The sequence below is a fragment of the Varanus komodoensis genome, unplaced genomic scaffold (genome assembly GCF_004798865.1).
Source record: "Varanus komodoensis strain SLA01 unplaced genomic scaffold, ASM479886v1 scaffold1, whole genome shotgun sequence".
In the NCBI taxonomy this organism is placed as follows: Eukaryota; Metazoa; Chordata; class Lepidosauria; order Squamata; family Varanidae; genus Varanus; species Varanus komodoensis.
This window is the reverse complement of record NW_025335268.1, coordinates 64403710-64475798: the sequence shown is the minus strand read 5'-3', so window position 1 is coordinate 64475798 and position 72089 is coordinate 64403710. Positions and strand designations below refer to the sequence as shown.

At 39.6% G+C, this 72089-nt stretch overlaps 1 protein-coding gene across 2 annotated transcripts; it reads left to right on the top strand.

The window, feature by feature from the left end:
• The first annotated feature begins 40010 nt into the window (after window positions 1-40010).
• On the top strand, window positions 40011-52978 carry MANEA (mannosidase endo-alpha). Of its 2 annotated transcripts, none has more exons than XM_044427537.1 (5): window positions 40011-40161; window positions 43100-43686; window positions 45361-45470; window positions 46426-46502; window positions 47035-52978. In XM_044427537.1, exons 2-5 carry the CDS (start codon window positions 43140-43142, stop codon window positions 47669-47671), a joined length of 1371 nt encoding a protein of 456 aa, XP_044283472.1. In that variant the 5' UTR covers window positions 40011-40161; window positions 43100-43139; the 3' UTR covers window positions 47672-52978. The 2 variants fall into 2 exon arrangements, with proteins under 2 accessions (XP_044283472.1, XP_044283479.1); XM_044427544.1 differs by lacking the exon at window positions 40011-40161 and adding an exon at window positions 41711-41734.
• Window positions 52979-72089: the final 19111 nt, after the last annotated feature.

The following is a 72089-nucleotide window of genomic DNA, read 5'->3' as shown; positions in this document are numbered from 1 at the left end:
TTTGAATTCATCACTCGCAGATGTTCATGGAGCCCTTTCAGGATGTCGTTGCCTCTCCTTCGTTTTCCAGCCATTTTAGCAGTTTTTGTTCTTTAAAGTGAGTGATATCAGCTATTTAAATTCAAATCACAACAAACTAGACTAAAAGTCTATTGAAGAGTCATAAATCTGCTATATTTCAGCTGTACCAGAAAGCTATCCTGTGGCTGGTTAACCGACTGTTCATTTTTCTTGTATATTTTGAAATGAAAGGGAAATAAAGGGAAGACTAAAGATGCTGTAATTTCTTGCATGAAACTTAAGTGAGTCTATTACAATGAATGCATATATACTTTATATGTAGCAAATTGCTTTATATGCTTATAAGCAGCAAGACATATTACTACTATTAAAGATAATTACACATAAATTTCAACAAAGGCAGCCCAAATTTCAATAAATTTATCCATTCATAAATTGTAACTAAAACCTACCATTCAAAAGTGGAACATTTCATCAAGTCCATCACCCTTTGTGTTATCACAGGTGGTCTTTTATCCTTCCAATCTTGCATTGTTAGTCTTTTAGCTGTCAAAAGGGCACAAAGAATCCCCAATGAGGAATAAACTCTGAATAGAGTGAATTGTCAGTAAACTATCATACTAGTATCTCCAATTGACATCAGTTCAGACTTTGACCAATTAATAGAATAACCAGAAACATATCTGATATTATCAGTTATCTGCATGAAAGCTGGTATTGTGAAATATTTATTTATTTAGACAGTTTATATACCGCCCCCATTGCATAAGCCTCGGGGCAGCTTACAATCATTAAAATACAAAAAATAAAAATCATAGAATAAATAAAATACATAAAATAGTGGAAACAGCCTGGTCAGTTTAAAATCAACAAATAAACCTTAACAATTAAAATATCATTTAAATAAAAGGTCTTGGCCTGGCACCAAAAAACAAATAATGATGGTGCCAGGCAGACCTCTCTGGGGAGCGCATTCCATAGGTTGGGTGCCACCTCAGAGAAAGCCCTTCTCCAAGTACTCACCCTCCTAATATCCTTCATGGAGGGTTCCCAGAGAAAGGCCTCTGCTGCCGATCTCAAGGGGCGGGAGGGCATATATGGACGTAGGCGCTCCTTTAGGTACCCAGGACCTAAGCCTTTCAGGGCTTTGTAGGTGATAACCAGCACTGTGAATTGGGCCCAGACTTCAATGGGGAACCAGTGGAGCTGACAGAGGACTGGGGTTATAAGAGAACAACGCCCAGTCCCCATCAGCAGCCTGGCAGCTCTATTTTGCACCAACTGAAGTATTCAGACCGTCTTCAAGGGCAGCCCCATGTAGAGTGTGTTACAGAAGTCTAATCGGGAAGTGACCAATGCATTTGTCACTGTTGTCAGGCAGTCATTCTCCAGGTAGGGATGCAGCTGATGGATCAGCCGAAGCTGAAGGAAAGCGCTGCTCGCCACCACTGTCACTTGAGCTTCCAACGATAGCTCTGGGTCAAGGAGCACTCTCAAGCTGCGGACCATGTCCTTAAGAGGGAGTGCAACCCCATTCAGGACAAGGTCAAAGTCCCCCATCCCAAAGTCCTATCCGCCAACCAACAGGACCTCCGTCTTGTCTGGATTGAGCTTCAGTGTATTGGCCCTCATCCAGCCCATTACCTCGGCCAGGCACCGGTTCAGCACAGCCACTGCCTCACCTGGATTGGTGGAAAACAAGAGGTAGAGCTGGGTATCATCAGCGTGATAAACAATAGAAGTCCATTGGCATATTGAATAAGTTTAAATTCTATACAATTCTGCAATTAAAGTCTATACAATTATGCACACATCTGTGAATATTAGGGCTTTGTCAGATAGTACACGCTAGACGTTCCAAGCATAGATCAAATATTAAAGGAGAAAGAGGGCATTTCTGTCTGGTACTTCTCAAGTAAAAAAGAAATAAAATCAGACAAAAGTCATTAGTCCTGAATATAAAATTTTAACTCATTCCTGAAATTCTGCAGGCAGCCTCAAATTTCCAAAAGTGTAGCGAAACTTAATTTCCACTAAATTTTATGAAAAGCCTTTCATAATTTCTTCATGGGGAAAGATTTCATTATTTTTTTCCTTTGTAAAGTATCTACAGGAAAGATTATTATGGGAAAAGAAGGCTTCCATGTAGTGCTCTTGTGTTTCATAACCTCTGCTATACAATTCTGAATAAAAGCCTAAGAACTGGGAATTTACATCTTCAGAATGAGTGCATATCTTGCCAAAGTAATAATTTGATGTTTTCAATTTTTAAACCTTTGTGTCAGAATCCTACTGGAATATTTGACGTTTTCCCAATCTGTCTGCCTTAAACAACTTACACAAATTTTGCCCACTGTGAGAAAATATTACTCAGCTCATAGTTATGAGTTATGCACTCATCAGTGCATCTCCTGATGAAGTTGTGCAGTTTGAAAGGTAGCAAACTTAAGTATACTTTTTTATAAACTTTCTCACAGAAGCTGTCTGTTGCCTTTTTAAATTTATTTTTATGGGAAGCATAAGCAATAAGTTGACCCTGGATAAAAGCTTTAGTGGCCTCTACTCAGTAGAACATGCATAGTTGTACCTTTATAAATTTCAAAATATCATTGTAACTCAGCAAAAATCTGAGTTTTGAAAAGCTCATCATTTAACAACAAAATGCTGAAGTGCCAAAGACAGTTAAGTGTTGGACAGTTTATAATTTGCACGTGCAAGCAACTGGGCCATGATCTGAAATTAACAGAATACATATAAATGCAGATAAATGCAAACCCCAGGGAAAAAATCCATGTTGCAGACTTATTTTTCCTCCTGGGATGAAAGCAAAAGAAGCCTAAGTCAAACAGAAAGTTGAACCCCTCATGGAGAGAAGGCTACTAGTTGACTAGCAATGACCCACAGCAGGAATTCTCCACAGTGTGACATTTTGTTGTAGGTGCCACTTGGTTAGATGCAAATACTTTGCCCAATGAAAGAAAAGAAATTCTAAAACCACAGCAAGCTGAAACACAAAATTGATATGAGTACTTGGAAAAGCTGTGGATAACCTCTTAGAATATCAAAGGGCTTCCCTTCAAGAAGGCTGAACTCACTTGTGTGTGCACGCTTGCATGCATGCATGTATACACCAACTCGACTGATTAGTCAAATAAAACCCAGAGAGTTAGATTCAGAGTCATGCTTAGAGTAGATGCACCCATTTCAATAGGTCTAGTCTAAGGATGATTGAATCTGCAAACAAACTATATAAATACTTTTTTAACTGAGTGATACTACTAATAAGCATACTGTGGCCCTCTTGGACAGTGCAGGACTTATTTCTTTTAAATCTTTTATTTTGTTAAATTCATCCAATACGCTCAAGATACAGAACTTCGCTGAACATAAGCAGAGCTCTGCTTGATTGGATCAAAGGCCTATCTGAGCTGTCTCAGGTGCTACCATGCAGATAGTTTGGACAAACTCCCATCAGCTCCAACCAGCAAATCTGGGAGCCGTGGAGAGCAAGAGGTGGTGAAGACTGGCCACTCTTGTCCAGCATTCTGTTTCTCACTATGGCCAGCCTGAGAAGCTAAACATAAACAGCATGGTGCCTCTTACCCTGGAGTCAGCCTACAGCAATCATGGCTGGAGACCATTGATAGCCTTGTCTTCCATTAATTTCTCAATTGCCGTGTTAAAGCCCTGTGTTGATGGATATCATCATGCCCTGCAGAAATGAATTCCATGGTTTAAATCGTACACTGTAGAAAGAAGTACTTTCTTTTGCCTGTCCCTTGTATTTGTGCCACAGGCCTTGGGAGGTGTGGTTATTACAGCAAGAACATCAGCAAATGAAGCCTCGGAGGATTATGAGCTCTCACAAGCTGTGAGGAGTATTCAGAAATTCCATTGTATTCATGCTGTCTTCAGAAATACAATGGACTTTCTGAATTTGGAGCTGGACTCAGAAAGACAGATATTCTTTCAATTTTGGGGAATTTCCCAGTATTTTCAGGTGGACACTGGTTATTGCCACTGTAAATGTAAGATATCACATTACAACATTAAAGCCCTGCTTATTGAAAAAGGGTCAAATGCAGCAAAGCCGTGGTCCAGGTAGGACAGAATACCTCCTCGCTCTAGCTTTGCCTTGTACCTTCTCAAGGGCAGCTATTCTCATGTTTTCAGGTGTGCCCCTGCCTCTTCCCATTTCTCATCTGTTTGTAGGTAACCCCTTCCTTTGCACTCAGTGTGATTGGCTGGGTAACAATTAACAGAAAGTTTTAGAACTCACAAAAGTATAACAACATATGGAAAAATGAATAGTTTCCCTGACTAAAAGTTCATGCATGGATTAGAAAGAAGCAATGTTGTTGCTATTATTATTATTATTATTATTATTATTATTATTATTATTATTATTCAGGTGATACCATCCTTTGAAAAAATATCAAAGTAAAATTAAAAAAAAACAAATGAAATTGCCAGACACCTATTAGCTGAAGCTCCAGGCTATTCCATTACTTGGAGAGCTGATTATTAAGGTTTGCTCTGCCCTTGCAATTGTTAAAGGCAGAATGCTTTCCATGCAGACTGATGTGCACTGAAGCAATCACATACTAATGAAGTGTCCCGCAATATTCTGCTTCATAGCTAGTTGAAGCTGCAGCATTTTCTAATGCAGAGGAACAAGTTACTAAGAAGAGGTTGGTGATACATTGCTATTCTTTTCAATTGCTCTGGCATAGTCGCAGTGAGCTGTATCTGGTGCTGTCCCATCTCTGCACAGAACACAGAGGTGGACAGATTCTCCCACCCCCAAATATGCTTAGGAGGTTCAGAGTAGTGTTGTAGCTGTGTGAAGGAGAGAATTTTTCTTGCACACATGGATGGCCATTCACACAACACTGGGTGTTGCACAGTAAAGCAGAGACAGAGGTTTACTCTGAGTGCATCACATTTATATCTCACCTTTCTTCCTCTTGGAAGGAACTCAAGCGGCTTCCGATGTTCTCCTGTGCTTCATTTTATCCTCACAACAACAACCCCATGAGGTAGGTTGAGCTGAGAGTTTGTGCCTGGCCCAAAGTCACCCAGTAAACTGCATGGCTGAGTGAGGACTAGAACCCACTCCAAACTCTTAACCACAGGACCACACTGGCTCCCATCCTGGTGTGGCCCCTAAAATGAACCATCAGTATGAAGACAGGGGACCAAAGGCATGGGAATCCTCCTACTGCTTAGCATGAACTAACCATTTACATCTATGATAGTCACTATTTCATTGGAGTCCCACTTATTATCCTGAGTGTCTGAATAACTGAGTCCACAAAGTGAAGGATTGCCTGCTGCAGCTTTTTTGTTTTTTTAAGAACAAGGGATATAACCGAACTTTATAATGTACAAGAAGTCCATGTTACGAAGGGATATGTGTTTGAGAGGCAAGCCGTATTCTGTGTATGTATGCAAGGGAGTGAACTAGCTCTGCAACCCAGGTAGCGCCTGCTGTTACATCTCTAAAAGGTGCTGCATACACCTAAGCATGCACTCTAATTGGCTTGTGCATCGCTCTGCACAGAGAAAGAGAATGTCTTTCCCACTCTGCATGCTGGACTGGGGATGGCACTGAGAGTTAAGCTAACAGGCTCGATGGGGAACCCACCAGGACTCCTTATTTATACCAAGTTGCGTCCATAGTCCACTGAGTCTGGTGTTGTCAACCCTGACTGGCGGGGGCTCTCCAGGGATTCAGGCATGATTTTTTCGCAGTCCTATCTAGAGATACTGGGGACTGACCTTGGGACCGTCTCCATGTGGAGCAAGGGCTCTGCTGAGCCATGACCCCTCTTCAGCCTCTGTGGCCCAGATGCAGCCTACAGGCCAGTGGCTTCCCATGCCTGCCCAACATTGCTGGTGATACCAAGCCCTGTGCATTGCTCAGAATGTGATCTATGCCTGTGCCAGCCAATCTCATCATCCCATGGTGCAGTATTAATGCAATAAAAGGGAGAGTGAGACTAATGAGCCCAAGGAAACTGTATAGTTGGTTAAACAAAGAAGCACAGTCAGATGGAGTGAAAGGGTTATACATTACAGAAACTCTCCTAGAACAAATGGCTTTAATCCAGACCTTCACAAGTTGTGGTCCTTCACAAGCTAGGTACAGTGACACACTGCGAGGTACTTCACTACACTTTTTAATTTAGTGGCCTGGCTGGAAGTGCAAGAAATGGTGATTGTGAGGGGCTCAAATGATCCCTCACATGAGACTGGTCTGGTCATCAGACAAGGGTTTCTAGAAACAGACCTGAACAAGACCAGATGAGCAGAGGTTTGGTCAAACCTTAAAACCTTCATTGGAATCCTCAGGCCTATGAAAGGCAGGATTCATGACCGGTAAGTCCAGAGCACACACCAAGATTTCAGTGAGTAAAGCTTCCACTTTGGAATCCCTGTGTTACATGGTCCAGGCAGAGCAAAGTTACAGTCAGTCCAAGCCATTTGGTAACTCTGGGCTCTTGATGATGAAAGCATGTGATTCAGAGAATTCAAAGAGCAAAGAATTCAAGGACTGTGAAAAGTAGAGCAGTATTTTTCATGGCAGTTTCTTAAACAGACAAGAGAGCCAATTGGGTGATATATCTGTATGAAGAGTGCCTGAAGGGAAGAGTGCCTGAAGTACAGACAAGGAGGATTGGGGCAGTAAAAATAATGTTCCTAGCAAAGCTTGCCAGAAGAACATCAATTTAAAAGTGGAGGAGCTCTGCAAGCCCAGTCATTGTGTCCTTTGTGATGGTTCACAGGACCCCATGTTGAGTAGTTCTGTACATACCATGGACCACAGATTTGCCTGCACATGAGGGTATGTATGATGTCACGAGCACCGCAGGCAATCAGTATGTGTATAGTTAGGAACATGCCTTAAACTGAGTCAAAAAAACTGGTCCATCCAGCCTAGTATTTTATCACTGCCAGCAGCTCTCTAGGGCCTCAGGCAGAAGTCTCGCGCTCCATTTAATCTCCCTGATTCTCACAAATGAAAGGATCTAGGTTTGAACTTGTGCCTGAAAATCATGTGTTCTGCTATTGAGTAGATAACAGAAGATCTGCTGATTTGTGTTTCTCATTATTTCCAGCCTTCAGTTTGTACGTCCGAATTCTTGCATCAGTTTTCCACTTTTTTAAAAAAGAAAGCTATATGGGCATTTCTAAGGTTTTTTTTTCCTAATATACATCTCTTTTGCAAAAAGTTTTACTTTATATACTGCACACACATATATATACATAGATGCATGCATATCTCAAAAATGCACACTTTTGTGGGCTCTTATAGCTTTCTATCCATTTTTGTTCTAAGAAGGTCTTAGTATGATTAGTACATTACATTTGTACCGTGCCTTTCTTCCTCTTTCAAGAAACCCAAGATGGCTACAAGGTTCTACTTGTATTGAAGAATAGTTGTATTTGTGTTGCTTATTGATTCCAAAGGGGCCAATTTGGTAAGCTCATATCAACATGGAAACGGAATGGAACTACCCCCATCCCTACACTGAGCTATGGCTATGACAAACCTATGTTCTCTAATCAGGCTTTATAGAAATCTGATTTGCTGTAGCGGCAGCTTTTAAAGCCTCATTTATGTTAGTTAATAGATGTTAGCAACACCACAACATTAGCAACACTGGCATTTCTCAGGTTTCACATATATAATGCAGGAGCTGTGCTGTTAACTTCTCAGGGACCTGAAGTCTCAGAGAAGCTAGCTTTTTTTTTTGCAGCAGCAGCAGCAGCATTCACTAGGCAATTGCTAGGCTCCAATGAGAATTTGGGTATTTTATTACATGTAATACAATGCAATGTTATCTGAAATAAGCATGTCTTTTGAAAATATAGGGTAACTGCCATGGTTTTATATGGGCACACATTTCTTTGTTTTACATTTTATACCTCTTTGTCTCAAACATGGATCAGGAGCCCGCCCTGCATCCATAGGTCCCTGGTGCTTCTTGACTCATCCCCTCCCTGTCCCCAGCACCAAAATAAAAAAACTATAGCCACAGTTCTGTAAATGAGGCATTTATTATGTACTCATGGTAATGTTCAGGTGCTTTGCACAACATTGTGCAAACAACTTCCAGGTCTTCTCCCTGCACTTTCCAAGCATTTTAGAGCTTTTTTTTAAAGCAAGGAAATGTAGTATTATCAGAAAATGCTAGAATGAGCACAAATGAGAAACTTGCATATTGTCTGCAATTTTGCTATATCAATGCATACCTTGTGGTTTTCCCATAGAACATACATCAAGAGAAAGAGAAAAAATGCAGAGAAAGAAAAGACATGTAAAGGAGCTGGTCTTAATCCTGCAAAAAGTCAAGAAGCAGAAGCCTTGGTAAACTGGGCTGAAAGCCTCATAAACAGAAGTCCTAATTCCTTTCTCCCTTGATTTAATCTTGCATGCTGGCTCTACTTTTTCACAGCCAATATTACCCTATCTGTAGAAGTAATATGATAGTTGCTGGAGAATACGTTTCTGCCATTTGCACACACACTCACAGACACCTCAGCTCAAAAAGTAATGTTTTAAAAAGCTCCACAGGAACATTTATGTTGAAAATTACAAGGGATTCCTTCCATCCTCTGTACACTGTAATGGGACCTCCTGAAATTCTCAGTGCCCATTCCTGGTTCCTTATTAGATCATAGCCTACAGAGTGCTCAGAGATTTAAAGTGTCCTTTTGCTCCAAAGTCCACCTAAAGCCTAGATTCCTTCTTTTGTTAAACAGGACACTAGTCCTTTGAAGGCTTTCCTAGGACCATTCTGAGTCTCTGATATCTGCTTACAAGATCTTTTTGCCCCTTTGTGATCAGTGAGAAATCCATAACAGAAATGCAATTCTTCACTGAAGTGTGATTTTTACTGCTTTAATGATTAACCACCATTTGAAGTTGTTTTCATCCATCATGTTTAGAAGCACCTACACAAGTATTGTAAAATGACCTGGCTCCTTTGAAAACTCCTTGTTTTCAGAATCTGCTAAATTCTTACTTTCTTCTATAAATCCCCGAAAGAAAATGAAACTTTACCAGCCAAGAACTACACCCACCTATACCACAGCTTTTATAGCACTTTAGACTGACTAAATAATGATAACAACTTTGCAGCTTAGAGTGAACTGCAATTTTATTCTCTCCATAGCTTAGAATGTAGAGGGAAGCCTTCAAAAGCACCGAATATTTTATTGATACCAAATTTTACATCAAAAATGTCATGAGAAAATTAAGCATTCATTTACATTTATTTAGGTTGTCACCCAATTAAAGCAATGTTAGTCACTTAACCATGTTAATTACCATATTGATTAATCATTTAAAGTAGAATAGCCTGACAAATACCATGACCATAAAAGCAACAGTTTTACAGAAAAATCAGGGCTGGACTTAAATGTTCTGCTGCCTGAGGTGAGGGGCACGATGTTGGGTTGGCCTCCTCCGCTTCCACATATGGAGTCTGGCTGGACTGGCAGTTCAATGTTACTTCAATACTTCAGATGGGAAAGCATCCCCTGCCACACTGGAGGAAGCAAACCAGCTTAGATTGTGAGGCATTCACAGATCTGACCCCCAAGAGATTCCTCTTGCTCTCTCTCCCCCAGGATCTTCCACCTGAAGTGATCTCTCCAGTTTGCCTAATGGTAGGCTGGCCTTGAAGAAAATGCCTTCTGGATTAAGCTCCTTGGAAACCACACTTGTCCTTGAAGAAATCTTCAGAACTTCCGCCTACAGCCTGTTATGAAATGACTGGAATTACATCAAGCTTTCTTACTAACGTGGAGGGATAGTTAATTTTTTTTCTTTTGCGGACCATCTCTTCCAAAGAGCTATGCACAACAGATAGCAAGCCTTTGTTTCTGTATTTAACACTTTCATCCTGTGGACTACATGGAAGGGAAACACAAGGCACCAATTTATAAAGTGGAAGGAGAGAGAGAAATAGAACACCTCCTTCAAAATGCTGCCCAATTGATCAGGTGCACTTTCACATACCTTGAGAGGTTGTTATCTGATCAATCATCTTAATCAATTGGTTATAAAATTCAGCCCTAATTTATTACAGTAAAAGGAAGGAGAACACAAAAGAGCTATTGGCTCCACAGTGGTGAAAATCAATTTCTTTTCTCCTGAAATCCTGCAATGTTTCACTAGTATTCTAGTCCCAGTAATTAATGTTGGTGAAATTGTGGGAGGGGGTCCCTGAAATTTCACTTAATCTGAAGTAAGACATCATGTCCCGCTATCTTTTTTCCAGGGTTTTTATATGTGTACACTTCTAGTTTTGCATTAGAGGGATGAATTATGACCACGAGATGTTCTCCTACAGACCTACTCCTTATAAGTGAGAGACAACTGTAAGGACAGGATAGGATGTAAGGACAGGATGTGGTCTTTACAGGACCATACCAACTCTGGATAGACAAGAGGGATTTTTCTGATGCCTCACTCTACTGGTAGAGCTGGCATAGCCAGGAGAGTCTTCTAAGCTGATGTAGCTTTCCACAGGTAGAACACTCTTGGGGCATGTTCTCACTTAATAATCTCACCTGCATTTACAAGTGGAATAAGCATCACTTGCTATCCCTGACTATTTTAAACAGCTTTAAAGCAAATGTGATATTATTTTAATTATAATATTTTTACCGCATTCTTCAGCCAAAAATAAACATCTAGAACAGTTTGCCAAGATCAGTAATGAGATACTCCCTGCCCTCAGGTTTACAGTCTAAATGACACGATACAAAGGAAGAGATTAGGAGAGAGAAAGGAAGGAGTAAAACTCAGGCCACCAGAATGTAAGAATTTTGATATTCTTACATAGCTGCTAAACAAGCAAGTCATCATGTGGTTTCCATCACTGATGATGCAAACTAGTGTTTACCTAACTAATACATTACATGTCAGCTATATGTGTAATTCTCCCAGTTTAAAAATCACAAGACCTTTATTCACTGTTTCGCACTGTATAGTCTGTAAAGGGTTTGAATCAATGTTTCATGGAATGAAAGCGTTCAGATTCCTAAAACAAGCATCTCCTATCTAGGGATGTGTTTTATTTTAAAGCATGGGGCAGGCTCCATAAAAAGACGGAATGCTTATTAGCATGTCAAGCTTAAATGAGTTATGCAAAGATGTCACAGTGATTTCAATAACTGCATTTAGAATCACAACCTTGATGGCCAAATGAGAGAGCACTCTGCTGAGACTGGGCAGATAGATGGACAATTACAGAAAGCCTAGTGCTCTTAAAAGTGTAAGATCAAAAGCTGGGTCAACTCCTATGAATTTTGCAACTATTTCCACATTATTCCCCATTTTCCTTCCTCTTTTGATAATGCAAGCTATATGCAAGAGCTTTTAGATGACACATTGGAAGTGTGCTAGGTTCTTCCTTGTTTCATTTCCATTACAGTCTCTGTAACTGTAGGCCATTTGAGTTACTTGAATTCTGTCTTGCATTTTGCATGTTCAGCAGGATTATCTTAATCTACATTAACACCTGGCATGTTGTTCCCGAAACTCTTTAGAGCTGTAAGATTAATTATTTTTTAAGAACATTAATATTCACGTGTTAATGCAGCTTAATACCCAATAAGCCCATATTCCCTAATACAATAAAGTTTGGCATGTCTGTCCACAACCCAATAAAAAGGGTATGTATACATAAATCCTGCATTCTGTATGTTTTCATATAAACAAATGACAAACGGGATAAGCATTGAGCCTCAAACCTGAATGCATGTCTTCCACTTATTTCCTTAATAAAACGTATTTTAATCTTTAAGTACATTTATAATGAATATAGATATATATAGATATAGATTCTGTCATAAGATCAGTGTAACATATAGATACAAAGAACTGTGATTCAGATCATAGACACATTTATAATACAGTATATGTCCAGGTTGCACATGATAGGAGCATGGGATTGTAGCCAACCAGGGCCCCAAAACTAGGGCACGTACCATGTTCTGCCTGTGATATGCAGGAATTCATGCAATGCACTTCTGATGTTACTAAAAACGGCTAATATGCAGCATCAGCTCAGCAGCTTCTGATCTTCTTTACTACCATCCGTGGTCTTCCCAAAGCAGCTGTTCAATCCTGTATCAAAGATTCCAAAATAAAACACAAACAAATTAAACTTTAACATTAAAAAGACAAAAACAAATATAGCTTTACACATTTGACAGCTGCAAATACCATAAAACCTTTTCAGTTAAATCTAAAACATACAAGTACCAGGATGCCTTTAATGCCCTCTTAAAAGCAGCCATAGACCAGGCCCATTTCTCTTGGGAGGGAATGCCACAGGGTGGAGGCCAACGCTGTTTCTCGACTGCCTACCAATTTTCTAATAAAGGGGCAAAACGTAAGAGCTGCACTGGGACACAAATCACTAGCAAATCTCCTCTGCCAGTTGCAGGTGCTTCCTCCCCATCCCAAGAGGTGTCAGCACCCTCCCAAAGCTTACCTAGTGATAGATGGGCTGGGCTGGGCAACAACAGTGATAATGCAGGCCACTGTTTACCTGGATGAGCTCTCAGTGCTTAGATGTCAACTGTTTTGATCTGTTCACCAAAGGTTTTCCTTTAGAAGATTCACTCCATTATAAAAGTATCTTCACTTTATGATTCATCCATTTCATTTTCATTGCATGATTTTTAAGACAGAAGAAGCCATGAGGAATGAACACAATCTCATATCATATATCATAAATATACTGTGACTGATGCACAGTGAATACAATTTAGTAGCTAGTGCAGACTGGGTCTAGAATAAAGCATGTGCAAAATTAAGCCGTTTGGTGCTTCTGTGCAAATCAAATATGCAGAAGCTCCTGTGACTTGGAGCAGATTAAAATACATTGAGTTAAATTAATCCATTAGATTAAAAGAATCTTGTTGTCAAACTCCCTAGGAGGATGACAGTTGAGACTGGTGTTAAAAATGTTTGTCTTTGCTTTTTACACCAAATGAAGGATCTTGAATTCCAAAAAGAAATGAGGAGCATTAAAGGTAAGAACTATCAAGAGCATCTTTCTCTGCTCTCCATTCTAACCCTGAAGTACCTGCTACTTGCCCATAAAACTATGGCTAGAACTATTCAGTACTACTGAAAGCCTTTGCTTTTCTAATCAGTGCTTATTAGGATCCAGTTCAGGAAACACTCTAGGTTACACTTTTCCCCATGTGGTGCCCATCTGATGTTTTGGTCTACAACTCCCATTATTCTCAGCCATTGGTGATATCATTTGGAGTTTATGAGAATTCGAATTCAAACCATTTGTAAGGCCCCTCTCTGAGGAAAACTACTATAGAACATGCAAGAGACTATACTTTTTATCCCGTATGGTCTGGATAGGGGTAGGAAATTCCACAGCAGTAGTAGAAACAGAAGGGAGACCATGTCTTGCCACTAGAAAATGATGAGAAAGCCCACAGGGAGTGAGAGATAGGGCTTCCCAGGGGAAATGGCTGTCATCTCTTGCTGTGCTAGAAGCACTGCTGCTCATACAATTCAGGTTGTCTTTATCAAGACTACCAAAACTTACCTGAGGTATCAAAGAACAAGCCAGCTGCCCAGCTGAGAATCCAATGCTGCCGTGCGCTGTGCACTGGATTCAGGATCAAAGCACTAACTTACCAGCTCTTCTGCAGAAGGATAGCATGCTCTTTCATGTCAGCACAACCTGTTTCCCATCACCAGGGCAGCTAAAGCCTTCAGCTGGCCTTTGGATGGCAAACTAGATATGAACCAGAGCACAGTGCAAAGGATCTTTGCAGATGAGGAGGACACAGTAATGACTCCATCATGTGATGAACTTTGGCTCTGGAATGTGTCTTTGTCCCCTGGAACTCGCACCATCTACCACCAGTAAAATCTGCAGCAAGGGAAGTAGTGTATGGCCATGTTCCATGTCTAGCTCTTTATGTCTTTATATATTGTGAATGGACATCAATGATTTTCCCAGCCCTGCAAACAAAATGCCACAGCAGTGCACCTTCTGCATGTAAAATGCCATTGTACCACTTTCCCTTGAGGGAAAACCGATGTCGCAATAGCCATTTAAAAATGTGCTATGACTTAAAAATTCTTTAAATCGAATACAATTTTACTGATAATGTTTGCATTGATCTCTACACTGTAATCTGCCTTGGAAAGGCTATTGTCTTAAAAGATGAATGCAGATGCATCAAAGGAAGGAAGGAAGGAAGGAAGGAAGGAAGGAAGGAAGGAAGGAAGGAAGGAGAGTACTGTATCCTGCTGTTCTTACATAAGATGCCATTTTCATTGCTGGAATACAAGCTATGGGCTGCAGTGCAATAGCTGCAGCACTTCTTAGCTTCAGGCTATTTAGGTAATAGTCTCCCTTCACCATTACACCTGTATTTTTAAAAGGTAATTCTACCTGGTCCCATAAATGAGTGGTTCATTATAATCTCGGCAGATAGCCCCCCCCCCCCCCCGCTCCGCTTTATTTTTGCCATTTGAACTGTGGACCTGTTTGGTCCTGTAATCATGCTTTTTCGGTCATAAAACACAGTTTAGAAGTAATATGCGATTCATACTCCTATAATTGCCCCTCGGAAGCATCTATTCCAGGCTATGCAATGATGAACTGGGCCATGCCTACGTAAGTGTCATAATGGCACTCTGCTGGTAGCCAAGCACTTAGTCTGGATGCTTTGGAGCTCTTCCTAACACAAGTGAGAGCTACAGAAGCTGTTCAAATTAGTGTTACATGACTGGGCCCCCAGCCACTTTTAAAAAATTGAACATTTAAGAATATTTAGAAGCTAATGAGGGCATATCATTAGAGAATTAGGATTCCTCCCCTCAACTGCTTTTTATTGTTTTTTATTCCAGCTTTTATGGTTGGTCATAGAGAAAGATAATGGTTGATATAGAGCATGCAAGTGGGTTGGTCCTTTTGTATTCTTTTATTGCAAAGTAAGAAAGCTTTTAATAACAAATTAAAGAAAACATAATAGAACAGAAGCTATCTTTCTGTTGAATAGCACTAACTACCAAAAAAGAGGAGAATAGGGCATTTAGCAATATTTGTCCTATGAGTTTTGTTTCAAGTTTAGAGAGATGACTTATACTAAAGTGCCATTTGAAGACTACTTAAAAAGAGGCACCAGAGAATAATTTTACAGGAAAATAAAAGAGCCTTTGGCTATTTAAAAAGTATGGAAGTGGACAACAAGATACTTATTTATTCATGTTTTTGATTTAATTTTCATTTTGTATAACATGAAAGAAGTTCCAACAACAAAGAGAAAGATTTCTGACCTCACAAAGGACAAAGTAAAGCTCAATACACAAAGACTAATAAAAGAGTATAGTAAATGAATTCCTGTACTTCCTGACAGTTAGGACCCCTAGGATATGGAATGGGCTTCCAAGGGAGGTGGTTGAGGCCCCATCAGTGAGGGTGTTCAAGGAAAAAATAGACAAGCACATGTTGGGGATTATATAAGTGGAGCCGGAGGTCAGGTTTGACGGCCCGGGAGGCTCCTTTTGACTTGCTTTGTTTCTATTTTTCTAAATTAGAATGTAACAATAATCATATATTTCACAGAAAACAAGAATTTTGAACAAAATACCATTATGGGTTTCTCTAATAAGATTCTTAACGGCCAGTGTTTGTTTAGTGAGTAATATTTAGTGAATAATATTACCTTTTTATTCAAGCGTCATTTTAATTGTTAATGTTATTTTTATTTTAAAGTTTTTTGGCCAGGGCGACTTATTTTATACAGTTATGTGTATTTTATATTGTTATTTATGTATTTTAATTTATTTATTTGTAAGCCGCCCCGAGACTTCGGCGAATGGGGCGGCCTAGCAATTTTCTAAATAAATAAATAAATAAAGTTGAAATATATTCAGAAGTCTCTTAGAGCAAATTAGAATGAAAGGGGAAAACTCACAGTGGTATTTCCTCTCCCATAATTGGCCTGCATCTTGGATGAGCCTAAAATGATCACATGTATGAAATAAATTTTAATAAGGGTAGAGTGGAAAGAGAGAGTAGGGGGATACAAAGAGAACCATGATGATGGGGAATCAAAATTGGAATCAAAATTGTTAACAGTGTACAGAACATTCTCAACATTTGTGGAAACTGAGGAACAAGATTTGGGGGAAGACATCCAGAGCACGAGAGCTGATCACAACCCTCATACTGGAGCTCCTTCTATAGCCTGTGTTTCCAATTTAATCACTGCATATCCTAAACCACCAACAATTGCAATTTCTAATAATCCACTTTCCAATGTTTACTGTAATCATGTGAGGAAACAAGACTAACAGGTACTGAGAAATTCATGACTCACCAAACCCAACACTCCTGACATGGCACGCCTGCGATCCTTTTGGTTCTGAACATACTTTAGATCCAGTTTTTGAGATAAACTGGATTCTCACAACACCCTAAAATATTCAGTATAGCAATTGTGATTGTTATCATTTGTCAAATCATATTATCCAGTCACTTTTCTCTAAAATCAACTTAATGGCATTGTGGAAACGAGCCATATCAATGTTATTTCAAGAAAGCATAACTCAATAAAAAGTCCTTAATAAAAAAAAATCACAGCTGGGTTACTAATGTATATCCATTAGAGAGAATCATTTTGACATGATACACTATTTCATTTCATAATATTTGGTGGGCCAATAATATTTCCTTAATGAGGAAGGATGACCATCTTTGTTTCACTTCACAACAGGTAGCAAATGCCTGATCTCATGTTTAATATTTCCCACTCATCTACATGCAGTATTTCCAGGAAAGAGATTCCAACATAGAAGTAATCCTGCTCTTTTCATATTCTGCAGGTGTTATCGAAAAAATTCTCTTTCATCACAGGTTTGATTACTTCCTGCAATGTTTTACCAGATGGACTGCCAAAAAGGGCCTAATATAAGCTAACAATTATTGTATTTTTTAAAAAATCTCTATAGCATTTTTCACAAGAGGAAAAACATTATTTTATTCAAAAGAAACCATTTCTAGAAAGCCAATCACAATCAATGTTAGGTTGGATCCAGTACCTTCCATGAAAGGAAAAGCTCCTCTTGTTTAAGGTCTCTTTGCAATCCCTCACCTCCCATACACCAAAACCCACCCTAACCTAGGATCCTCTGACTGTGTAGCATTTTTGGAGGGTTGAAGGGGCTGCGGTATGAAGGCGGGATCATCAAATTATAGAATGGTAGAGTTGGAAGGGACCTGTATGGCTATTGAGTGCCACCCCCTGCTTGGTACAGGACTCCAGGTTAAACCATTCCAAGCAGACAGTTGTCGAATGGTCCCCTGAATGCCTCCAATGAAGGAGAGTCCACAACTTACCTAAGAACTCGTTCCATTGCCACACTGCTCTGTCAGGAAGTTTTCCCTGATATCCAGCTCGAATCTGGCTTCCTGTCACTTGACCCTTTATTCCAGGTCTTGTACTCTGGCATGACTGAAAAGAGATTGTTGCCCTCCTCTGTGTGGTAGTCTGTCAAGTATTTGATAAGTGTGGTGCAGTGGTTAAAAGCGTGGGACTGGGACTCAAGACAATTTGGGTTCTAGTCTCCGCTCAGCCGTGGAGCCAACTGGGTGACTTTGGGCCAGTCACAGACTCTCAGCCCAACCTACCTCACAGGGTTGTTGTTGTGGGGATAAGAGGGAGGAGGAGAATGATGTAAGCTGCCTTGAGCCCTTTGTAGGAAAAAGGCAGGATATAAATCGAAAAATAAATAAATGAATGCTATCCAATCTCTCCTCAGTCTTCTCTTCACCAGACTAAAAATGCCCAGTTCTATCACTCTTTCCTCACAGGGCTTTGTTTCAAATCTGCTCATCCTTGTCACATCCCCGTCATTAATAAAAATGCTGAAGAACATTGGTTCTCGAGGAATGATCTTGTGTCATCACCACAGTTGACGCACCATAAATCTGCATCCAACTCAGAACGAAGAAAAGGAAATGTTGTGTATGCATTTCTCTCTTTCCAGGGATCCTTTTTTCTCCTGGAAGCAGCATTTTATGTGGAGGAGAGCTTACAGAGACATTAATTCCTCTTGGCCACACACTGTTTACCAATTCTAGACTGGAACCATAGAATCAGAGAAGAAAAGAAGTGGGGAAATTAAACACTGCGACTATCTGCTAAGTGAGTTTGGGAGCAAATGGGGTTTGCAGTTCTGGAGCTGGTGGCAATGAAAAATCACTTTGAAACTTTCAAAAAGCAGCAAATACTTTTTTCCTGATTGTTCCCACTTGTGCTTAGCAGTGCAGGACACAATTTGAATCACAGCTGGAGCAACTTGCTCATTTCTAAGCCCTCCAGTTTCTGAACTGAAGGGGGCCCTCTGAAGTTTAGGAGCTGTGTAAGACAAGACAAAACGCAAGAGGCTATTTCACCCCAGCATTGCAGCAAAAACACCACTGGGTTAAATCTCTTCCAGATTTATTAAAATCTTGTTATTGTTACTGTTATTGTTATTAAAATGCAGAGATCTGCTCTGCTGTACAGCTAAAATTGCAATTCTTATTAATACATATATCAAATAGTTTTTTCAGTGAAAAGCATATATCTATTGTAAGTCATATTCCAAAATAAGTCTGCACTAGCAACCCCTGTCAAAAAGATTTTAATTGTCTTCCCATCTATCCCTGTCCCTTCTTTTGGTTCTAACCTGTGCACATTTCACATACGTCTACACAAATCCTACTCTCCAGCTTGTGGTCTCAAACACAAATACCTATGATATAATAGGCAAATAGAAAGAAGGCTTGATAGAAAAGAAAATAGAGATAATGGTATATGACGTTGAGTTCGCATTTTAATGTGATCCTGTTTTATTCGTATTCTTTTATGCTTAACTGAAACAATAAAGCTTCAATATTTGTACTTTTCCAAATTTTGCAATGCAGTTCTCCAATTAAATAAAACATGTGCCTATTAAGAGAACTGGAACAAAAGTAATATATCTGCAATGCCGATGTACAAAATTGCATTCTATTAAGCAAAATAGCTTGCAAAAATGGATATTTTAGGCAAAGTTGCATGCAAAATATACTGGAGAAATGCATTTGGAAAATATGCATGAACTGAGTTTTTTTATTATTTGAAAGCTGATGCAGAAAGGGGGAAATGTATTTAAGACTGGAATAATAAGAAAAGTTGGAATTGAATGGTTTCATGCATCCCTGGTCCTGGCCAGTTCCTTCCTTCATTCTCCTACGAATAGCTACAAGGATATACGAAAGATGATAATCTGCTAAAAACCAGATGCAGCACTTCAAATCCACATTTATGCAGTATAGGCATTTCAGAATGACATAAGTAATGTCAAATGGTATAATGAAGTCATGGCCCCATGAGAACTTTCAGTACCCTGCAGCAGAAAATATATCTCATAATGGGGCCTGATAATGATTTTCCAGTTCATTGACTTGAGTAAAGAAAGTCTTGACATTATTCTTTAGGCTAATGGACTTCAATATAAAACTGTAGTTTGGATTCTCACTTCTTTCAGCACTTTGCTGATTTATACAATGCTGAAGCTGTGAAACAGCATGCTAATTAACTCAGGCCTTAAATTAACTAAAACAAATTGCTAGTACAATTTTGTTTGTTTTTTAATACTGCAACAATTGAAGTTGTTGTTTATTAAACAAACATTGGCCTTTTCCCAGTCAAAACAGGTTTTGAAAAGAAGATAGCTGTTGCAGGTTTCCCTTAAAGATTAGCCAAACCTGAAGTGTTGTGTGTCTTTATATACATTTATGGTGCAGCTTATGCTTAGAATTCTGTGCACCATTTTACCTTGCCCATGAACTTCTGGTTAAGATCATCTTCATTTGATAGCTTGAGAGTATGGCTAAGTCTCCCATGGAGGTTTTTGGTGGCTGCATGGTAAATACTTGGAAAAAATGGCTGTGAAAGGATATCACAAAACTGAAAAGAAGTAGATTTTTTTCAAAACTTGATTTTAGTTTGAAATTAAAAGTCAAAACCAAACCCCAAATGAAAAATATATAATTTTTTTACATGAGATTTGATTGAGTTAATTAAAATTGATACTGTGCACTCTTACAACATGCATATTATACCATTCTGTGATTCTATGAGTTCTGAGATAAATAGATCATTAAAACCTTTATGTTCTATACACTTATACCCAAATTTGTGAATATTAAGATTTTATCAGATAGCACATGCCAGGAGTTTCATAAATCAAATATCAGTGGAGACATTAGATATACTTGGCAGGTGCCTCTTTCAAGGAAAAAAAATGAGACCAAAAAACTATATGTCCTTACTATAGTTGAAAAAAAAAATGTGACCCATTTCTGAGAAAATGTAAAATGGCAACCAAACTGATCATTTCCCTTACATGTAAAGGTTAGTTTAGCAGGGAAGACAAGTGGGGGCTACATGACAGGGATGCATCAAGGGCATGTCTAGCATGAGGTTGATAGAGTGACATTTTTTTTGCTCTCTTATGGGAATTTAGAATCGTCCAATCAAAGTAATTGTCAGTATATTCAGTCCCAATGGGGGGACAGAACATTTTCACAGAATGTGTAACTCACTTCCACAAAACATTGTGGTCAGTGTCAACTCCAACTTTTTGAGGGGCCCTTGGTCAAGGCACTGTCGTGAGTCCCTTCCTTCAGTGCATCTGTCTTCTTACTGCCACTGCCACCAGCAACTATTACTGTCCCTCACCTTCTTTCTCATCCTTGCTACCACAGGCTTGCTTGGCAAGAAGAGCTCCAGGAAACAAATGGGCAGTGACTTCTACCATTCCTCCTTCTCATTGCCACTATTGTCTGGGCTAGAGCAAAGCCATGTAGCCTGAAGTGCCTGATCCTGCCTTATCTTGGAAGCTAAGCAGGGGCAGACCTGGCTGAAATCTGGATGGGTGACTTAAATGTTATGAACCACCCAGAGTGCTTTACTTATGGGTAGTACAGAAATGTAATGAAATAATGATGATGATAGCAATAGCAATAATAATAACAACAACAACAACAGGTGAACAGCCAGGTTGCAATAGGTAAGATGAAGAGCAAATCCAGCCCCTCACTGGGTGTTGCCTCTTGTCAGGTGCCCAACCAAGTCTACTCTTGATGTTGGGCAAACATGGTAAAAGTCACTACCTCCGAGTGCTTTAAAGGAGAATTAAGACAGATGCATGGAAAGTTAATCTATCAATGGCTGTCAGTCATAACAGCTGTATAGAATTTCCAGATTCATTGAAAAAAGCAGTGGAAAATGCTACTTCCATCAAGCTTTTCTTGGAAGCTTCTCCAAGACAACTGGTTGGACATATCTAATTCAGAACAGGAGACTGAACCATTGCTTTGATCCAGCAGGGATCAAAGCAATGATTTTCTTTTCTTCTTTAGTTACCAAAGCACCTTGGAAATTTAGCTACCTGGAAGATATTTACTTCATATTAAGTAAGTTTCCCTACAGCTCTGATGGCTTGAGGTGTGCAGAAGGTCTGGTGGGATACCAGACCTAAAGAAGTCACTCCCTGGTCTAATATGCAAAAGTTCTAGAAAATGTATAAGGATTTGTTGTTTAAGAATTAAAAACAAGAATGTGAATTTTGATTCTATATGATATATGTAACATTTCTTAAGGTATCTGGATAACTTGGTTTGACTTGTGGATGGCCTTATATTTCGGGGTATGGATTCTTTAGGATTCTATTTGAATACTGTGGTTGTATAGTAAGTACAGATCTGGACATATCTATAGGAAAGGCAAGAGCAAAATAAACTAACAGTGCAATCCTGTACATGTCTACTTGAAAATAAAACCCACTGATTTCAATGGGACGTACTCCAGGATATATTGTAAAATAAGCAAATTAAGCTACATATATGACATCTGTTACATAGCAGCTATATCACATACACAGGACTGGATTGCCTGCAGACTATACGCAGTTTCCAATGGCATATCTTTTCCTCTTCCCTGATCTCAATTTCCAGTTTTTAGCATCAAACTTTGCAGTTGCATTTAGAATCCATTCAGCTCTGGTAGGTAATTATCCCTTGAATAGCATTTCTCTAATAATGACCACTTAATTACAGCAAGCCATTTTATTTCATGGTGTAGAGGTTTCTGAAAAGATGCTAACTTGCTTATTCAAGAACCTGATAATGTGATAATGCTAAAGATTGTTTAGATTGCTATAATTCATGAATTCATTACAAAAGTCTTCCAGCATACATAAAAGAAGCCTAAACACAAACTATCATGTGCTAATGGCTAAGGACTGAACAAATGACAAAGGAGAAGGAGAAGGAGAAGGAGAAGGAGCTGGAGAAGGAGAAGGAGAAGGAGCTGGAGAAGGAGCCACAGAAGGAGCCGGAGAAGGAGCCAGTAAGATGTAGTGGTGGGTGAGACTCAGATTGGGTTCTAGTTTCTATTCAACTATGAAGCTCAGTGGATAATTTTAGGCCTGTAACTGACCCTGAGCTTTACTTTCCTCACAGGGATACAAGGATAAAATAGAAATGAGAAAGATCAAGAAAACTGGGTTCCTTTTAGGAAAAAAAAGGTGTGACATAAATGTAGTAATATATTTAAAAATGAAAATAAGGGAAGGAAACAACTCCAAAACAAAAGCAAATAAAAGAGTATGCCCTAGTATATGTTCATGGCATACAAAAGACTGGCAGCTGCTCACATGTTCTTTGGACTATGCCCTCTTCTAGCTCCAGGAGCACACACATGCGACTAATAGGAACATAAGTGGGGACCTAAGTATATTGCAGATGCATATTTATGTGGGCAATAAATCACTGTATACATTGTACATTCACTCTGTCACACATTCTGAGCTACTTTCCAGTTCACAGTTGTTGGGCCACCACTGCCTAATTTTTGCTAGCAAAGTAACAAATCTGTAGAACACACCCCTACATCAACAGACTTCTTATGAAAATGATGAGCTTAGGATGATATTGACTGTATTTCCCTGGGTGACTTCCTTGGGTCATCAAAAGAAGCATCTGGTGGCTATATGGCAAAGATCTCAAAAGTAACATTTGTGTTATGTTTTTAAAGCATTTTATTTTTCAAAGGGAGTACAGCAGTGGCAAGCAAACTTCCGGCTTGCAGGGTCTACTTTGCCTTTCCTAGAACCTAAAGATGCACCAACCAGAGTTGGATACAAAAAACATGCATTTAGGATTAAATAATTCTGGCCATATGGTCTTTCACCACAAAAATTCACACCTTGAAACCCCCTTTATTCATTTTCACAGTATAATTTAGGATACAGGAGGGGGATAATTCTGGTGATGTTATTGTTAAGCATGAGGGATTTGGAAATTCTTGTCAATCTACTAAGAATCACTCAGAGATCTACCAGTAGATTCTGATCTCAAATTCTGTTGTAGATTGTACATTAAATACTGTTGAATATGCAGTTAAGGATTTGGTATTTTTCTAAGCTCATATCCATAAATTTAATATATTCTGAAAACAAAATTAGATCTTAATGGTAGCTACTCATTTGTTGTGGTGCTGAATATAAAGGAATTATTTTAGCACAAAGATGGGAGTTAATTTCTAGGAAATGTTATTTGTACCATTCATTTGTCCCCCTTTCACCATACAGAATCAAGACCTATTTTACACAAACAATCAAACAGACTGCAATTACAAATCTGTTCATTCAAGTTAGAGGGAAATTCTGTTTATCATGCAACACTGACAATAGGAAGAGCAATAACAACCAACAAAAATAGCTTTCAAGGATAGTGATGGCATTCCCAGGTCACACAGTGAGACAAAGATAACAGGTCACCTCCCCACCATGTTAATTCCCTGCCTTAATCTGCATGGAATGATGGTAGTGAAACTTTTAGGAAGGTGCTTTTTCCATCCTGGGGAACCGAGTAAGCAAAAGAAGTGAAAGAGATGAAAAGGGCACCGTAACATGCACAGCATAGCAGATTGCAGCTGTGAGCTGCTATGCAGGGAGCAAATGAGCTTGAAGAAATGAATGCTAGTTCAGCACCACAGTCCTTTGGGCAAAGGGAACCAAGAACAAAGCATTTCTCAAGTCCAATTTGTCCTAATTCTTTTTGCTTCTAAAGTAATTACAGCCTGCTTTGTTCCTAGGACATGTTGTTCAATGTCGTCTAACTCTCACTGTACAAAAGCTATTGCAGTGCAACAGGTTGATTGTTTTCTATGTCAGGTTAGGACTTAAGGAGCAAAGTGTTCCATGAGCTATTCCATGAAGCCCAACATACATAAACAATGGTATCCAATATTTATATTCTGCACCATCCAGGCTGGTTTTAAACCAAAACACTTTGAGTGTGTGTCTGTGTGTCTGTGGCTGTGTAGTTTGCAAATGAAAAATTAAAATGGTGCTGTCTTTTTGTACAAACCACACTTCAGTTTGCTTCCTACTCAGACCTCCTACGTCAAACCGTGGATGGGTGGACTAAAGAAACACTGATGATCCTGGCCAGCGGGATTCGCTAAAGGCCTTGTGGCAGCAAGTCTAATCATTGCTGTATTTAAAATGAATTCAAACTATAACTGTACAATTTAGCTATAATTTTATATTTATTCAGTTCTAGCTTAGCAGACTGTACAGAGGGAGAGGAAAGGAGAAGTACTGCTGTTCCACTTGCCCCCTTGAAAGAATTTTTCATGAAGGTTCATCCATATACCATCAGCAGTAGCTGTTCCCTGGGGCTGTACAGGGGGAGATGAGAGGAGACTGGGTGAGGAATTATTCAATTCCTCCTCTCCCTTCCCCATTACTTTTTCATGCATGCTCTATTTCACTCATAAGCCTGTGGGAAGGGATTGCCTTGCTTTACTGAGTGCCATGTAAACCAGTTTGGGAGCCTTTGGGGATGAGGAGCAGAACAAAAAGACATCACAATCATCATCTAAACAAATAATCCAGTGCTTAATATTTGAATATCGGGGGCCCAGTTATGAGCCATATTCCAGAACTGCAGTTTGGCTCACGTAACATCATAGCCTTCTACTGGTTCACATTCAGAACATGAGCTCAGACACACTCCAGTGAACAAGAGAGAGAGAGATTTCTTTTCCTACTAATCTTGGACTTAAGAAGTCTCTCACTAGAAATCTGTGCAAGTACGTTTATCCTGTTTGTGGCCAGCTGAGAAGGTTTTAAAGATTTTAAAATATTGCCACAGGGATTCAGATCATGGCTTCCCAGTCTTGGCAAAGAAACTTCAACTAGTCCTGCACAGTCATTAGGCACAGACATATTCCCAGAAACAGGGCACCTAGTCCAGGACTTTTTCTTCTAGGATAGGCAGTGTTAATCCACTTGGAAGTGTGCTTCAGAGAAATTAGTAAAGCTCGGATATGAGATGTCGATCCATAGGAATCCTAAACCAGATTCTAACATTGTTTTGCATAGTTCCAAATATCTATTGTTTCAAGAAAATTGTTTGACAAAGAAGGCTGCAGAAAGGTTGCAGAACGGTACGTGGCTCTGCACCTGATTTTTTCCCCCTCTGATGAAAGAGATCAAGGACATTTTGACCAGGGCTGGATTATTGACGCGGCTAACAAAGATCTGGGCAAGGGTCCAAGATTTTCCCACTAGGGTGCTAATCTATTTTTCCCTAAATATATACTAGTTAAAGTGACCCATCTCCGCAGCTGGGCCAAGGGCTTCTGATTTTCATAGTAGAGGTTGTATCATGACAATCCTAATATAGTTCACAATATATTGTTGTTGTTAATCATGAGGTCAGAAGAGCAGGATCAAGAACTACTGTAATAAGGTACTGAAATATAGTGAGGAACACTTGTTTGATCAAATGTCTTCATGAGTATGAGTATGTCTTGCCTGTTTGATGACTGACCTATGAGCAATGTAAATTATTTGACTTTTTAAAAAAGTAATAGGTTTTATAAATGTAACACAAATTTTTCTTGGTCCCTGTGTCATTTGTACAAAAAGCAGAATATTTTCACCCAATCCTTTCACAGAAACCATGCAGGCACGGATGCATGCATGCTTGCACAGAGAGAAAGAGAGAGCAAAAAGGAAGACAGTTTGATATGGGACAACCCCACACTGCAAGAATGTGCATGTGGTTAACACAACGAATTGGGCATGCTTGTAGAGGTGAGTCGTTATGATGTGCTTACCCCATGCTGAACCCTGACCAAACTGTTCACCATGTAGAGGAAGGGCACCTATCTTTTTGTAACAGGGCAATAGAAAATAGGCAATAACATCTGGTAAAATTTGGGGAGCCTGGTAAAATTTGGAGGGCCATATAAATTATGTCCTTCTGCTTCAGCACTTCAAAAATCATCACCACCATCATTGTCATCATCATTATCATAAAGACAATAATATAGAACATCCTTTTTATCTTCTTAGCCTTCTTACACTTTATTCACCTTACATTACACTGAGTCTGGATTATTTTACTAGCACTTTCATGCCAGATATATTTTCAAGAATGTGAAACCATATTGGGAGAAATGTCAATGCCATTACTGCTACTACAGTAACACCAACCAAAGTGAAATTTCTTTTCAACAACACTAGGAAGCCTATGGTAGCTGAAGTGAAAGCTTCACTCTTTGGTCATTTGCCAACCCAATGGAGCTCTCCCTTTTGTTAGCCACAGATCAGCTGCAGGGTTTATAGATCGCTTAGACTTGGCAGCCACAATAAAGGAGCAGAACTCATTCTCATCTCATCGTGTGAAACAATAAAATGCCTCCTATTAATTAGTCCTCCTTTCATGATGCAGACAGCCAAATTTTTAGAAATTACAACATTTTCCTGGCAACTTCCCAGTTACTAATGTTAACAAGCCAGTGTATACAGCACAGATTTTTATGGAAGCACATCATGTTCTGTTATTTGCATTTTTATTAGAAATTGGGCAGGTCATTTCAGCTTGTGTGCCATTGTTCAGCGCTTTCACCTACTTTCAAGTAAGGGGCTAAGGTCACTGCCACTGTTGACTGAGGGTCAGCCTACACACAGTATCGTCCTCCTGCAACTGTACTGTCTTGAAATGCAGGTGGGGAATTATTTACTAGGACTGAATGTTCTTCTACATCGAAGAGTCCTTGCTTACATGTCAAAAACAATAGTTCTAACTTATCCTTCTGTCTGAATTTTCTATGCTCAGATATTTTACTCAGAGCCGTACTGAAACCTGTGAACTTCTATTTACATTCTGTAGTGGTGAAACACTAGGAACATTCATTTTGTCTTCATTTTCTTCTTATACAGAAAAGCTGTATCTTTTTTTTAAAAAAAGTAGGTAGAAAAATAAAACCACAGAATGAGTCACAGTTTGAAAAGACATACTGGATCATCTAGTCCAGATGTTTTGTACCAAAGCTCAGATCTGCCCCAGCTAACACAACCAATGGTAAATGATGTTAAGAGATGTAGTCCAAAATATCTGGAGGGCACAGGGCTAGGGAATACTGATCTAGTGTAACTCTTCCTCCTACAAAAGGATGCCTTGTAAAGGATCCCTAGCAGATGCTTTCACAGCCTTTCAGCTCAAGGAAGGAGAGTAGATATTCCTATAAGCAGGGTGTGCAAAGAATTCAAACCACCTCTCTGTTTATTAAAGTCATTGCTTCTTGTCCTAACCTTAGAAATGGAATATAAGTTGTTGGTTCCCTTCCATCAGCACCATAGAGAAACATAGCTCATCCTTGCAGTTATTTATTTACAAGATTTCTATACATTGAACAATATTCCCAAGCAGTGAAAAGAATGGGTGGGGGGTTTGAAAGCCCAGAGCAGCACCATTATCAAAAAATGACATACCAAGCTAACTTACTGTCATCTTCATGAAGCCATTACCTATGTCCTCTGCCCTATGGCTCTGGACTTTTCTCCAAAGATCCATAGCTCTGGTATACTTTAGTAAGGTTTACCTGCACCCTGACATTAATCTCTTGCAACATGAAACCAGGATATTTGGACATTATGTCCATCATGTGGGAACACTGTCCACTGACATTTCCAAAGATTCCCAGCATGAGGTTCAAAAGATTGGTGGGCGCAGAGAAAAACCTCATACACATTGACGGAGGAGCCACTGGGTGCCTTTCTCATTCCTTTGAGAATCTTCTCTTGTCTCCCAGCTAATTTTCCTTTCTTATTCTCCCTTGGAAGAATAACCTGTATTAATGGATAATATAATAATTATCCATAAGAGATATAATGGAGATATGCCCCATTGGAAAAGAAATTGGGGATCTTTTTTCCAGCACGGATACCAGGAGCAAGTATCCCAGAAGTAAGGGCAGGGCAGGCACATGGAGAGTTTGCCCAAGGTTTCTCCAGTACGGATACTCAGGTATACCTTTCCCCAGCCAAGGGGGAAGGAGCAGGAAACCTGACAAAGACACCAAAAGAAATGGACCACAGAGAAAGGAGGTCTTCAAGGATCCAAATAGAGAGCTTAGTGCAAGACTGTGCTATATGGTGTCTTCCCCTTGTTGTTCTTTGCTGTTGATTTGTTCCTTTAAGCTTATTGTTTGTGCCACTGAAACCGATTTACTCCTTTGAAGTACTTAGTACACTGTGCTCAGAATCTTTTCCCATTCCAGACTTTTTCCAGAATCCTTAATTAAATTCATAAACCTCTCCCATAGCCTTATAGGTTAAAAAATATTTTACCCTGTGTGTCTGGGGAGCTCACAGGAGATGCGTCACATGTTTGGATCACCCAGGTTGCATGCCAGTGTTGACAACAATTTATAATCTAATTGCACTCCCTTAAGTACTGCAAAGGAGCCCAATGCAAGAGACCTCAGGCCAGTTGGGAGCTGAAGAGGCTTCCATTTGTTTTACTTTCAGGGGTGGCAACTGGAACCACTTGGCGCTGCTGCACCAGACAGGCTTCCCTGCAGGTGCACAGGCCACATGCCCACATTTTCAAGGGACCACTCTTTACTTGCAGGGCTGACCTGACTTTTGTCCAAGCCCAATTTAAAGAGCCATCCAGAGAGCACCAGGGGCCTTCAAGTTGCCCATCAATAGTCACCACCTTGATAACAGAGTGAACAGGAAAGCTCACAGGTCCGCTGGTTATGGTTTTCCCCAGTTAATGAAATTGTATCTGTTTATAATAGTTATGTCTAAATATGCATATATAGAGGGGGGAAGGGAGAGAGATGTACATTATAGGTAATGCTGTGTCCCCTCTTGTCCTTTATTGGGGGTGGGGAACAATACACTTTCTTTTTCTTTTAGCTATATACAAGTGGCCACCTTAGCTGGGCAACCAAAAAGCAGCAAGAAGAGGTGACTCATAGCCATAGTCAGAGGATGGAAACAAAGACAGTAGCCATTGCTGAAGGCAGATAACATGCACAGATCCTCCTTCAGTCTTCCAGATTAAAACCACCCATGTGATTCAGCCAGAAGTTTGATTGGCCTGAACAGAATTTTATCCATGTGGCCAGCTGGGAGAATGGGAGGATACAAAGCTATACTATTCTTTGTCTTTAGTCCGCATGCTTGTATTGTCACAGCACACGCTTGCACACCAGTGTCAATTAACCATGGCTGCTGCTTTGGTAATAGTGCACATCCATGCCCTTGAAAGCTGAGCTTTCTAAATAGAAACACATGCACACATTCTGCCACCGAGTGGACTTCTGCCCAATAATGAAGATTGTGGATTTGGCTGGCAGCACGTTGCAGAATGCACTTAGGGAGACAACCTGACCATGTTCTTTTCCCGTGGACTGTGTGGACGATTCCAGCAGGCCCAGTTTGGTCTGAGCCTTTCTCCCTCCAGCAAGCAGTGTCTACCTGCCGTTTGGGCTTGACCATCTCTCAGGCAGCACAGCAGTTGAGGAGCCCCTGCCCCTGCCAGGTAAAGGTGCCACTGTCTTCCCAAAGGCACTCTGCACAAGTTCAGGAGTGCTATACTGTTGGAGCTAGACATTTTTATTTTTTTTACATATCCAGAAGCACACAGTGTGTGAACTCAGAATGCTTGTAACCTGGCAGTTCTACTTTAATGATATGTAATCCTTTAACTCCTATAAAAATGCAGGCTATCTTGTAAAACTAATTTATGATTCCAGTATTGCAACACAATGCCTATATTTGAAGCAGTGGGTGGTATTCACATAAAAAGTGGAAGCTGAAGGAAAATAGTTCAGGACAAGAATGCACACATAAAATTGTATAAAATTCTGGGTTGTTCTTCTGCTATTTCCAGTCTTTAAAAAGTATCTTATGTAGTGGGTTTGAGGAGGATATACCTGAGACTCTAGAGAGCTATGGCCACTCACATCAGAGTATGCTCTGCTTATTTCTCAGGAGGCTTAAAATCAGCAAAAATAAGTGTTGGCCCCTCCAACCTGCCGTTGGCACCCTCATAAATGGAATGTAGCCCTAGAGAGCATTCTCAGATGAGAATTTGGCCGACTGGCTTGCAATCTACAATGCTGGGTAGATGAGCCAGTGCTTTCCTGCTTGCAAACAGTGCTATAACTCTTCAGCAGCCTCCTCCATGTGACTGCTCACCCGGTGTTCTCTAGACATTGCAGCAGCTTAGGCAAGGTCAGTGGCTCAGAGTCATCCTCTGCAGAAACAAGAAATGTTCCATCCAGCGTTCTCTGAACTGCCTGATAAAATAATAGGCAGGTCTGACTATTTCCAGCTATGGAGTAAATAGCAAAGCTCATTGCCTGAGGAGATTTGCTGGGTTCTCAAACTGTGCCGCTTGAAATCTGGAGCTTAAGTGTCCTCTCACTTGAGGGAAGGTTATTATCCTGACAGCCAAATGTGTGTGGTTGGGTGGGGGGGGGGGCACAGGACACTTTGGCAATGGGGGCCATTTGACAGGAGCACAGGAAGGCTGCCAGAGTCTGCCTGTGGTACTCTTCTGATGAATGTCATTATGACTCTTGACTCTGTTTATAGGCCACCAGAGGCTGATCACAGCAACAACATTTACATAAACCGGATTTTACAGTTCCGTGACCTTTCAGAAAAGTGTCTGCTTCACATCCCCTCTGCTTGTCTGGTTTCTTAACAATCATTTACTGTTCCAACAGCAGATAGATAGGCATATGGATGGATGAATGTATGATAAAATATTTTAGTGGAATCACATCAGATAAACAAGGATATTACTGTATTTCTTAATTCCTACCTTGACTGAACTGGGGAACAGGTTATCAAAATCTGATTTCCAAACAAGTGCTAACATAATTTACAATATATTACTGGAATTTCTAGTGCAATGAAAATAGTATTGGCTGGTGCAACAGATTTTCTGAGGAATCCCATCAGCTAGCTAATGCAACTGACCTTGTGCTAAGGATCCCTTCCACCAGTGCAACATAATTTTATTAGCATTCCTGTCACACAGGATACCACCCTCTCAACACAATGTATTAAAAACTGCAAGGCAGAGAGAAGTTCTCTTCCTATCCCATGGTGGTTTAAGTTAATCCTTCTCGGTAAGGCTTAACATCTTCCATACTTTATTCATGATAGTCCTATTTGGCATTAGTTCCTTTAAGGCCAGGGTGGTTTGGGCCAACAATGATAGCAAAGCAAATAGCTGGGGGAGGGGAAGATTATTAACCATGGAGACATTGTATATTGCTTTATGGCATTTGCATGCTGCCCCATAACATAAAGTTCTTGGATTGACTTATACTAAACAAAAATTAAAATAATTTTAAATAGAACATGATAGAAGTTAACCATGAAACTGTAAAATCAAAGGCAACATTCAAAATGGCAAATATCATCTTTAAATTAACAGTCCAGTTTTAAAACAGATAGGTTCAGGTAACATGATTCAATGGCATAGGTGAAGCAAAAGCTCTTTAAGGCCATTAAAAGCCAGAAGGACTTCAGGGATGGCACCACTTCATAGCTGGGGTGCCACTACCAAAAGGGCTGTCTCCCTACTGGTCACCAATTTAATTTCATTCAGCAGAGCACTTGGAGTACGACTTCTGAAGAAAATCTTAAGGTTCTGGTAGACATACTTACAGAAGAAATTGCATTTCTGGTAATCTGCTTATCCTAATAGGAGACAAAACAGAAAAAACAAGAACAGCTACTTCAGCACTAAGATTTTTTGCGATGCAGTCACTCATAGGTAAATGAAATATGCTGCTGCACATACTGCAACATTTAAATCACCATAATGGAAAAATAATACTCCAAGGCACTGAATATTGCATTGAGCAAAAAGAATATTTGGTTGCAACCAGACTTTTCCTCCTGTGAATGCAAGGACTCCTTCCTCCAGGCATCCAGTCCAGCAAATGAATCATGCTGGCAGGATGCCAGAGGTGATTTTGTTGATCCTCTGCCCCTGTCCCCGAATCTACTCCATTTAGTGAGTATTTTGTTACTTGGGCATTCAAGGAAGCAAATCTGCCCCTTGGATTAAGTGTCTTCCATGGTGAACATAGTAGAAGAGTCACCTTGTGCAGATCAACTGATTTAAGGAAGGGGGGTGTGGAGAGAAGGGAGGAGTTGCATTCCTTACAGTGCCTTGTTTCTGACTTGCCTGAGTTTACCTCTGTGATTAAGGCAAAATGTCTGAAAAACCCAGAAGTATCTTATTAAATATTAGAAGGTCAGATATCAAGGACGGTGCCTATGTCTTTCAGCAGTCATATGAAAGGAGAAATTTCAGCAAGTACAGCTTTTCTAATCCTTGCACATCTTATCTCTGAACATATTTTCACATCATCTACAAATGAGTTTCCCCATTCTATTATTACAGCAAACCTGTGGGTCAGTAGAACTACTGCAGCATCGTGACCAAGAGGGTCAGCTATAAAGCAGGAATCCTGAAGAATTAGAATTTGAACCCAGGTAATTGCTGTTGCTATATTTATATCCCACCTTTTTCTTGCAAGCAACTCAAGATAGTTTATATGATGCTTCTCTTCCTGTCCATTATATTATTAGCTTACAGTCTTGACAACGTGGGTAGAGTATGGAAACCTTTGGATCAAAGGTAGTGTACAGAAAAGGGAATATACTAAGTTATGCAGATAGCTTAACATGTTCCTTGCATTTCCAAATGTAAGCAAAGGAAGGTTTGGATATGGCATCACTTCTTCAAGATTCTTTCAAGGCTTCTGTCACTTGAATTTTAATACTATCTTCCCCAATATGTAAATAAATAGTGTACCTTATTTCTTGCAAAACACAGTTTACACATATTGCTTGAGTGGTAATTGGAAATGTTTGATTGCTGCTGAAAAGTGATGAAACAGCATTCAGTTAATTCTCTTTGATGTTAATACTCAATCAATTAGAAAATGATGATTATGCAGTATCGAAACATCATAAAAGTAAATTGATATGTCATTAAAACACACATATACACTAATTGAGTTCAGTCAAGTTTTGAAAATTTCTCCCTCTTTTATTTTGTATAGGATCTATTGCTTGTCAGTATTGTGTATTTCATTTGTCTCTTTGATGTGTAAGTTGCAGGAGAAACAAGGGATTTCTCATTCTTGTATGCCTGAGTTAATTGACCAGCAACTCTTAGGACTGAAAGATCAGAGTCTAATATTTATATTCTTATGAAACATAAACTATGAGTTACTAAACTTTTAGTGACTATGGCAGTTGCATAAAACTTGAACTCTCCACCTCAGGCACAAATACAGTCTAAAAACAAACTCCTTTTCCTAAATACCAATCCTTATGTAGATTAAATGGCTGTGCACAAGAGTATCCTATCAGTTGACCTCAGGAAAACATCAGCAGCTGTGAAACTTTCCATGGCATCTTAGGAATTCCTGAGGCAGATATGCTTCACAGCTGATAGAACTTCTCTTGCATGAGGCTTGTGCTTGAGATTTTGTGGGTAGAAACAGAAGGATTTTCTTAATCTGAGTAAAAGCCTTGAGAGGTTACTTGATGCTCCTCTGCCCTCAAAAGCAGAGTTTCTTCTGAGGTCTCTGAGGAAGAATAGATAACCTACAGAGCTTGGGGTTGCAGTACCTGTGACTGAGGTTGCATTGAGAGAATGCAACTTCTTCAGCAACACTTTCAAACAAGCACAGCTGAGTCATTAATGGTGCTGGGAATAGTTCCAGCGAGATGTAAAATCCCTCCAAAAAAATGAAATCAATTCAGGCCTTAAAGTTCTGGGTCTAAAGCAAACTGGGAAAAGTGTGATGGACATAATCCCTCACTTCGGACTGAAGGATTCTTGTCAGAGGATGGCATTGCTAGACGGTGCCCAGAGTAGGTCCACCTTCATATAAATCAGATTTATATCCCCAGACTACAGTAGCCAGATTCTTTGACTTTTGCACAAGATTAAAGATACTTAGCAAGTTACAGAGCATCTTTTTAAAACTACAGTGATATGTAGAGGTACTTTTAGACAGTGAAAGATATTGCTATCTTTCATTGGAGTATAGTGCAGAAAAAATGATTGATAAAGGTTGAGAAAAACAGTCTTTTTTTCAACACCTCAGAGGAGACAGCACTGAACTAAAATTGAGCAATTTGCTAAGTAATATGCATTCCTGTTAGGTATAGTGGTTAAGCACAACAAGCCAAAGTCTGAATTGCTGGTAGACAGAACTCGTGCATTAAAATTTTTATTTTTAAAAATTCAAAATTTGTGCACTGTAGGAAAATAATCTCAGAATGAATAGCCATCTTGAAGACAGCTTTCTGTTTTTCTCATTTAGTGCATACAGGTCACAACAGAAGAAAACCCTTTCTCCAAAGACCTCAAGTTAAGGTTATTTTTTTAACCCCAGAGCAATCCTGAGAGACAAGCTATGCTGTCACGCAAAGACCTTAGTGGCATTTGCAATCAGCTCCCCACAGTTCACATGTAACATCCTGGCTATTAAACTACACTGATCCCTTTCACCAACTGTTTTACAAAGCAATCAGGTTACGGATAAGAAAACATGGGGAAAAAAGCAGGTTTTAAAAAAGCTGAATATGTGGAATTAAAAGGAGAATTTCTAAGCCTGATTTTCTCTTGGAATTCACAGTTTCTTCTTTAGTATCTGTTCCATGTAACTAAATTGTGAATAGTATTACAAGTAACAATATTCCGAGATACAAATATATGCAAAGGGTCAGAATGAAATATGGATAAATTAGCAATGGATATAGAGCATAAATGAGAAGCATGCTTTCTGAAAATACGTAAGATTGCAACTTATGGATGCAGGAGCCGAAATCAGAAGATGGGATAACAAATGCAAGACAAGTAAAACAGACTAAGTTATGTTTTCTAAACATATTCAATAGAAAACTGATTATCAAACCAATAACTACTCAAATTTTTTTCCTTGAACTGCTGGGAACAGCAGAGTATGTTGTAGCCTACCTTTCACAAAATTCATTACATTTATTTATGCATGAGGCCTAAAATATATGTGCACTGAAGGCAGCATTGATGTCATGCTTTACATTCATAGGTTTGCCTCTGGAATGATTGCCATTCACAAATTCACAGGAAAACATCCATCAATTTTTTCATTCATTTTCAAAGGCAATTTTGTGATGTATACCTGATTTTTATCTAGCTTCAGCACACTGGATTGGTTTTTCAGGAAGTGTGTGAATCACAGGAACTGTAATAGTTTTTTTTTTTTCATAGCAATCATTCCTAAAGCTTTCCTACAGCTGCAAAATGTTCAAATCTCAGTCTCTCACTGAAATTAGGGGATACATGCTTAAAAAAGAGGTGTAGGTGTGTGAGTGGAGGGTGGTAGAATATATTTCAATCAATCGTATTACCATTAAGCAAACTCTACTTTTTACCATTCACTTTTTGTGCTAAGTACCTGAAGAAGTTTGGTCATACTACATATTCTGAAGAGCCATAGGCTGAAGATCACATGCTTAATCCACTAACAGCTAATGCCACCAAATCTGTCCATTTTCAAGTGTTTTCTTGTTTTCAGGATAAACTCTCCCATTCAGTTCAATACAGTGTTTTTGCTGCATCTAAACCAGTTTTAATTTCTTTCAATGTTTGTGCATAAGTCAGAATCCATTCTACTGTATGTCAATCTTTGCTTTTTTAGCAATTAATATACATTTCTCTATAAAGAGAGACTTTTTTCCACATTTGACTTCATGCTGTTATTGGTAATTTTTTATCTGTTTAGTCTTTCCTTTATAACATTTTGAAATAGAATACTGTACATGTGCTACTGGTCCTGGGCACCTTCACTAAAGCCCATGGTGATTACTTCTGCATATTATTTTGCAGAAACCAAACTAGACTATTTTATGTCTTTTTTTATTTTACTTGTTTAGACTATGTTTGCAAACTGTCCAGAGAGCCATTCTGGCTAATGGGCAGTGTACACATCCAATATTTTATTTTAAAGTATGTTCCTAGGATGTTGTCTTACCTGAACTTAACATATATTTTAGTCAGTTCTCTCTTCCTGTGACAGATTAATTTAAGGCAAAAAATAACTTAAAATGAATTCATGAAAACACTCCAAAGTCAAACATGACAGTATGGGTTGTGATTCATGTTTGTGGATTTATTTCACGGCCCAGCATCCTATGGTTGCTTCCACTTAAGGACTTTATGGTGTAATCATACAGCCTCATTCACATTTTTCTGATTAATGAGGAGTTCAGATGACAGTGTCTTCAAGTTGTAGCCCTACAGTGTTTTTCCACCACTTCTATCTTCTTACTGGGGGAAAACTGTTAGGGAAGAAAAGCCAGAATAGTTGCACTATGTCTTTTGAGTGTAATGATAGGAACCCTCTGTCTGGAAGCATTCAGCCAAATCCTAAGCATGTTTATTCATGAGTTCTCCTACTGTCTTCAGCTGGATTTATTTCCAAATCACTAAACCTTACATCCTATTCCTATGTATGCTTCATCGAAAATTAGTCCCATGCAACTTGTTCCCAAGTAAATGTGCATACTAAATATTCGGCAGCCTTAGTACAACTATATCTTAATTAATTCAAGATGAGTTCTCACGAACATGACTGTTCTTAAGATGGATAGATGCAGATTACACTCCTTCCTGAAGTAATATATTCCATGGGCAAAGCAGGGAAAAAGTACACCTGGTAAAACACTTTCTTGAGACCGTTCATCCCTGGGCACAGAGACATGAGAACCAAAGTGGGTTGTTACTGAAACATTTTAAGATAATGTATAGTTTGGTAGCTGAAATCTGATGGTGATCTATATGCATAATGAGAAAACAGTAGCCCACAAAACCTTATGCCAGAATAAGTTGCTAATCTTTAAGATGCCGCAACACTCATTCCTTGTTTGGCTACAACTTACTAATACAGCTTCCTTTCTGCTAAATAATGAAGAAGCACAACTCAGTGCTCAAGAATCTTAAGTAAGGGATGCAAGACAGCTGTACTGAGCAAGCAAGGTAACACAGATCTTTATCCCATAATTTGACTGGTTTGTTGACCAGTGCTTCCCCCAGAATTCTATACTTACTGATAGTTAAGATTTTACTGTGCTTAGTTTTGGTTTGCTTGCTTGCTTTAGGAAGTGTCCATAATTAATTGGATCCTAGACAGTCATACAAATTTAAACTAGTTTGAGGCCACAATCCTATGCATACCTTGAAAGTAAGCACATTGTACTTCATAGGAGCATGTGTGTAAAAAAGGATAGAATAGGTATAAAGGTGAAATACTATATATCTTTGCTTGAAAGCAAGTCCCACACTGGCTTACATCTAAACAAACATGGTCCAGATCAAGAAACTTACGTTTGCTTAATGTGAACATGCATAGAAGCTGAATAGGAAAATATATATTACATCTCAGAAAGATCTCCCAGCTTTGCCACTTCTGGGGCAGAGTATACCACAGACCCAAGCCAAGGGAAAGAAGCAACTGCTCCTCTTGTTGACTTTCACTGGGCACTACAGCAGTGGGTACTGGGTCCATAAAGCTGCCTAAAGGGAAGGTGAAAGCAAACTCCTCCACATGCTAACTGTCTGCTATCTCCATCGAGGCAGTGAAGTTTAGTAGGATGGTCACAGAAAGGGCAGCCTTCTCATCCTCTCACTTACTCACCTGCCTACCACCACCCTCCACCAAGTGGCAAGGTTTGGTCCAAATAAGCCCAGCCCTCCACCCATTGAGGAAGGGCAAATGATAAGGCAGCAGATGACTGAAACTTGTACAGAGAAACTGCTCCTTCCTCTTGCATTTCTTTGGTGGTGTAACAGAGAGGACTGGGTTCTCTGTGCAGCATCCTACTGCTGTGCTGCCTGGAAGAATTCAGGTGAGCCAGTGAGGTGGCTGCTTCTTCCACAACTATTGAGATAGTATGGGTAAGCAAGATGGGACTGCTTACCTCTGCTCCCCCAACCTTCAGCCAAATTTATCCTTGTCCAGAGGAAGTTAGCAAGAAAATGGGGGTAGGCACAGCCAATGTCATCTCCTGCTTGTATGTTTCATTCCATAAAAAGCCAGCCAGAGAGAGAAACCAGAAGAAGCAAGAGCTGTTTCTTGCAGGAGTAGCTGCTACTTCCACCATTGCTCACCTTTTCCTTCCCTCAGAAAGGTCTGGGCAAGAGATGGTAGCTGCTCCCATGATTAGACAACTGCACTCTGCCCCTGGAACTTGGTTCTTTGGGTGGTGCTGTGGGAGGAACTGGACTAAGCAATGCAATGAGAGCTAAGCCACAAGTGAGCAAAAGGTGGCTTGCTCATCCACCTCTCTCAAGGCATAGCATGGATGGTGGGCTAGTTGGACCAAATCCTGATGACCATGTCACTCAAAAACAGAGCAGAAGTGAGCAAGCAAGCCAATGAGGTGGCTGCTTCTTCCACTTGCACTCCCTATGAGGCAGATAGAGATCTTTTAAAAACGTATTATTGTTTTAATGACTTTAAAATGTATTTGTTACCCTTGCTGTTGTTGCTAGTCGCGAAGTCGCATCTGACCTATTGTGACCCCATGGCCAACATTCCTCCAGGTTCTCCTGTCCTCCACCATCCCCCGGAGTTCACTTAAGCTCATGCCAACTGCTTCAGTGACTCCATCTAGCTACCTCATCCTCTGCCGTTCCCTTCTCCTTTTGCCTTCCTTTATTCCCAGCATCAGAGTCTTTTCCAATTAACCCTTCCATCTCATTAGGTGGCCAAAGTATTTGAGTTTCATCTTCAGTATCTGGCCTTCTAAAGAGCAGTCAGGGTTGATCGCCTCTAAGACTGGTTTGACATCCTTGCAGTCCAAGGGACTTGCAGGAGTCTTCTCCAGCACAATTCAAAGGCTTCAATTCTTCCACACTCAGTCTTCCTCGTGGTCCAGCTTTCATAGCCATACATTCAAAGTCACCCCTAAGCACCATTTTTTTCAGGCAAAGATATAAAAATGATCAACAAATACAGTGCATGAGTAATCACACAGTACTGCTCACTTCCTCTCCAGGCAGCACAGAGGAGTTAATCCTTCCTGCTCTGGTACATGAAAGAAGCGAGGAACAGCAATTTCTTGTTTGCATGTGGCCCTAGGGCAGCTGAATGTGGAAGGGGACCCTGGAGCTTTCTGACCTGGGAATCTCTCTCCTGCTCCACTTTTTCAGTCTCAGCTGCAGGGAAAACAAGGCACTGTTGTGTTTACCGCTCCCTCTCACCCAGCTAGCGTCTTTCCCTTCAGAATAGAAGGGGCTGGGTCAAGCACCCTTTCCCAAACGCTTGCCTAAAGTTAGGCACATGCGCACTGCACTTTACGGAGAAAAGTGGGATAGAACGCGAGATTAATATCTGCTGCGCCAGAGAAAGCGGAAGGGGCAGAGGCGAGCCCTGTAGCCCTTCCTGAAATTAAGGGCGCCGGTGGCTTCATTCTCGGCTACCGCGCATGCCCACACAAGATAATCGCAAACTCAGCAACAGCTAGGGGGAGCCAACTCTGGAAGGAGGTTGACCGGTAGTCTTAAACCCTAGCTCTCCCCCCGCCCCCCCCCCCGGCCTCTCACCGCTACTTCAACCCCTTCGCTTCCCCCTCGCCCCTGACGCAGAATCAGTGCTCCCCGGGTGTCCCGTCCTCGTAAGCTCCCGCTCTGCAGACGGGTGAGTAAGAGACTGCCGAAGGCGGCGGCTCCGCCTCGCGCGCTGCGCGGCACTCCGGCTCTTGCCTCTGCGGTGCGGCAGCGATGACAGTGGTGGCGACTGATGCGGGGGCGGGGAGGGTCTTCGGCGGCTGTTAGCCCCGTCCTCGGGGGAGGCGGGAGGAGGGAGCGCGCGCGCGCCCCCTGCCCCATGTGACTCTCCCGGGGGCTTTGGCCGCGGGGCTCTTGGTGGAGGAACAGCTGGCGGAGCCATGCCTGGCGCGGGGCTGCTGCAGCCCATCAGGAGCTGCCCTTTCAGCCAGGATTGCGCGGGCAGGTTGAACAGCGGCACTGGGGTCTCTCTGACGGCAAGCTTGGCATCGTGACACGAAAGCCAGTGTGGTGTAGTAATGAAATGTTGGGCTTGGACTGAGAGGACCTCGGTTCACATCCTGACGCCGTGCGCTTAGGCCTTCGTTATTGCCCAGCTTGTCGAAATTTTCAGGGGCTGTGGGAAGCACGAAATTGCCCGGAGATGGAGAACTGCACACATCAGTCTTCCCCAGGGTGGTGCCTTCCAGATGTGTTAGACTACAACTCCCAGCATGTCCTAGCTAGCCATGGGGCACACCGGGACTTGTAATCTGAAACATCTGGAGTGTAGCAGTTTGGAGAAGAATGATATACAGGTCCTTTGGTTCCTTCTGGAAATAATTATTGTTTTCCCTTAACCACCGTCTAAAAGAAACCTATAAGTACTACAAACATGGGAATATTGCAGCACACCTGGAGTTGGAAAGGACAAAGTTCTGAGCTTTCTCCAGACTCTAGAAACACAATTTTGCAAAACTGAGGACTTTGGTTCATATCCTAGGCAAAGAGACTTGGTTATGGAGGAGTCAATTCATCCTATGACATACTAGCAAAGAGTAATGTTCAGGCTTTATCCTTGCTTAGCAGAGCTTGGCCATTCTGTTTTTTCAATTGTTCTACTATAATATGATACCTGTCAAAAGATAGTACGACACTAATGTGCACCACATTAAATATGCTTTGAAATATTTATAACAGGTGATCAGTTAACTTAGCAGTTGGTGCTGGGTGATGTATTCAGAAAGTTCTGAATATTTTCTTGGAATGGATACTTGGCCTTAGATAAACACTATGAGCAGAATGTAATGTTCTACTTGCAAAATGGGACTTTCCCTCTTTTCCTTTAGCCTGCAAACACACCGTGTCCTCCGGTCTGTGCTGGAGGCCTGCTGATAGGTATGGGGATTTTCCCCGTCATCTTCTGCTGATGGAAAATATAATTGTTACCCTGTTGTTTTTCTTGCAAGGTGACATATTGAGAAGTCCTGGGAGCTGAGAGGCTTCCCATGGCTTCTCCTTCTTCCCCTCAGGAGTCCATGTCTTCCTGGCCTTGAAATGTCCACCAAGAACAGCTGCCTTTTTAATTCCCAACACCATGTTAAGGATGGATTGGATGAATTGCATTTCATCATAGTCAGAAAATGAATATAAGAGTGAACTGAAACTTAGCATTATAGGAGAAATCAGTTTAAGGAAAGTCCACCCAGATTTGAGGCTCAAGGGTAAGAGATGGCTTGATTATATGAATTTAAAATTTGATGAGTGAAGTCCAGTTTTCATTCTCATAAACTTTGCATTTTGGGATGAACTATTTGAAGAGTCTCACTGGGGGAAGGTTTACTACATGTTGACCTGGCTTGCAGGTAATAACAGCCCACAATACAGATTGACTATGGGCTGAAAATGGGTTAATGTTAAATCATGGCTTGTTGAATCCGGGGTTGACATTCAAGCACCTCACTGTGGTTTAACTATGGATTGGTAACCATGGCTAGCCTAGAGTTCATAACAACAACAACAACATACCATGAGTTTTCTTCCCAAATTATTCATAGTTAACCACCTTTAGTTAAACAGTAGTGCAGGGTTTGCATGCAAGAACAACCTACAATTCAGTGATAATCCATACTGTGAGTTATCTATGTGTGAACCAGGCTGGTAGCAGTATAACATCGTTGTAGCTTTTATTAAAAATGCATTCTTCTTCCAGCTCATTTTATCTCATGATAAGGTCTTTCTGCCCAGAACATTCCTACAGAAGCGGTAGAATGCAACTAAATTGCATTCTTTTTATTTAAGCGGCATTTTAACTGTTAGTATTATTTGATCTTATCTGGCCAGGGTGGCTTATTTTATATTGTATTTTTTGGATTTTTAATGTTTATATTTATTGTAATTTATTGTTGTAAGCCGCCCCGAGGCTTCGGCGAATGGGGCGGCATAAAAATGTTTTAATTAATTAATTAATTAATTAATTAATTGTGCTGTTTATCATGGAAATGTAATAGAATAGAGGAAAGGGGTTTTAAGGATAAGCATTTGTTATCCTTTTTTTTGCACAGACAATTATTCTTCATTCTCATCTCACAATTTTGTTCAAGTTTTATACATATATTTTCTGTATTCTTTGTTTAATCTTATATATTATAGTTTTAACAAGCCACATTTAAACAAATACTATCATAATAAAAAATAAATATAAAAATATATTTTCCAACAGCATAAGTTATAATTTTAAGAAGATCCCATTGATTCCTGAGTATAGCTGATAAACAATCATATAAGTTTTAATACAGAGGAAAATTGAATGAAAATGTCATTAAAATATTTGCATGTAAAGAAAAATCAAAGTTCTAAACCAAGCTGAATTACACTGAAATTTTAATTCCAGTTCATTTTCCCTTTTGCTTCATGTTTATTGGACCTTGAACCTATGGTCAGGGCTTATCTCATTTCTTAACATATGTACAGTGCTTAATTTTTTGGGTACTATATAAGCATTAAATCATAGTTACAATATGGGTATCTTTCATCATTTTATAAATCACTTGCAGTGTTTAAAACCATTTATTTTTAATCATTGGCAGTCAGAAGCCTCCAAAGTCAACCTCAAACTACAATGACATCATGGCAAGATTCCGCAGGAGAACATGTATTATTTTGTTGCTTTTCATTTTATTTATTTGCTCCATAATGATGGCCTTGAAGACTCTCAGACCTGAAAGAGCAGTGTTTGGAGATCCATTTGGCCTTGGCCTTTTCCCTGATTTTCAGCAGCGAACAACACACTTAAAAAGCAAGTTAAGTCTGCAGAACAAAGCTAAGGAAGATAGCTTCACACAAACTAAAAATTTACATCCATTGACAATGAACATCAACCCACCTACAGTTTCTGGAGGACAACTGGACAAAGACCTACCTTCTCCAAATTACAGCTTCCATGTGTTTTACTACAGCTGGTTTGGGTCTCCACAGTTTGATGGGAAATACATTCATTGGAACCATCCATTGTTGACACACTGGGATGCCAAAATTGCAAGTGGTTATCCAAGAGGAAGACATAATCCCCCAGACGATATTGGGGCCAGCTTCTATCCTGGACTCGGCCCTTACAGTTCCAAAGACCCCTCTGTTATAGAAGCTCACATGAAGCAGATTTTATCAGCTTCCATTGGTAAATAGATACTTAATTTTATCATGGGGTTGGCATGGATTTATTTGAAATCAGATTTTGCTTGAATTGTTTACATTTTACTTCTATGTGATAACATGCAGAATTTTTACTTCCTTTTTATGCCTACTAGCTATATTATTCTGCTTAATATACAAACATTCACTGAATCACAAATCTCTTTTACTCACTGAGTGAAGAAAAATGTCTTAAGTCTAACAATGTAGAAGACAAGCTTATGAATTGCTCTGTTATCTTTAGTCTGTTCTGTTGAGGATGTTTGTTTCTATATCTAAACTCAGACTGGCTCACTAACCGTGATTTATTTGGGACTGATAAATCAGGAACCACAGCTTGAAGCTAGTTTGGCAACCACTGTTTACGTTGATTGTGCTTTCCCATTTCAGCCAAACTAAGGCATCCTGGCTTGTCTCTTGTACCATTTTGAAGCTTACCTGACTTCAGAAACACAAGCATAGAGTGGCTGAAAACAGAACCACTTTTGGATGCAAGGGGCTCTTGCTGGCACCTTCAGAGAGCTCACCCTCCCTCCCAAGTCTGCTTGGCAGCAAGCTTTTTTCCCTATCTACCTCCTTATTGTCAGGCTTCCACTAGGCTGAGTGCCTAAGTCTGAAGACAGCTTGTTAGGGTGGATCTTAATGGTTCCACCATAGATTGTTCAATGATATTTACCAAGGAAACAGAATTGAGTGCTTCTCTAAACAGCATTTTAAGAAAGCTCACCAGATTTATTTGTGCACCTCTTGTCCTTCCTTTCTCCACAAGATATAATTGCACGCTTAGGATTTCATGGAACTAGGATTAGCCCCAGAACAAACAAATGTGATCTAAGCATCTCATCCCCACCAGTGCTGTCTCCTGTCATTCCTGCAGATGCACAGAAACACATTCATGCAGAGTTGACAGCAGCATAATTCGCACCTTGTAGATCAATCTCCAAGTAGCCGAGTCCTCCCTGCATACAGCTATTATCTGTCTGGTAAAGCCCCAAGCCAACAATTGGGTGGAAAGTGCCTGCATGGTATTATCCTACCACGTGGTGATATGGATTATTTTTATCTAGATATAATGCTAAGATGTGATTTACACTGAAGCTGCAAATAAAGCAATTCAAGGTGGGCTAGAAAAAGAGGAGTGGATGCATTACTGCATCCCAGCATCTTTTGCCTTATGTGGGCCAGAGCAAAAGGCCAGAGTTGCTTTTTCACTACACTAGTTCCACCCAGCCTGGACATAGCTAAGGGGCTGACGAATCTGCAGGGCCATGGATCCAGTGAATTAAAAGGCACTGACTGCCAAGGAAAAGCAATGTTCTGGAGCTCCCCACCAACTACCAAAGGTGCTAGTTTTCTATCCACAGAGCTTGCCTAGTTTCTTTCAGGAAGCTTGCTCTGGAGGTAAAATCACACTCGGAATTAGGAATGTTTTCATGAAAGTACAGAGGAAATACATTAACTGATACCTGAAAATGACTAAATACACTTTTCATTGTAATGTTTTTATTCTTTCTAGAAATATTGAAATTGAAATCTCAAACTATGGGCACATTTCTTGCTTGCTTAACTCAGAAAATACATTTTAATCACATTCAATCTTTTTCCATTTTTTGCTGACTTAGGCACCCAAGTTAAAAAAAAAACAATTTTTCCCCCTTAGGGGTATTGGCACTTTCCTGGTATCCACCTGGTATGGCAGATGAAAATGGAGAACCTACTGATGGCCTGGTGCCTACAATTTTGGATATTGCACATAAGTACAAGTTAAAGGTATGATATAATAAGTTTTAGACTTAGCAAAACTGTAGATGTGAGGGATTCATTAAGTGGGGAGTCTTCACTATTAGCAGAATTTAGGCTACAAACTTATGTTCACAAAGGTGGCATGCTGTTGAATTCAGTTTAACTTATTTCTGAATAGATGCTTAAGTATTGCATTGTTAATTGTTTACTTTCATGTTTTAATTTCAGCCAAAGGCGTTTGTTTGGCTTTTTGTATGCTGCCCCATTCCCACAGACTTTGGGCTGTTTACAAAAAAGTTGTGTAATGCTGCACTTTTAAGTACTATAAGACAAATATATTTAAGTCGGTTGGAAGCAACCCTGTTCTATGGGTCAAGTTTAGAATAAAGACTTTCATACCACTGCATCTCAAGAACAACTTGCCATATACATGTCTATTCAGAAGCAGCTGGATTCTGTGGGACTTACAAGTAAATATATAGAATTTTTTACATAATTACTTCTGAATAAGCCCCATATAATACAGTGGGACTTACTTCTGAGTAGACATAAATAGAATAACACCATTATTGTACGGAGGACGAAACATGGTTATTTCTTTGGATGGGCTTTAATTTGTTTTAAATTGTCCCAATGCTAAACTTAGTGCCTTCACTAAACTGAAAATTCCATAATTTGGATCCTCATTGGGCTGTTTGTACATTCCTTCCTGTTATCCCAGCGCCCCAAAAATCATATTTCTGTAAAGTTTCCTTAATCCTGTTTAATGCATTCTTTTTGGGCATGGGTGATACATGGTTCACGGTCAGGTTTGAACTTTGGAGAAGGAAGAATGATAACTGGCTTCAGTTCTGACTTCAACTTATTTTCTATCCTGAAGCAATTCTTTTTAACCAGAAAAACAAAATCCTACAACCCTATCTGTGACTACTGGGCAGTATATAACTGTAATAAATAAAAAAGTAATTGTTTCATCTTTCAGGTTGCCTTCCATATTGAACCATACAAAGATAGAGATGATCACACTATGTACAGCAATGTCAAATATATCATTGACAAGTAAGGATTTCTGAAATATTTAAATATTAGCATCACTTCATCTTGTCCAATATTCTTCAGGTGTCTTTGTTTTCTGTGTGTCTCATGCCAATTTATCAGCAGAAGATGTAGTTTCATAAACTGATATATTTTTAATTGAAATTGTCTGGATGAACTTTCTTTGTTTTAAATCTGAGAGATTAGGGACAGCTGCTAGTTGCCTTTTGTCATCTTTATCGTGGTGTCTTAGGGTTATCTTTCATATTATAAACCTCACATGATCTGTAGTTAGCCTTGACTAAGAGAAATACGGGATTAAAGGCATAGTAATAGAGTAATTTTGTCTTCATATTATGAGAGATTTAATTAAAATTAACATAATTCCATTGCCACCTGTAATTTTTTCTCATTATATATTTTACTAATGATAGTGCCACATTTCAGCAGAAATATAATTGAGGGAAGGAGGAAGTTTGAGGAATAACTTTTAACTTTCATTAGAAAAAAAATAAAAAGAAAATTTGCTTGATTTATTTGCTTCTTTGTTTTATAGATATGGAGATCATCCAGCTTTTTATAGACATAAAGTCGGCAAAGGTAGAAGCCTTCCCATGTTTTATGTTTATGATTCTTACATAACAATCCCTGAAATCTGGGCAAATCTACTTACTGTATCAGGATCCCAAAGCATACGCAATACACCATATGATAGTTTATTCATTGCCCTTCTTGTGGAAGAAAAACATAAGCATGACATCCATAAAAGTGGCTTTGATGGAATTTATACATATTTTGCAACAAATGGCTTCTCTTATGGATCAAGCCACCATAACTGGCCAAGTCTGAAAGCTTTTTGTGATACAAAAAACCTAATCTTTATTCCAAGTGTGGGACCAGGCTATGTTGATACCAGCATCCGACCGTGGAACAGCCACAACACACGGAACCGTGTCAATGGCAAATACTATGAGACTGCATTCAGTGCTGCACTTCTAGTACGACCCGAAATCATTTCCATCACCTCTTTCAATGAATGGCATGAAGGGACTCAGATTGAAAAAGCCATTCCAAAGAAGGCTGGAAAGACAACTTACCTAGATTATCAGCCTCATAAACCAAATATTTATCTGGAACTCACTCGCAAATGGTCTGAAAAATATAACAAAGAAAAAGAGCAGTGGCTTACTTGAAGTGCTGCTGCAACAAGGAACACATAATTGTGTCTTGCTGATAACTTGAGAACATTTTTACTTGTGAGGGTGTAGTCTGCACTGTGTGACTGTGGGGTTGGTTTTTTAAAGTTTTCACTTTAAGGAGTAAAGGTAACCATGGCAAGCGATACAAGTTCTTCATTTCTTTAAGTATGACTGTACATAGTCATATTCTGTGTATTACAATATACTAAATATACTTGTTTCCTCAAGTAGAACAAAGCAGAATTTATTTCAACTTGGGTGGCAGCCCATGTAGTTCTATAGAATATTTGCACACACCTGGACTTCTTAGTTTCCCCCTGTCCAGAAGAAACCTTTCATACTGCTCCTCATTTGCTTTAAATTAGGTTTAGAAGTGGCTTCCAGTGCAGTGTGAGGAACAAAGTGAAATATCCCCAGGTGCTAGTATAGAAGGCCTCCTATGAAACTTCTTAGATTAGGGAATAGAAACAGCTGTGAAAAAACAAGCAGTTGTAGTTCCTTTAAAATTAATGCATACCTGATGCATGCAACTGCTTATCCCATGATAAAGTGCAGAATCTGCTTAGAATTATTTTCAGCTCAAGAACCACTTAAAAATCGGAAATGTGAAAGAACATAGCCTGCTTTTCCTGTGCAGCCCTCTTTCATTAATTGCACAAAGCCAGAATATTTCTTTTGTATTGTTCATGGAAGTTAAAAATTCCTATCTTTATATTTGCATTTGCTTTCCTAGAAATGATGAGTGTTACACCGTGATATTCACAGTTAGCAGTAGTTTCAGTTAGGCTGTTTTAAGAAATGTTTACTAACGTGTCATAGCATCATGTTAAGATATGAAAGCCCCAAATGGACTGTTGTTTCCGTTTGCACACTTGTGGAGGAGCAGCAACTCTTCTTAAAGCAGCCTTTGTTCTGTGCTCTCCAGAAGGCATTCTGATCTTGAAATAAACTTGCTGGGCTTGGAGGTGAATCTCCAGTAGGTAAGAACTCTCATAGGCAAGTAGAGCAGTCATTGACATTTGAAATTGATCCCAATCATCGGAATCAGTTCCAAAGAAGATAAAATACTCCCACTTTTTATACTGCTTTAACAAGATGTAATTTTACAGAGAAAAACTTATTTTCAAAATACTATTTTAGAAGGATGCTTAGTCATACACATGTGGGGAGGAGGCTTAACACTATTTTAGAAGCATCATCCTTTTCCAGTATTGCATTTATTATCTATTCCTAAGTGAAATTGAATATAGCAATTTCAACTGGGATTGCCTAGGATAAAAACTGAAAACATGTCATGGGTATAAGTGCAGTTCGTTCACTCACATTTTTAATTGGTGCACTCTTATTAAGCAAAACTGAGGATGCTTCTAGACAGTTTGCTGCTAGCATCATTGATTCAAAGGATTTTATAGCTACTCTTTCTTTTCCTCCTCAGTGTTGTGTTTTGTTTTGTCTGGTCTTGTTTTTTGTGGGGGTTTTTGTTGTTGTTTTTTGGTTTTTGCGGGGCTTGAGAAAAAAAGATGGAGGAAATAGTGGAATAAAACTCAGAATTGTTACAAATGGAAAATTATGTCTGGCCACCTTTTTAAAAAAAATTGCATTAATGAGTTTGGGCAATGACACAATAAAAGCCTCATCTTGGAGCTTTTATTTATTAGTTCTTGGTTCCTTTTACATGTATGCACTGACTTGAGAAAGGAATTAGAAATACAACTGCAAAGAGATACTTCCCTTATATAAATCAGTGGTGTGACCACACTTCAAATACTGTATGCAGTTTTGCTCACCACACCCTGAGAAAGAAAATTATAGAATTGGAAAAATGGCAACTCTGCTAATCAAGAGGCCAGAGCAACTCACCTATGAGGGAAGGTTACATGTGGTATAGTTTAGCTTAGAAAAACTTAGGTCTAAATGTACATACAATAGACCTATAGAAAAGCATACATGGTGTGGAGAAAGCAGATGAGGAAACACATTTCTCTCTTTCTCAATACTGGACCCTGAGGTCATTCGATGGAGTTGATTGGTGGGAGCTTCAGGATAGATAAAAGTATTTCTTCACATAGTTCTTCGTTAACAATGTGAAATTTAGTTACACTCTAATTCACTACCGCAAGATGTAGTGATCGCCACCAGTTTGGATGGCTTTTAAAAGGGATTTGAGAAATTCACAGAGAATAAGGTTGACGAATGCCTGCTAGTCCTAAGGCTGTTTAGAGTGTTGGACTGGGGACCCAGGAGATCTGGTCCCCAGCCAGCCATGGGCCAGTCACAAACTTTCAGGCCAACCTACCTCATGAGGCTGCTGCTGTGAAGATAAAATGGAGGTATGTAAGCCACCTTAAGTTCCTCTCAAAAGGAAAAATGGTGAGCTATAAATGCAGTGTAGTGGTAACAATAGTAATAGCGGTATGCCTATGTATGCAAGTTGCTGGAGGACTTTAGCAGCAGATGCTGTTGAACACGCATCCTTTTTGTGTGCTTCCTGTGGGCAGCTGGTTGGCCATTATGTGAGTAAATGGGGTGTTAGATGGCTCTTTGGTCTGATACTTCATAGCTCTTATGCTCCTGCATCTCAGGATGGAAATGAAGAACTGCTTACATGCATGCACCCCTTGTCCAGATCCCTTTTAGTTATTGTTTCCTGTGAACATACCTTTTAGCAATCTGAGAGAAGGTTTACGTTAAAATAATTAGAATAAAAATATACAAGAAATCCATTAAATTACCCCCTTTTATATAAATTTTACATATGAGGGGTGACTTTATTGTAGGGCTCTTTTCTAATGTGCTGTTCTTCAGTTTTAGCCTTTGGTGAGAGACCTGTACAACAGGATCACCTGTGCTTTGAGCCATTCCTCAGTAAGAGTATATCTTAGGAAGTTGTGGTTTTCACTGAGTGCCTTAGGATGTCTAAATTAAAAGTGCCTCTCTGCTGAGCTCCCATCACACTTATCTGAAACTCACTACCAACACTCACTGATTCAGTGTATATTTTATGATCTTGGTTTGGCAAATTTGAAAAATGTGCAGTGCTACATTGTAGCAGAGATGCAGGAGGATTGGCGTTTTCCCACTGCTTGGTTTGAAATGGACAAATCTTGACAAACCTAACTATTTTCACTTTTTTAAAAAAATGATCATTTCTTTTCTTTGCATCCCGTTCTAAGCTCAGTTAGTAAGCCTCGTGCTTTTTAGTGACTTCACTGTGAGTATAATGGGTACTAAGTATTTTATTCCCTGTAGCATTCCTCCTTCCAACACCCTTGGCTCCAAAAGAAATCTACATATCCTGTGGTTTCAGGCATGATGAGGCCAGAAAAGAACTTGTAAGAATATATTCCAGTTCTATAAATCCCATTCCACTTTTGCTTTCAGGCACTGACAAATCGTTTGAGAATTCATGAAGATTTTTATAGCCACACTTCCACTTACCATTTCCCTTGCAGCTATCCTAGGAAGAGCCAAGCCAGCTGCTTTTCAAGAGCAACCTTCAACAACCTCATTGAGGTTGAAAAGGAGGCATTCTGCAGGGATAAGAGGGCCCAGAATCTTGTAGTTCCATCTCGCTTTTGTACCCACTGCCAGTAAGTGAGAAGAGCACAGTGGCCTTTTTAAGAGGGATGGTGGCAGTTGAAAGGAGGAGGAGGAAAGAGAGCCGGAGTCATCTCTGTCTTCCTACCCTGATGGCAACTGCCTGGCAGAGCATAGACTATCTCTGCACTGCCAGACTTCTGTCTAGTCTAATACATTTTAGCAACCCAACCAATATTATTCTGACAGCCATTCATCTATTTCACTAGAGTTCCATTCTTTTACTGAGCTTTTGGTGGGACCTTCAGTTTTACTGAGCTGTATGTATTTCAGTGACCTATGTTATCCTCTGAGATGCTTACTAGAGATAATTACCTGAAAAACATTAATTATGACATCGAAACTTCTAGGCTTCCATTATACTGTATTGCCATTGGCATCCATTCATTGTTATTAATGAACTTATGAAATGCACATTTTTGCATAGAAACATAAAGTATTAAAAAACTTTCAGTTTCAAATTTTTCACCCCACATCACTGTTTCTGAGTAAACAGGAATAGTATTGCATTACCAGTCTCTTACTAAATTATTTAAATATATGCAATTAAATAAAAGGGGGTCACCAGATTATTGGCTATGAAAACTTTACTATTAGAAATGGAACAGAGATAGCAAATTGCTAAAAGACAGAAGGCTCATAAACCATTTGGGACAACTTAGAATTGTTGGACCCTGGGGGAAAACAACAGGGGCAAGAATTACTGAAGAAACTGCAAGCTGTGCATGGATGCACTATTCTCAGTAATGGGATTTAAAGCCAAATAGAATTTTACTGTGGCAGTTGTAAGCATGCTTCCTTGAGAGCCACTCAAGATGCTGCACCATATAGACACACTGTCTTTTTGTACTGCTAGCTGTGCACAATCATGGCCAACCACATGTACAGGCAACTAACAAATAGGCATATAGGTGATTCGCACACCAGATACTTTTTCTACCTGCAAGTATTTTCTCTGTAGGAAGCTTTTGAAGCATCTTTATACTGGAGACCACAACCTAGTTTTCCTATTTTAGACCTCTTTTCATTGAGATCTGTTAATCTCATTGAACTGTCTGAAACCTACCCAGCCCCACAGTGAGCTTTTAAGGATGCTTGAAGCAACAGTTACTTGTGAATTTACATATCTTGGCATTGTCTTTTACTTTGAAGATTTCTTAGTCCTTATGGAAATGGATTTCCCATATGTAACTAAAACAAACAGCATCGATCCCAACTGGGTCAAATTAGTACTGCAAGAACTCTGTCTTAAAAATATCTCTTTCTGTGTTGGTGTACATTTCCTGAACTGTAAACCATACTATTTTTAAACCTTGAGAAGGAACTACCCAATCTTTACATGGTTAATATTTTTATTAGTTATATACATTCTTAATTAAGTGTATTTGATTAAAATTGAAATTTATGCATCTTGTGCAATTTCTGTGACACATTCAGTGTAATATAATATAATTGAATTTATATTGTCCCATGTGCCACTGAGTATACCCACCACTGCTCTTGTATAATCTTTTGCTGTACACAATTTGTGTTCAACTTAAAGAAATTTAAAATATTTTGCATGTCTCAGGAAATCTTATTTACAGAAAGCACTTAAAATAATAAAATACTACTGCATACTTTGTAATGTAATTAACACTTGAAGTAAGGACTGCAAACATTTCCAAGCTATGTTTAACAAATAAATTTATTGAGTTTCTGTTATTGTGTGGTCTCATAATATTTAGTTGAAGCAACTGGAAAAGGCGTACCATTCTGTCTGTTTGGAGCATTTTGTATATCCTGAGTTTTCACACTTTGGGCTTTGTGCTTATAACTCTGGATCATACATGGGAGAACTTTTCCTGGTTCCACAACTGTCTGCCTGGTTCACCTTCCATAGGCAAAATGTTTCCTCTCCTTCTGTAGGGTTCAGGCTTTAGCAGAATATTTGTAGTAGCAGTGGGGCTGAACTGTTGAGACATGATACAGCACAGTGGGAGGCCAAGGCCGCAGAAACCCAGTAGCTGTGATCTTTTGGGCATTATTATATTCCCAACCCAGCCTCCTACTGAGGAAAGGGTCTTCTCTTTCTCACTCCACCCCTCACACCAATCACAATAACCCTTTGTGGCGGTAAAGCTGATAGTGTCACCTGAGATTGGCTGAGGGGGATTTTGTCAAGCATATCTAACTATGTTAAGTATGATGTTATACCAAAGGCTGGATATGTACCTAATCTCTTTTAAGTAGTCAGGTTTCATCTCCCACAAGAGTTGCTTCTTTTGCCATCTTTGTAAGTGGGTTTTATTCCTTTACTAAATAGAAACAAAGATCATTACTTACTTTCTCTCTTGACAGGGTGTGAAATTGGGTCTATGGTAAAAATAACTATTATTTTCCTAACCCTCTCCTTCCTACCTCTGTAGGGATCCCTGGTCCATCTACTAAATTTACGGGCGTATTAACTGAACTGCACTTAATATTGAAGACTAGTGGAGGGCTTGTCATAAGTCTGAGTGATTTAACTTTTTCTTTTCCAGTTTCACTGTCATTTATATAAGCTCTTTGGAAGAAGAAACTGTTTGAGATGGGGGTGGGTGGATTGCTTGGTAGGCAAATGAGGAAAAACAGAACCACTGTGGAATTCAGCTGGGAAATATTAGGGCAATTCTTGCCCATGAATGTAATTGTGTGATTATTTAAGTGAAATTCTTGGCTGGTACAACTGAATGATTGGTACTGACTTCATTAGCAGAAAGATTGAGCGATTAGAGACTAGAGCAACAAAACAGGTAGCGGTTGTCAGTTTGTATTAATAAAAAAAAAGTATGAGTTTAAATGTTAAAGGCTATATTTGCCACTTGATGGAGAGAAGCAGGTCCACACATAGCCCGGAACGTAAAACTGGCAATGAATTATTGAACAAAAGTAAATGGCATTATATGTGAATCTAATAAGTGACATTAACAGAAAAACTTAGGCTGAATGTCACGCAACAGTATTATTGTGCAAAATAATTCCCCAAGGGACAAGTTTCATAGCTTGAAATCTTAAAACTAAATGAGATAAAATGTTTGTGAAAGGTAATAGAGGAAAGAAACTACACCAGCATGCTAAATAGAATAGCCTGCAATTTTTGGACCCAGTAACAATTTTCCATCCATTTATTCCAGTATATTGAATGCAAGTAGACATATTCTGTGTTAAAAACAGTTGACAGAAAAAAGAAAAAAAATCTACATGTGAGTTACAAATCTTTTAGCAGGCTTTTAAGATACAGCCTTTTCTTTTTATGAATGGTTAAATGTCTTCTTAAGAAAACATTAACTATGCCAAGCTGTACACCAAACGATATTATGTAGGTAAGACTATTATGCTTTGGTATTTTTAATGGTAATTTTATTTAGCAATTTAGTATGTTTTAAATTTTAATAATTTAATGATTGTAAGTCACCATGGGTCTTATTTAAGGAAAGAAGACTAAGAAATAACAAAAGGCTAGGACTGGAGCTGCTCAAGTTTGAATCTCAACAGCAACTGAGTCATCTTAGGTCAGTCACTATCTCCCAATCTAACATACTTCACAGATCCTAGCTTCATTCTTCAATGGGGTGGGAAAGTATTCTAGTACTCTGCTTGAAATCATAGAGAGCTACTACCACTTAGTGCTGACATTACTGGGCTAGACAAATCAGTGGTCTGATTTGGTACAGATAGCTTCCTAACTCTTAAAGATTATTGTTGCATCTAGACAGTACCATCTACTGTGACTGGCAGTGAAATTCCAAGTTCCATTGTCTTTCTGAGCTCTTATTCCAAAACCCCTTCCACTGGAAATGGCAGCAACTTTCTTCAAGCACCTTGGAGGATAAGTGAAATAAACACAATTATAAATTAATATAATTCATGTTTTGCCAGCTGCAAGCAGCACTGACCTGTTACAGTTTGCTTATGGCAAAACATGATGGAAAGGGTTTCACTATGACTGTGACCTGCTACTGGAGATGTGTAAGCCCCTTTAGGTTCCCTTCAGGTGGCCTAGAGATTTTTCCAAAGCAGCCAGGACAAAAATTGGGAAACCTTAGAAAATGTCTAAGCCAACCTGAGTGTTCAGGAGGTTGTTGTCCAACCAGCTTCACTTCCACTCATGCTCCAATGCACGCCTGCTTTTCCTTCTTACATTGCCAGTGGGAAAGTTGAAGGTTTTTCCCCTTCACCTTTCCATCTATCATTGTACATCGAAGTAAGACAAAGCCAGAAGGCTATGGAATTTTAATTCTTCCAAAGAATTGTATAGGTTCATGTGCATCACCTAGCTAAGCGCATCCCTGGGTCTAGGGATAAGAATGGTGGCACCCTGAATTTTCCATCTCAGATCAAAACCCAAGTTGGAGGAGACTTGTACCTTGCTTTTGAGCTTGGTTTTAGCAAGTTTCTTTCCAAAGTTTATCTCAAATACTAGCTGAGGATCAGTTAGCCACCATCTGTTGCTTAGAAACTTTTTAAATCAAGACTAGACTGCAGTCATCTGAGACTGCTATTTTAACACTTAGAAGTTTCGTATGGTTTAGAACATGATCCGTCAAGTTGTTGCTTCATAGATAGCAGATTTTAAACCAGTGATCCTGTACATATTAGTTCCATACTAGCTCTGCACAGTCAATCTACATGTGTGCAGTCTTACACACAAGGAAGCAGAATGCAAATGAGTGTGCGAACTCTGTCCTCCACCATCACATTCTCCTTGCCTGGAAAATGTAGCAAAGGATTGTCTGCATCGTTGTGCTACTTCAGTCCTGCAGGGGTATGTGTGCGTTGTGAGTAAATGAATGCTGTGTGGCTGACTAGGATATGGCCTTCAGAACCATACTTAAGAGACTCAAGCCATTGCTATGGAAACACAGCATGATATCTCAAATCTCTGGCTTCCTCATAAAGCAGTGAGATGATTCAGAAAATAAAATTAACAAGCAAACAAGTCGAGGCTCCATTGCTCCAGGGGAAATAGGGAGAAAAATGTAAAAAAAATGCACTATTGTGAATATTAATAGGTCTCAGCTGGGAAAGTCTGAATGGAAAATTTTATGCAAATGCCTCAGCAATTTATTTATTTATTTTTATAACACCGGTAGATGACATTATCTGGATGGTTTACAATAAAGTATAAAAACAATAAAATATAATAGATAAAACAATAACAAGAATTAAAATTAATTTTAAAAAGCATAAAACATTACAAAACAATAAAAAGACAATAATAAAGACAGGCACCTGATTAATTGTGTCAGGTCCCTGAATGACCAGGGAGGTCTTTAAAAGCCTCTGCAAAAAGGGCTGTCTTAACCAAATTTTGTGCCAACGAAATTATTCCAAAGATGGGGGGGCACAGAAAGGGACCCCCTCCCCAGTTGTCACCCTCCAAGCCTCTTGAGAGGTTGGGACCCAGAGGAAGGCCCCAGAGGTTGAGCATAGTGTCTGGCTAGATAAGGGTTGAGAAAGCAGGTAATTGTTGCTTTCCGTTGTGCTTAGATGCTTGGATTAGGCCTGTAGATGCCAGTGACTCCTTGCTTCACTGATATTTAAAAACAAAAGTATCCTATTGGTTTGGATAACTGCTCTGATTAATGAAACCCTTGGTCTCATAATCAAGTGTTTCATTCAGAACTAAAGAAGTAAAAATACAAGCCCATAAAACATATCTTTCTGCACATTTTAGAAATCACTTTCAAGCTATTAATGAAAGTAATGCTTGTTTCATTGATAGTATGAAGGTATAGTTCTTTTAGCCACTCTTGACTAGTATGTACAACACGGGTCTTCATAGGTAATCATCTTCAACATCCCACTAGCATCCTGCTGCCCTTAATCAGAACTAGTTTTGTTCTGACCAGGCATTCTTGTGACTTGAAGCTGTCATAGTAGTTTTCTGGCTTTCATACTCAGGGAAGACATGTTATCAAGGCAGTTAACATTCATGAAGCAATAGGTAGATTTAGCCACAGAGCCGCAAATCCACAAACACAAAACCACTCCAAATGTATAATTTGGATCCATGTACTTGGAAGCAGAATTCAGACTCCCATCTTAGGTGGCTCCATATTAATTTTAGTCTGCCTCATCCACATTTCTATTGTGTGTTTCTTAATCTATGTGATCAACATTTGCTCTCAGGGATGTATTATCTATTTCAAGACGTATGGGATAAAAATAGCATCTCCAAATCTGCCTGAACCCAAGTTCTGTATTCTGAAAAAAAAAGTAAAGGAACCACATTTCTTATTCATATCCAAGGTTGGAAAATAAAATGTTTTCAAGGAAGCCAGAGTAAGCTTCTACACATTCATTTCAAATGGCTCATCCACACAGTGCAAACAGGAGATCCAGACTACAGCGATGCTTATATAAAAGCTTGCATGTATGAGCTCATCACAGAACATTATTTGATTTTTTCCTAACACAGTGATGTCACCATATCTGCAGCTTTTATGGAATCCACAGTCTTTTTACCAAAAGATTTATATGGTTTTACAGAAATGATGAGATTCAGGTATGCATAAAAGCATAAAATGGCCATTTCATTACATGTGCCTGTTAAACAAAAGTAGTTTATAGTCATATGCTTGATTTTAGGCTCCAGTGAAGCTCAATATGCAGGTGTCTGCTCTGCTACAGATTTTCTCTCTTTTAAGCAATTTAATACCCCATTTTGCATAGCTCTTAACTGACTGCAGCCACATGTGCACAGCTTGATCTGCAGCTGAAATTAATGTAGTTTTTTTATAAGACCTTATTGCTTAATTTATAGATTTACATCTAGCATCCCATGGATGTGCCAATATAGGAAAGACAAGATGTCTTCCAGGGAACCTTTTCAGCCATGACTACTCTCCACCTCGAGAAGAAACCTATGATAAGCATCCAAGGAACCCCATCATTTTCCAGAACACAATTTTCCACAGAATGTTAGGAAAGCATTCCTGAATAATGACATGAAAGTTAAATGAACAATGGGGGGACAGCGCAATATTTCCAAAAATATAGAAACACAAATAAATATACTACTGTAAATTAATATGTGAAAGTTTTTTTAGAAGTGTCATTTAGTTCTGCACTATTGACTTAGAATTATATGACCAGTCAGGTTCCGGCAAGTGATGTACTTACAGATGCATGACATGCTGTCCCACTACATTCGAATAAATAGGGGTGCCTAATTTGCTTAGTCGATGTGCTGTTTACATCTCAGAACTATAGTATGAACTTTGTAACCACCTTGTTCTGCTCTGCACTTGGAATGCTAAGGAGTTCTCTGGACTCCTAGGATTCTCAGTTCTGGTGAAGCAGAAATCATCAAATGCAGATGAAAGAAAGAAAAGCAACCATATCAAAAGGGAATCAAAGTAAATCAAAGCCTACTATTCACCCTTCCTAAAAGTACATGGTTTCTGCCATTATACTAGAATGAAATATCAATGGCTCAGAGTCATAGCATGGAAGTAAAGTGAGTCTTTTGCACCAAAGAGATAGCATTTCAGCTGTGTGAACATCTTTGCATTTAGTTGGCTGGCACTCAGTCTTATATGAGCCATTATAAACGATGGCATAAATAAAGCATGGGCAGGGATGGTCAGCACTGAAACCTTCAAAGTCTTTTGTGAGGAGAGAGGGAGGGAGAGATGATAGTCATAGGGATGATCAGACCTGGAATCTTGACACATGGGGAGGCTGGTCAGACCATTTCTTATCTCAGTGTGATTCTCACAAAAACCTTTGCATCAAGCTAGAGAGATAAATTCTTGTTGGTTCTCATGGGAATTTCCTCCTATACCAAATAAGATGCTCAAGAATAGCAATTTTCACTGAGTCTGTGATAGGAAAGGAAAGGGTTAAAAAAAGCTTCCTCGGATGCTGCATTTCCAGTTCTAATCATTGTTTCTGTACCTACTATTAAAAGTGGTAATCTGTTTTTAAAAGACTTGGGGAACATTCAGTAAGTTTAGCATCACAGTAGCTTGTCTCAGAGAACTTTATATGGCTGGTTCATTCCAGCTGGGCATAGAAGTAGAAAACCTGCTGCTGCTGCTATTATTATTACTACTAGTAATAATAGTTCTACTACTAGTACTAACTAGTTCTATTTAGGGCTAAGCTCTTCATACTGAGCTGCTACACTTTGATGATTTTTATAGAAGACCTGAAGGCCCTGTCTCTTTCCGGAGCTGCATAATGCTGGTATCCAGGGGTTTTCCCCTTCCTCCCATGAGAAACCTAATGGATTAGAAGTAACCTTCTGCTGCTGGCCAAGCACTCTATCTTCAGGGCTCAGCCCAAATCCACTGTCACTGCCACTCCTGCAGTCTCAGAGTTGTGGGGAGGTCTCAGAGTTGTGGGGAGGAACTCTGGGGTGGGTCTTCCCAGAGTTCCAGTCCTATTGGACAAGGCTGCCTTATCCTGAAGCTGTGCCTCAGGAGTCCCAAGTGTGTCCTTTGGTGCTAAGGGCCATCACAGGATGCAAGCTTCCCATCTTTTGAAATGTAGTCATATTGGGTTTGATCTCCAGGTCCTGGTGGATTGTGGCAATGAGACAGAGGTTCACAGTCATGATCCCTTAATGTGAATTGGCTTTGTCTGTAGCTGCAGGATTTCACATACAAAAGTGAAAATAGCATTTGTTCATTTATTCAAAATGTGGTGTGTCATTTGGGAAGCAATTTACTGACTATTCTATTTGCTTGTATAAGCAATCCAGCCACCACTGTTGCTTCCTTTGCACAAAATACACAAGCCCCTTTGGAGGAGTTTAGTGGTGCGCATGCACTCAGGACAGAAGCCTTCATATATCTCATGGCTTTGGTGTCACTTTCTTCTCTCCATTTCAGAGAAAAAGGTTTCTTTGATGACAATGATCCATTTGACGGGTTTATACACACACACAAGCAAGAGAGACTGCAGAATAGAAGACTGAGAAGGGCCTGAAAAGATTATGTGATCCAGAGAGAAAGAGTTAATTGTTTTCTTTCCTTTTTAATTCCAACCTAGTCAATTGTTTTTCAAATGTGTTGCTTCAAAGGCCAATGCATTTGCCTTCTTTATTGGATAAGATTTTGTTTAAAACATAGCTATTAAATAATAAACATATTTGGCAGTCCACAATGACTACCGCTGCTAGCGATGATTACATGAAATTGCAGGCTTTTGAAGGCTGCAAATGTTTCCTTGGTAATCATCATGTCCAAATCACATGTAAAAACCTAGATGATTACACTAGCGTCTTCTGTCGGCCCTGAACTTAGTCTCTGAAGGCCACTCTGTAGTTTGCACATAAAATACTCATTACTTCACCGTCATCCACAAATTTCTCCTTCTATTGATCATTCTGTCAGTGGCATCAGTAAATACTGGAGAGAAAGCTGCCGAATCGGGATTAATGTTACATTTCTGAACATCTGGCAGTATGCTATCTAATTTTCTCATCACAGCAGATTACATTTGCCTTTGCAGGGTACCTTCTGTGAAATCCTTGTGGATCTGAGCAATTTCACAATGTCATAGAGTTCACTTTAGTCTGTATGTTGCTCAGGCTCTCTACCGTTTCATTCAGATGCGTTCATTTGAGAATGTCAGTGTAATTGGAAATGCATGAAATTAGCAGGACTTCTGTCTAAAGGCAGTGTCCTTGATAGTGTGCTATGTGTACAATCTACTGGGAGCAAGCTAGAATCCCAGTCCAATTCAAGTGGGGGTGGGTGGGGGGAAGAACCACATATATTTAAACTTGATGTACAGCAGCCTCCATTGACGTGGGTGTGGAGGTCTTGCATCGATGCTACAGAATTCCTGTGCCTGTAAGAAATTGTGGGCCAACTCATATCTATATTAGGCTCAAAATCTGTAAGTAACATTCAACATTACAGCTAAACTCTTCTCATACGTTTTCAGTGAAACTTCCCAGTAAGAACTTGAGGCACACTACTGAAAAACATGCTTTCCATTAAGATTTGTCTATTATGCGCTTCAGCACATGGAAAAGAAGATGACATGGATCTGTTGCTGAGTGTGCTCATGTATCTGCTCTAAAATACTAGCATAGCTTTTTACTCTGGGTTTATCTGCTTTGGTGTTTCAATTGTTTGGAGTTGCTGTAAATCCATACTATTAGAAATATAGATATTAAGGGTAAATGTCAGGAGGATAAACAATACTATTTGAAACCAAAGCACAGACACAGTATAATCTCAGAATTAATTTGGTTCCACATGCTAATATAAGATATTGGTATGAAGCACAGCATAAATTATGTGTTACATGTGCAAGAAAAGCTTACAGGCAGAAAAATGTATTTTTGTGGACTTTTCTGAGGTGTAGGGATCCTAAAATATGTATATAATTCCTATACTTAGTGTCTGTAGGCCTTAAAGTAGCAGCAGTGAAGAAACTACCATGTGATTTCTATCTTTGGTTAGTTTACCTGTTCTTGGAGGACAAACTGACAATAATGTGTCTGCTGTATCTCCTGAATGGTAATATTCTAAACTATTGGTTGAATAGTTTATTCTTATCTCTAAAAATAACAGTAAAACAGTATAAATTAAGAAGTTAACTATCTCTCCCAGATGCACATGCTCAGTGGTTCAATTTCCTATTTTTTAAATATTTATTAAGATGATCATGATCAACATTTATATTCTTACTTTAAAAGACCTCAAGCTGTGTAGAACAGCTTAAAATGAACCTTTAAAACAAAACAGCTTTAAAAATGCAGTAATAATTCCCATTCCTGTAATGCTATCGTATTGATTTTGAACTAGAAATATGAAAGATACAAAATGTAATAAAGTCAATTAGAGTAACTGCATGTGGGCTCAACTGCCAGGAAATTAATTAATTACAGGAGGTGTATTGTTAATATGTGTACATCGCAGCACTTCAGAGAAAAAGCTTGTGGGCGGCAGGCTGAGGTAAATAGGAAACAATTCTTTCTCCTGTGCCCAAGTAGCGTTCCAGTGGGGATGCTTATGAACTTTTCCTTTTTACAGCTCTTTGCTTTTGCCCCTGTGCATAAGCATACAACACTGTCTCATACTGAATTAGTCTGCTGGTACCTCTATCCTAATATTGTGTATTGTGACAGGTACCTCTCTCCAAGGCCTTGGCCAGTGGTTTTTACCAGCCCTCTTATCATGGATTTGGATTTGCCAGGGTTGCACTGTATCCATACAAAGCATGTTCTGCTCTACTAAGATATAGTTGTTTCCCTACATTTTTAAGATCTATTAAGAACAGTACATGGGATTCAGAGCTTGAATGAGGTGACAGCATACAAGTCCCATGCATATAGACCTGGCATGCATGCATGACCAAGCATGGGTAGAGCAAGGGAATGAGCAAGTGAGCGTATAGGTTGTATGACATGACAAGCCATGGTGGTTCTTTTATTATTCTTGGTCTGTTGTGGCCACCAAATCCCATTGTGGTATTTCAGCATGGTCTGTCTTGGCTATTAGAAACCACAAACAGAAACAATTGTCTCTTCTGTGGTTCCTTAGTACCACTATGGCTTGTCATATCATCTGAATCCAGAAAACACAACCCATTGTGGTACAAGGCCAGTGCCATAGAGCTGTTTATCAAGACTGGCCTGTTACCAAGCGGCCAGCCAGGAACCCCTGTAAGAACTGCCATACTGCACCACTGTCAGAGGCATCTCTGCTGTGCCCACCTCCTGCCCTAAATATCTTTGGGCAGGAGTGGGTGATCAGCTGGTCAGTGTTGGGCAAGGAGCAGTGCTGCTCAGCTGATTCCCTGCCACTGCCACCCCCTGTTGTATGAGCAGGAGGGTGTCGAGTTGAGGACTGTGCGCTTCGATCCCTCCTCTGCTGCCCCTCTTGCACTCAAGTTCTCCAGTCGCCTTCTGAGAGAATGTCGCCTTCAGGTGGGTTTGCTGCAGAAACATTGCTTTAAATATCATCTTCCAGAAAAAGAATGCAGACAGTTTAGTTATCAAGAAAAACCTAATATGCATTTGTGGGATGGAGGAAAAGATGCCATGTGTGAATTATCTTTTTCATTCCCTTCCATTTAAACTCTATATTGGAGTGGAGAGCTATATTTAGGCCTGTATAACTTATCATTCTATTTTCTGCCTATTCCTATACTCCTTCTTATAAATGCACATCTTGGCCTTAGGAAATCCGCTTATAAATCCCCACACTGGCTCCAGAATAAGTGATCATGCTGAAGTCCCACTGAAATTATGGGCTCAGCTTACTGTTAATTTAACTGTATTGCTTTCAATGGGATGGATAAATAGATGAGGACAGGAGTGCAGAGGGGATCCCTGGGCATGCCCCTTTTCCCTAGCTTCATCTCCTTTCCCTTCTCTTGCCCACACAACCACTGATAAGTTCATAGGGTTTTTTATTATTACTTTGGGGGAAATTTTCCTCATTCTAACAGTTTTAAATACCTCCTGAAAGGCTTAATTACTGCCAGAAAGAACTTTAAACTGCAGTATTCTGATATTTTGCCCCTTCCTGTTGCCTTTAGCCTTTCAGTCTTTTGGCTTTGATAGCATCTACTGCTGGCATGCTTCTCTGAAATGGGATTTTGCTCTCAGGCTGCAAAGAGTTCAGTGTGCCAGATATATAAAGGAGAAACTGAGGTTGTTCACTCAGTAATGAATATGACTGGATGACCTTGAGTGAGTCACACTCCCTCTGCCTATCCTACCTCACAGAGTTGTCTAAAAGAGCGGGACACATGTATTCTGCTCTGAGCGTCTTGAGAAGACAGATTTGTACTTCTGGGAAGTATAAGCTGTTTGTACGGGGACATCCCCTGGCTGGGAATGAAAAGTGGGGTGGGAATCATCCAGATAGGGAGAAAAGGACCCCAGAGGATTATGATGACTGCAGTACATTTATACCCCACCTTTCTTCCTCTTGTGAGGAATGCAAGGTGACTTACAAAGTTCTTCCTCTCATCTTTATCTTCACAACAGTAACTGTGAGATATGTTGGGCTGAGAGTCAAGTACTGGCCTAGATTCATTCAGTGAGCTTCATGGCTGAGTGGAAGCTAGAACCTGGTTCTACTAGGTCTCAGTCTAACATTCTCACCACTATCCCACTCTGACTTTCAACTATATATGTTGTTCCCAAAAGAAGGGCAACTGGATATTCCTTTCGTGACAATGAAGTCCACGTTCAGGCCTCAAAACACCAAAGGGCATACTTTTCATAACAGGAAGGTCTTACCACTGGAATGCATTTCACCCTGTTTCTTCCAGGTGGACATACACAGAACCTACATCTGCATGACATCCACAACAACAAAAAGAGGAAAGTGTGACTTTAGTAAACTATTCAAACATAATTCCTTTCCATGGTTTATTTGATATATGGATCACATTATTTGTTGTTGTTATTAGTCGCGAAGTCGTGTCCAACCCGTTGCGACCCCATGGACAACATTTCTCCAGGCTCTCCTGTCCTCCACCATCCCCCGGAGTCCACTTAAGCTCACACCAACTGCTTCAGTGACTCCATCCAGCCACCTCATCCTTTGCTGTCCCCTCCTTCCTTTGCCATCAATCGTTCCCAGCATTAAGGTCTTCTCCAGGGAGTCCTACCACATTATAATGTACAAAGTACCACATTATACATTATGGCTTCTAAATTGTAGAAAAGTCTATGATAAGTAGCTATTCTTTTTTGGGGGACGAGGGGAGTTATGACTGTAAACTGCCCCAAGGACATTTGTCTGTGGGGCAGTATATAAATCAAATAAATAAAAATACATAAAATAAATAAATAGTATAATATCCAGAAGGTGGAAGTCCATAGTGAACTTTGGTCCTTGAATATTTTTCTCATGAGAAATTAACTCTCCAGTAGGTACATCATGCAAGCAATATGTTCTCAGTTTGCTAGCTGGAAATTGCATTAATAGATGTCTCAAGGGAAATTTTCCAGTTTTATGCAATGCCATCAAATGAAATTGGGTACAAATTCCCTCAAGCCTTTATTTTTCCCTATTATTCTTTATTATGTAAAGCTTGTCAGTAGTTTGCTGCTTATATGATGCTCTTCCAGTCCCTTATTCCTGAATCTTTTAACAGACAGCAGAGCGAGGCAATGTAGATGCCACTCTGCATTTATATATCATTTCAAAGCTTATTCAGCTTCTATAAAAGAGGAAATCCATGGAGATCCCTTTGGATCATGGAGTTCCCTTTCAGGCTATTGATTGGATGGTTTGAATTTTCTTCTCTGGGACTGCCCAGCCCCATCCACATTGTGCAATCTTTTCTTTCTCTTCTTGGTGGCTGACAATGAGTCAAGACAAAAATTTTCCAAACCCTATAGGCACCAGGACACACACATACACACACCTTTTGTGCATTGCTTTGATGAATTGCCCTTAAAATTCTGATGTCTGAGTGCAATCCAGTCCGAGCACAAACTAGTTTCAATTTATTTTTTAAAGCAACTGACTTTTTCTGAACTTTTCACTGCTTAACTCTTTGATAACAATGACCCTGTTCAGACACTGATACAAGTGTTCTTTAATACACAAGGAGGCCAACTCTCAACTCCCATTCTTGTTCATCTATGTGTAGAGTTCCTTTCCATGTGGACTAGTCTGATCATCCTGGAGCTGATTTGATTCTTTTCGATAACCTGAGAGTTGTGCAGCCATGCCCTGGACTGGCTGACAAACATGCTCACTTGGTTATTAAGAAATTTAAAGGGTACCCTGAAAAAGGAACCCCTATCTTTATCCACATTTAAAGGTCTTAAACCATTTTTCTTTCCTGGCAATCTCAGGGCTATCTTAAAAATGCATGGAAGGAGGCCTCTCCTCCTTTTCTCTTGACCACAGTAGGAAAGGGGAAGTCTCCAAGCATTGAGGAGATCAACAGTGTTATACTGTTATACTGGTCCTACTCCTGTGACATGCAAACTGAAAAGCTTTTCCTGACATGGAATTACGTCCATGCTGTGAAAAGTACAGGACAAGGGCAAAAAAAAGGGAGGGGAAAGGCCTTCCCCCAAGGACTTTTTCCCTCTCCGAAAATAAAGATGTCTCCCTGCAACTTTCTCTAATGGAGTATACAGAATTCCTAAGTTCCAGAAAAGGGATAAATTCTTTGTCTTAGGTGGATTACAGTTTATCGTCAAATTGCTTTGTATAAAATTGCCATATACATGTTTCTTGGCCTAGAAATGCAATGAGGTGTGAAGTCCGCTACCTGTAGGAGATTTAAAAGTAAGTTACATATTTAGGAAAGGAGACAATATACAGCCTCTTTAGAATGAACTTCTGTTGGCACACAGTGTGGTATGGTCAGCTTCTAACAAAATTCCTTTCAGTGCAATTTTATTTTTTGGCAAACATTGTAAATTTCCAGACTCCAGTGTGTTTGTGTAGTGTTTTGTTTTTTGGTTTTGCCTTTGCATTGTTTTTCTTTTTATATATAAACCATGTCTTTTATTTCTACTGAGTTCCTAGAAAAAGCCAACTTTCAGCACAATCAGCTTTTTAAAAAAGTGTCCTTGATTAGGTGACAGAGAGGTAATTAGGTGGTAATTGCACTCAGGAAAGCAATAGAGATCAAAAGTACTAATCATCTTGGCTGACAGCAGTGGGTGATTAATAGCACTTCTGAGTTTCCTGCCTTTCCCATCCAAAATGCCCACTCAGATTGCTGTGGGACCAAAAACAAGTATTTTCACTTCAGCCATTTCTCTTCAGTTTAGGTGTTCATGACCGATCTAACAGAAAATGGATTGACTTCTTCCCAGTCCCAGTTATTTCTTTATGTTACTTCCAAAGAAACAACTTTGCATAATCCAATATATTTATTTTTCTAACCTTAAACTTATCCTGTGGAACTTTGCATGGCAGCAGGTGGTACTAATGTCCAAATAAATGTGAATAAAAGTTATGTATCAAGAGCTACCCTTATGGAAAGTAAGTTGACCTCTGTCATTGTACTAACTTCTTAATGGTGCTGTCAAAGAACCTGAGATTTAGTGCGCTGCCAGATTAGTCTTTTATCACACCTTTGTCCTGCCCTTTCAATTTTATGAAGATTCAAAGGATGTCATCTTCCCATCTTCCTTTCCCGCCATGCCTTTTTTCTTACCTCCAAAATTCCATTTATTGCACACAACTTATGATTATTAGCACTGAGCCCCCTCTGCAAATACAATTGCAGATATTTCTTCAGGAAGAAGCATTCCAGAGTTAAAGACACCAGAGTAAAATTGGTGTAAAGCAAACATTTTAAAAAATTTGATGCATTCCCAAGAAATATGGGTGGTGGTTGCGTTATCATGCTTGCGTATGTGCAGGTTATATTCCAGGATTTTATGCAAATCCAACCATGTACTGAATTGTGGCCATAGCTATCTCAGCACAAGTACATAAATTTTGTAAGGGCTCTGCATTCACCATTGTTATTGTCATTATACACAATATGAGTGTATACTGAGTGTGGTGTTGCCAGCAGATTATGTACAATGTAAGCCCTGCATAGAGCAGATGCATGGAAAAGAATGGGAACATAGGCTACAAAATTGATAATCCCCAGCGGAAAGGCCTGATCTACATTCCAGCTATGCCATTTGCCAAATTCTGCAAAGAGTCTTGGTCTTCCACTTCAGATTTTTAAAATTCTTGTCCATAATCTGTGACTGCTTGTTGAGCACTTGAGTTCTGGGCTACATGGCAATACTTACTTCATATAAAGCTGAAATTCTTTTGATGCAAACATAGCTGACAAAATAAATGGCAGAGCTCTGCAGCAAAGTGTTCCTTCAAAGCACTTCCCCTGTTAAGAGCTTGATGGCATTATATAAAAGCAGTAGCATAGCCCTGGGTTGCAATAGTTTTGTTAATGTTCTGTAACTAAAAACATTCTGAGTCTTTGCATTCACCCTAAAACATATAAGGATATTTTAAAAGCTTTCCTTATTGCATGAAAGTTCATTATTATGTGGTTCCAGCAAACATTTGTCTTGATTGCAAATTAAAGTTAAATCTGCCATCTGTGTTCCATATTTGTCCAGTTATGCTCTGGTATTTTCTCTGTTAGATTCCTTCCCTCAGATCCAAAGCCTAACATCTTGGCTCTAGATCCTGTTTTACCTCCCCTTGTCATGCTTCTGTATTTTTTTTTTTTCATTTGTTCAGGAGACATTTCCCAAGTTGACAGTGAGCAACAACACTAAATTTGGCCCAAAATGTTTTGATCAACAATTCTGACTCCCAAGAGAGCACTGAAAGATACCACACATATCAGTACATTATAGCTGAAAGCTTCTACCATCTACCAAGCCTTAGGAGGACCATTCCAACCGTTGAAAAGGCAGAAAAGCACCAACCAATGGTTGGGGGAAGGGGCTGGGGCTGGGGGAAAGGGCGTGGCCTTCTTTGGAGCCCCTAAAGGCCTGATTTGGAGCCTGAGGTTTCCCCCTTGATATACAGAATCTGAATAGTATCGTTTTCATTTGATATAGATTGGATAGAAAATGCAGCTCAAGTGTCAACTGCAGCTTTCGGTAGATGGGCTTAGCTTGGGAAAGTCTCTTTCAGTAAAAGCCTGAAAACAAAAAGAAATTCCACTTAGCTAATTTGTGGGTAAGCTAATTTGTGGCACCGATGATGTTGCAGGTCTGGATCTGATCAGAAGCTTGATGGGGGATGCCTGGGAACTCAAAGTGTGCTGCCTTGTGTTCCCCAAAAGATAGGTGGGATATAAATGACACAAATATATATAGTAGTGAAGTGTGTGGCACAATGCCTTCTCATAATGTTGAGAAGCTGGTAAACACATAAAAAAGAAAATTACTTGTTATATGCTTGGGAGGTATTGCTCAGCTGGTAGTGCTGCTGGACCGAACAAAACTAATTAAATTGATTTAGTGTGCATTAGTACCTGCCAGGAGACACAAAATCATGTTTGATTTGTAACAATGCTAGACAGGCCTTTGATGCATGCACAATATATACTAGCAATTTTGAAACGGATTATTTATTATTTTGTTAGACTGCCATCTAAAACTTCAACAATTATTGGAATTCTATTCAGCTTGGCAGCTGATGTCAATATTACAACCCAGTTGAAACACATCTATGAATATATCACTAAACATCACTGCCCTGCTTACTGTGGACTGCACATTGGATACCGATTGATTACTATCCTGTGGTAGCGTTTTTGAGAACAAATCCAAGTTACTATTATGACCACCAAATAGAAACTGAAAAGGTTAGGCTGGAACCCATAAACCACTTTAATCGAGCTGTTTGTATGTTAAGTGCCTCAGGAATTGCAGCTGTGTATCTAAGGAAAGCACAGAGAAGGGATGTGTACAAGGATCAGAAGTTGTTATGCCGCAATACATGCAACCAGTGCAGTGTATTTGCTGGACTTGGTCTCAAGACACCTATGTTCTAGTCCCCACTCAGCCATGAAACTCATGCTGTGACCTTGGGCCAATTACGGACTCTTACATAGGATGATTGTCAGGACAAAATGGGAGGAACATGTACCCTACCTTCGACTCCTTGGAGGACATAGCTGGAACCAATGAAAAGAAATGAAAGCATAGCTAGGAGTATGTCGGAACCCAGTGGGACTTACCTTTTAGGACACAGACCAAGGGTGACGCTATTAGTCATTTATATATTCATAACTGATTAGACAAAGACTGGACATGAAGTCTAAATTCGTGTAAGGCAGCTTCTCCTATTCCTGTACTTGTCATTAATATTTTCAGTGATTGCATTCCATTTAAAATGTGAGTCCGGTGCCTTCAGTCAAGGAGTTGAAGCTTTTCTTCAGTTTTTTTTAATGCACATTGCAAAAAGAAGAGATCCCTTCAGACGAAAGTCCAGCAGTTGCAACCCAATTTTTATCCCACTACTTAGTATAGTTAAGAATTATTTAGTAGGATCTTAAAAACTGTAGAAATTTTTCCCCTAGGTTTTCTTTCCTCCAGTATACTGGAATTGATTACTGTTAATTTAGTTATCACTTCAAGTTTGCCTTGAAACAATACTGGATCATAGTCTGGAGTCTGAAGGAGACAAAGTGATTCAAAATTAGTGGCTGATTTTCCATAATACAGGAATGCGCATCTTGTGGCCTTCAATTTCTTGATCCTCACCATTGGCCATGCTAGGTAAAGCTGATGGGAACTGTAGGCCAAAATATCTTAAGAGTCACGAATTGGCCTCCCTAACCTTAATGGACAAGACCTCCCACAAGAAGAGTTAGCATTCTTGAGAGGGCTTGGAATATGAAAATTATTTTGGAGATTATGCCTCATTACTTCTTTTCTCTGTCTCTTCCCTCAACTTTAAGGGTGCCTCTTCAGATTTATATGTGAGTAGAACAAAACAAGCTGTTTTTTTAAGAAGAGAAAGAAAGAATCTGCACTTTCCTAATGTATTATTCAAGTCATCTCCTTGGTAAATTTTCATGGTTTTTTAAAAACAGCATTTCACAAAATCTATATATTTTCTTGTTTCCTATTGTAACATAGTATAGTTAAAAATTTCATTGCATTCTATCTTAATCTCAAACATTTCAACTTGTGCTGGAGTTGTAGAACCCCTATAAACATTCCTGATTCCTATGCTGCAGTTACAAACCTGCTCATTTATCCTGGTTGCCTGTGAGAACCAAAATACATACACCATCAGTATTTTAAAATGTGTCTGTTCAATATTTCATCCACAGAGATTCCTACTCTTTTATCAACTCACAATACACAGCTAGGCTAGAAATGTACAGGTCTCCTTCTTTGATGAGTTTCTTGCAATTCTAGGATATTTCTTCTGCCAAGAAACACCTCTAATAAATCATCTCATTCTTTTAGCTTTACCAGAGGGACTGCTATGAGAAGACACTGAAAAGGGCGTATAAACTGTTGCATCAAGTTTGCTTTTGCTACTGCTCTTCTCCCCAAATAAGAGGTCTTCAAATACAATTCCCCTTTCCATATAAATCTTAATTCCCCTTCCCAGTGCTCAGTAAGTCACCTCTAATGTAGCTGTCCTACCAGCACAGCATCTCCCTTTAAGCTGATGTACCCTCCCTAGATGATTCACCACTTGGCCAATATCTAGGCACATAAACATGGGAGATTATCTCCTACCAAGGGTCTAATATCGAAGTTCTGCACTATAGGTGGGCAAAGCTGCTTGGCGCTCAGGAGTTAATACACAGGGTAAGAGCCCTTTGGTTGTTCCCCTTCAGCTTACACCAAAGTCTTGCATCTCAAGCAAACTGAAGGCTGATATACCTGCAAGACATGAGCAGATATAAGCTCAGTGCTGAACACCAGCTGACAGCACTCTCTTTTAAGGACCCAACAAACACTCCAGCTTTTCTACAGCATACTACAGCAAGCTGAAGGCTGATATACCCATCTTTCTGATTTCATTTTCCATCTCAAGGTCATCCTGAGTGTTCTGGTCCTGGGGACAGTAGCACTCCATATTGCTATCCATAAAATCATTGGAATTGGAAGGGTCCAGAAGCCCATTGGGTCCAACCCCCTGCTCTTGTAGATATACAGATCAACACTGCCATCCCAGTATATCCTTCCTACGCTTTCCTTATCTCCTGCAATGTTTGTCTCCTACTGATTCTTTCCATTCCACAATGTTAGTCTAGGTTGACTTTTAAAACCAGGTTTTCCAACTCACTTTTTGTTTTGGAAACTTCTGGAATTTGTATAGAAACACCTGTATCTCCTCAGATGTCTCCAACACTTAGACTTCTTTGACTGGCTGCCCTGTTTCACCATATGCTTATG

Bases quoted from the DNA above. Each gene is read 5' to 3' on its own strand.
- MANEA (XM_044427537.1), top strand. From the start codon at position 43,140: ATGGCAAGATTCCGCAGGAGAACATGTATTATTTTGTTGCTTTTCATT. The intron at 43,687-45,360 runs GTAAATAGATAC...TTTCCCCCTTAG, and splicing joins GATTTTATCAGCTTCCATTG to GGGTATTGGCACTTTCCTGG. The intron at 45,471-46,425 runs GTATGATATAAT...TTCATCTTTCAG, and splicing joins CACATAAGTACAAGTTAAAG to GTTGCCTTCCATATTGAACC.